The 72,089-nt window shown below is 42.3% G+C and overlaps 1 protein-coding gene across 1 annotated transcript; it reads right to left on the bottom strand.

Annotated features, from left to right (window-relative positions):
• Positions 1–33,323: 33,323 nt before the first annotated feature.
• Positions 33,324–70,663, bottom strand: chl1b (cell adhesion molecule L1-like b). The gene is made up of 25 exons (XM_056273568.1): positions 70,531–70,663; positions 69,268–69,285; positions 68,492–68,600; positions 63,634–63,824; positions 62,939–63,061; positions 62,360–62,530; positions 61,644–61,755; positions 61,189–61,370; positions 59,430–59,561; positions 55,120–55,260; positions 53,874–53,985; positions 53,409–53,575; positions 53,076–53,241; positions 52,851–52,975; positions 51,811–51,912; positions 51,250–51,447; positions 50,964–51,034; positions 49,958–50,180; positions 48,180–48,295; positions 47,748–47,952; positions 47,472–47,594; positions 42,600–42,779; positions 37,554–37,685; positions 36,592–36,664; positions 33,324–34,993 (listed from the first exon to the last, which is right to left on the bottom strand). The coding sequence occupies exons 1-25, from the start codon at positions 70,661–70,663 to the stop codon at positions 34,789–34,791; spliced, it is 3,510 nt and encodes a 1,169-aa protein (XP_056129543.1). The 3' UTR covers positions 33,324–34,788.
• Between the last annotated feature and the right edge of the window lie 1,426 nt (positions 70,664–72,089).

Here is a 72,089-nt window from a genome sequence, read left to right as displayed (position 1 = left end):
TCTCCCGGACATCAAATGGCAGGCCCCTCTGAAAAAGACCCAACAATGCCTGCATTTCCTGAGGAGGCGAGGACATGTCCTTCCAATTCCCTGACTTCACTTTTTTTTTGGATCTTATAGATGCTTCAAACCTCATTTAATCTGTTAAAGGGGCCACACATTGCAAATGTCACATTTTAGACCTTGTACGCTCTTCTGGTTTCTCTCTCGAGTGTCTTAATCTGGTGGATATGCTTGTAATTGACCATAAAGCTGTTGTTTTCAAAGTTCCACTACAGCTCACTATTCCTAGTTGTGATCCTAAAAACATGCTCTTGCATTCTTAACGCTGGTTCAACAGTTTAATTATGTATTTGTTTTAATTCATCATCCTTTAATCCCTCTATATCTCCAGTCAATCGAGATGCACTGTTAAATTCATTCAATGATCAGTGCCTATCCATCCTTGACCAAACTGCACTGTTTAAAACTAGGAAATAAAAATCAAATAACCTCTTCTGGTTGAATCATCACACTCGTGCCCTTAGAAGACTGTAGAAAATGAGAAGGGCAATGGAAGGTCATCAAGTTTGAATTAGTACAAAATGCCCTTAAAAACCAAACGTTAATTTACCAGAAGGCAGTTAAGGATGTGAGATCAGTGTACTTCTCTAAATTGATTTCCAGAAATAACCACAATCCTAAAGTTCTCTTTAGGGTAATTGATTCTGTTATGGTTCCTCCACTTCTTCTTTTAAACCTGATGTTGAGCTGTCTGAAAAATGTCTCACTTATTTTGTAAATAAGGTTGGGGAATATCAGGTCTCAAATACAGCCTGGCCCTTACATTCATTCCATTCCCCGTGTTAATTCTGGCTGTTTTAACCAGTTTCAACCAATCATAATTTCAGTGTTAGAGAGTACAGTCTAAAATATCAACTCCCCCTGCATCTTAAACATCATTCCCACTAAGCTGCTCAAGGAGGTATGTTCAACTGTTAGCCCCGTTTTCTGCAAATTATCTGGGTTTTTTTCCCAGACAATTTAATGCATGCCATTGTTCACCCATTTCTGAAGAAACCTAATTTAGATCCCCTGTCCTTAAGTAACTACAGACCAATCTCCAAATTGTATTTTTTATCTAAGGTTCTAGAGAGGGTAATTTCAACTAAATTGATTTCTTTTATTAAGACTAATTGTGTTTTTAACAGTTTCCAGTCTGGTTTTAGAGCACTTCATAGTACTGAGAGAGCTCTAGTTAAGGTTACTAATGACCTACTGTTGACTGCAAACAGAAGTGACTGCTCGATTTTAGTTCTTTTAGACTTGAAGAAGAAGAAAGCCACTTTGCTGTGTCATTGTAAGTTACAATGAAATTGTAGGTTATAATTAAATTTGTTCTCTGCATTTAATCCATCCTATTTTATAGGAGCAGTGGGCAGCTGCAGATCTCGGGGACCAACTCCAGTTCTTCTTTCCATTGCCTTGTTCAGAAGCACAGGCAGGAGTATTAACCCTAACATGCATGCCTTTTTTGATGGTGGGAGGAAACAGGGGCACCCAGAGGAAACCCACTCAGATATGGGAGAACAAGCAAACTCCACACGGAAAGGACCTGGGATGGCCTGGGGTTCAAATCCAGGGTCTTCTTGCTGTGAGGCAACGGTGCGAACCACTGAGCCACCATACCACCTTTGACACAGTCAAACACAGTATCCTCTTACATCACTTAGAGACTTGGGTTGGCATCAAGGGCTCGGCTCTTAGTTTATTACACGCTTACCTCTCAAACAGAACTTTTCCATTTTGTTCTGGGTAACTGTACTTCCTTGATGGCTCATTTGAGTTATGGTGCCCCTCAAGGCTCAGTCCTTGGCTCCTCTCTGTTTTCTATATGCATGCTGCCCCTTGGCCAGCTCTTTCAAAGTGATGTCCATCCATCCATTGTCTTAACCGCTTATCCTGCTCTCAGGGTTGCAGGGATGCTGGAGCCTATTCCAGCAGTCATTGGGCGGCAGGTGGGCAGACACCCTGGACAGGCTGCCAGAACATCACAGGGCCGACACACACACACACACCCATTCATCCCCAGGGACAATTTAGTACCGCCAATTTACCTGACTTACATGTCTTTGGACTGTGGGAGGAAACTGGAGCCCCCGGAGGAAACCCACGCAAACACGGGCAGAACATGCAAACTCCACACAGAGGACGACCCGGGATGACCCACCAAGGTTGGACTACCCCGGGGCTCGAACCCAGGACCTTCTTGCTGTGAGGCGACTGTGCTAACCACTGCGCCACCATGCCGCGTTAATGAAGTGCTGCTTTTGACACAGTCAAACACAGTATCCTCTTCCATCACTTAGAGAGTTGGGTTGGCATCAGAGGTGTAAAAACCCGGTCCAGAAAGTAAAAACCATAGCCGTGTCTTTACTCCACCCATGTACTAAACCATCAGATTGCACTGACTAGTTTCCCAAATCAGCTGGTTTAATACATGGATGGAGTAAAGACACGGTTAGGGTTTTTACTTTCTGGACCGGGTTTTTACACCTCTGGTTGGCATCAAGGGCTCGGCTCTTAGTTTATTATGCACTTACTTCTCCAACAGAACTTTTCATGTTGTTCTGTGTAACTTTACTTCCTTGATAGCTCATTTGAGTTGTGGTGTCCCTCAAGGCTCAGTTCTTGGCTCCCCTCTGTTTTCTATATGCATGCTGCCCCTTGGCCAGCTCTTTCGAAGTGATGTGTTTTATCATTTTCATGCTGATGATAAATAACAGTCAGTTATTTATACCACTAAAACCCACAGATCCTAGCACCCTAGCAAATCTCATAATTTGTCTCTCTGATATTAAATCCTGGCTGTCCAAAAATGTTCTTAAATTTAATGATAATAAGTATGAGTTCATTCTGTTTGGTTCCCTCTAATTCCGTCAGCCCTTTTGCTACTAATTTTGGTGGTCTGTCATGTAGTCTTAAGCAGGCTGCTCGGAATCTTGGGGTAATATTCGATGCTAGCCTCAGTTTTGTTAATCAAATATGTTGTTCATTCATGATTTCTCCAGCTCAAGGTAATCTCCAAAATTAGGTAATTTTTATCAATTGCCAATCTGCAAAAAGTTGTACAGGCTTTTATCTATTCTCGGCTTGACTATTGCAACACACTTTACTCAGGTATCAGCAAGGGCTCCCTCCACTGTGGGACAAAGAAGCATGACAATATCACCCCAGTGCTTGCCTCCCAACACTGGCTCCCTGCTATATTTCAAATTGATTTTAAAAATGCATTGCTCAATTTCAAGTACTTAAACGGTCTTGCTTCTACATAAAGTTCTGATTTATTGACCTATCCACAGATGGAACCCTGCTGGTTATTCCAGGTCTCGGTTTGTCACAAAGGGGGATCTGGCTTTTGCTGTTAGAGCCCCCACACTACGGAAGTCTCTTCATATTGAACTGGGACAAACCAAGTCTCTATAGCTTCTTTTAAATCTCATCTTATAACATTTCTTTTTTTTGTGAAAGCTGTTGCAAATGTTTGATATTTGTTTTGACCTATTCATACTGTTTTTATTTTTACTCTTACTTACTTGGTTTAATTCTTATTTTTGCCTTGTCTGGTTTTATTTCTTTGTAAAGCACTTAGTAAAATTTCTTTTTTATTATTATTTTTTTTTAGAAAATTGCTATAAACGTTATATCTGCAGTGGTACAAAGGTTTTGTGTGCACTTAAGTCTCCTTCAAATTTGCTGTTTCATTATTAAAGTGTTCATCGATTCTTCTCCTCCTGGACATACCTTTAGCACCTTGCCATAGTCCCTGTACCAAGTGTATAAATTCTTTATGCTCAACAGTGACCAACGGGTACATGCCTTTAGCGATAAAGGATGTGATGAGAGCGTCAATTTTATTTTGTGTTACTGGACCACGTTCAAAGAGTTGTTTGCATGAGCTTCTGTCCTAAAGCTACTAGTCACAAGAAACACAAATGAAATATGGTAGTTCATGAGTACGTTGATGGACCCAGCAGGACATGCCACGTGATTCACTTGCATTTAGACCTAATTGTTGTACAGTTTTTTTTTTCTACAGTTGAAACCCCAGGATAAAATGACATACTAAATAATGTATTAAGTATTTCAAATGTTTATGTAGTATTAAGTAGGCTCCTGTGACCCAGCGTATGATAAGCGGTTTGGATAATGGATGGATGCAAGTATTTCAAATAAAAGTATTTTGTTACAAATTACATCTTATTTTTTTCTGTCCAGTAACATACTAAAGTAAATGCGTATTTTAAATACATTTAATTGAAATACTGCCCTCTCTGTATATGGTCTGCCATGATTTTAAGCTTATCAAACCATTCAGTGACCTCAGGAGACCTAGTTCCGGAAGGTTTAATTCCCGTCAAAGTGGGTTGCATAGGCCACACTTATTCTGTGGAGGACGACTGATGTGCTATTGGGGAAGGTGGTTGACTCTTCAATATTGTAGTGAATTCGGGGGGCAGTCAGGGAACTGCCGCAGCCAGGACCCGGATCTCCCGCACCACGGGCGACAACATGGATCAACCTACCTGTGTAACAATGCTTTTTCTCACATGAAGATCATCAAGTAGAAGTACAGATTCACAATGACGGATGACCACCTTGTGGCCCGCCTAAGGCTTGCAACCAGCTGCTACAACCCTGACTATGAGAAACTAGCTTACGCCTCCCAGTGCCAGTGGTCCCACTAAGATAGAGTGACATTTATTTCTACTTTTCTAACACAGAACTGTACTATATAGCGCCTGTATTATTTTGTTTGTCGTGTGTATTGAATGGGTATTACAGTAATACGGTTCCATATTTGGGCTGGTAGATCTCTGCTGACTAACAATTGTAAAAGTAGATTTTGCTTCAAAAAAGGGATGTTAGCTCTTCTGTGTGTTAGCTCTTCTGTGTTGTGGCATCCTCTTGGCCAGTGTCTGTTTGGTTTCCCCGATGTACAAATAATGGCAATCCTCCCGGCACTTAAGACCAAGGCCGTCATTTTGACCGTTTTGGATGTTCAAAGTTTAATAACTTTGTGTGTGTGTGTGTGTGTGGGGGGGGGGGTTACAGACCTGCCGCTCCCCGAATGCTCCTAAATTGTCTATATTTGCATTCAAATGAGTTTTAGATCAATTGCACAAAAAGTTATAAGAGCCACCTAAAACGACCATGACCGGTCAAAATGACCTCGCGTAATTTGTGCGTCATGGTGCGCGTCATGTTATTATGACGTGTGTTGGCCACGTCATTTCCTTCGCGGCGTTCATCACTCTGTCCTAGAGACACACTAGCGTTCTCCGGTGCAGAGAAATAGTCTAAACTTGATTTTTGACTATGTCCAACATGTCTGGGTACAGCCTCCGTTTCAGACGCACCACGACTACCATCGAGGCATTGCAGTACAGGTGTTGGACAGCGGCGATTTTAAATTGTTTGAAAAATAGTGTAACGTGCACGGATAAATAAACTTGCTAGCCCGGGTCGGATCCTTTAGTCGACTGGTTAACGTAGTCGCCCGTGGTGCGGGAGATCTGGGTTCGCGTTCTGGCTGCGGGGGTTCCAGGACTGACCTGCCCCCCGAATTCGTTACAATAGTATTAAAGTTGTGTTGTGTAGTCGGTTCATTCATTGTTCATGCATTGCAATACCACCACGCCACCAGAGGGCGCAGTAGCCTAATGATTGTTGCTGAGTGTAGTACGGTGCTGAGGGTGATGAAGAAGTGAGATAAAAATAAGAGTTGAAAACGTACGGTGCTCGTCTCTTGCCTCGTTATTATTTTACAGCTATGCTAATGTGATAAAGTCTAGTATAGGACAAATTGGCGACGAGAAATGGCGACTGCAGCTGTGCCCTTACCTGCTTTATTTCTGCCGTGTGCCGGACAACCTACAATTCCGTTCGACATGTGGGCTAGGATGTTCGAGAACTATCTGCTAGCCATTGATGCGGATGGTGATGACTGGCCAGACACGAGGTTACGTGCACTCCTTTTACATTGTCTGGGTACAGAGGGCCAGCGTGTGTTTTATACACTTGCAAATGCAGGTAGGACTTACAAAGAAGCAATGATGGCACTGCGTGCACACTTCAACCCAGCCATAAATGTTGTGGTGGAACGTCATAAGTTCGGACAGAGAATACAGAGAATGCAGGAGTCCATTACAGAGTACGTTGCCAGGCTGCGCAAGCTTGCCACAACATGTGGGTTTGACAACAGTAGAGACGAAATGATACGTGACCAGATCATCGAGCATATCCATTGTGCAAAGATACGCGAGAGACTGCTAGGACAAGCAGATGCAAATTTGACACTTGAAAAAACACTCCAGATTGCATGCCAGGCGGAAGCTGCCATCGGGTATGCGCGCACGCTAGGTTCAGAGTCCCAGGTTCCCGTGCAAGCTGTAACGGCGAAGCCTAAACGTCCGTTCAAAAATAAAGGGAAATACAACCGCTCTGCAGAGCCTGCAAACGCCACTCCAAGACAGGACAGATGCTGTTTTAGGTGTGGGTCGTCTACTCATCTTGCAAATGCTCCAGACTGCCCTGCCCTGAAAATGACTTGTCGGAAATGCAATAAAGTAGGTCATTTTGCGAAAGTTTGTAAATCTTCTGAAAGGTCAGGTGAAAAGTCTACCAAAAAAGTAGGTGAAGTTGTTGTGCAAGTGCTGGGAATTAACGCAACCCAACCAGCTCAGAATATATCATGTGAAGTGACTATTAATGCCAAGTCAACTTCTTGCCCAGTAGAGCTAGTGGTGGATACGGGCGCCGCTGTGTCCATCATTCCTGAACACGTCTACAGAGAGCATTTCAGCGATGTGTCCCTGACAGAACCAGAGGTTAAGTTAGTGTCATATACAAAGTCAGACATCCCAGTAATAGGCTGTCTATCAGCTAGAGTGCAGCACGAAGATACTACAGTTCCGGCTACACTATACATTGTGAAAAAGACAGGTACCGCTGTCTTGGGGATGGACTTATTCAGGGCACTGATACTTTCTATAGTAAATAATACTGTGCTCTCAACTGCGGCTCCAGTGACAGAGGTTAAAACTGGACCAGTGAAACTGGGCTTAGCCAAGGGTTTTGTCCACCGTGTTAAAGTAAAGGAGGGCAATGAAGCAGCACAGCCCGTCCAACAGAAGCTGAGGAGACTTCCCCTCTCCATGAGACAAGCTGTCTCCACAGAACTTGAGAGACTGTTAGAAATGGACGTGATAGAGAGGATTGATGCATCTCCATGGGTTTCACCCATCGTGGTCACGCGACGGAAGAACGGTGCGGTGAGACTGTGCGTGGACTTACGTGAGCCTAACAAGGCTATAGTGATGGACAGTTACCCACTTCCACACATGGATGACTTGTTCTCCGAGATGAGCGGTGCTACTGTATATTCTTCCATAGATCTCGCAAACGCATATCATCAAGTCCTTTTAGCGCCGGAAAGCCGGGACTTAACCGCATTCATAACGCACGACGGACTTTTCAGGTTCAAACGGGTCCCATACGGGCTGTGCTCCGCCCCAAGTGCGTTCTCCAAGATGATGTCGCTCGTACTTAAAGGCCTCAAGGGGGTCCAGTACTACTTGGACGATGTCATAGTGTATGGCAAGGTCAAGGAGGACCACGACTGCAACCTGCAGGAGGTGCTCGCCGCTATCAGGGGCGCCGGCCTCCAACTAAACGAGGAAAAATGCCAGTTTAACCGGTCCAGCCTGCGGTTCCTTGGGCACACGATCTCTGCCCAGGGCCTGCAGCCACTCACCGAGCACGTCAGAGCCATTACAGAGGCTCCAGTGCCAAGTGATGCTACAACACTTCGCTCATTTCTAGGGCTCACGGCGTGGTACCAGAAGTTCGTAAACAACTACGTGTCGCTCGTGGAGCCTATGCGAGCATGTCTGGGTGAGGACACATTTCAGTGGACTTCAGCAGCTCAGGAGAGCTTCGAGGCGGTGAAGGACCGTATTGTAAACAACCCAGCGCTGTCCGTCTTCGACCCCAGCCTCCCCACCTACGTGTCTACGGACGCATCCGATTATGGCTTGGGGGCCGTACTGACACAACTACACCTGGATGGGACAGAACGTACAGTTGCATGTGCCTCACGCACACTTAACCCCGCTGAACGCAAGTACTCCATTGTTGAAAAGGAGGCGTTGGCCTGCATGTGGGCAGCTGAAAAATGGAGGACCTTCTTATGGGGTACTAGGTTTACACTACGCACGGACCACCAGGCTTTGACCACACTACTTGCAACAAAAGGCCTGGGCCGCGCAGGGATGCGTATTGCGCGTTGGTCTGCGAGACTACTGTGCTTTACATATGACGTGGAGTACCGTCCTGGCTCACAAAACCAGGCGGCCGACTGCTTTTCCCGGTTGCCCCTCCCTGCAGACGAGGATACAGAGCCAGTGACCGAGCCGGAGCTTGTTGCTCTGTTGGACACAGAACTGAAAGCTCTTTCAGTAAAAGACTTTACGGAGGCATGTGAGGCGTGCCCTTAGCTCACAGCTCTTAGAGCACAGATAAACAGGGGCTGGCCTAAGACAGCTAAGTCCCTACCAGACGAGCTCAAACCATACTTCGCCACGAGAAATGAACTGTCAATACAGGATGTGATTATTTACAGGGGGCCTCACCAACGACTTGTGCCAGTTGCCCTACGGAAGCAGCTGGTGGACTTGGCACACGAGACACACCAAGGGGTGGTCCGCACCAAACAGAGGCTACGGGACTTATACTGGTGGCCCGGTATGGACACATGTGTGCAGGAGACTATCCGCTCATGTGGATCGTGCCAGATGAATGATAAAAGTGCCAAGACGCATTCTGCTCCTCTCCAGCCCATCCCACTCCCGGATGCCCCATGGCAGAAAGTGGGGATAGACATAGTGGGACCGTTCGAGTCAGCTACTGGGGACTGTCGCTTTGCTGTGACGCTGACTGACTACTACACAAAGTGGCCAGAGGTCGCTTTCACTTCAACTATCACTACCGCTGCAATCACTACCTTCCTGTCTGCTGTGTTCTCCCGGTTGGGAAATCCTATCGAACTGGTGAGTGACAATGGAACACAATTCACCTCTACCGAGTTTGCAGACTACCTTGCAGCGAGAGACATTAAACACAGTAGAGTGTCTCTTTACTATCCACAAGCGAATGGAGCCGTGGAGCACTGGAACCGCGTTCTCAAAGAAACACTACTCTCTGCCGAGCAGGAGAGAAGGCCATGGAAGCCATATGTACAGGATTTCTTGTCCACCTACCGTGCTACCCCACATGGCACCACCGGGGTGTCACCGTATGAACTCATGTACAACCGACTGATGCGCACCAAAGTGAACATTGGCCCTGCACGAAAACCTGACCCACTGTCGGAGGAACAACTACGCAGTCGGGTTGCTGCCAAACCGGAGGCATCGAAAACCTACACTGACAAGAAAAGGGGAGAATGTGTGCCTAAGATCAAAGAGGGAAGCTTAGTCAGACTGAGGAAACCTTTCCATTTGAAAAAGGAACTGTCTAAGTTTCAGAGACCTACCCGAGTGATACGCAAAGCTGGTTCGAGTGCTTGTGTGCTAGAGGATGGGCGTACATGGAACGCTGCCCACCTCTCTCTGGTCCCTGAAAGCAGAACAAACAGGGAATCTGATCCAGAGCCGGTTGCCAACCCTGCTCCAGTGCCGGAGTCGGCCCGACAACCTGAGCCGCCCCAAAAACCAGTTGGCACTGGGGTCATGGACAGACCTGTGAGAGTAAGAAAGGAGCCTGCTTGGCTGAAGGACTATGAACACTAGTTAGTCCAATGGACGGTGAGAAATGAGGAGAGAATAAGTGGATGTGAAAATGTGAAAAAAAAATACTGTTGATACTAAAATGTGAAAAAACAATGCTGTGACTAAGAAAAAAAAAATGTTTGTTTTGCACTGATTTTGATTGATACCAGGTTAATGTGATTTTAGTGCCTTGTGATTGAAAGTGCCTATGTTACACTGATTAACATTTTTGGGATTACAGGTTCAAGATTTCCTGCTATATTTTATTGACAGTAATATTACAGTGGAACTGTGGTTGATGGTTATTGTGGTTGATGGTTATTATAGCATTTCTATTGTGGGAAGTTGTGTGGATGCTGATAGCACTTGAGTTATTGTACTACTGATGTCTGTGACATGGAACATAGTATTTTCATGTACGGGTAAGCTTCTTAAGAGAGGGGGAATATGTTGTGTAGTCGGTTCATTCATTGTTCATGCATTGCAATACCACCACGCCACCAGAGGGCGCAGTAGCCTAATGATTGTTGCTGAGTGTAGTACGGTGCTGAGGGTGATGAAGAAGTGAGATAAAAAGAAAGGAGTTGAAAACGTACGGCGCTCGTCTCTTGCCTCGTTATTATTTTACAGCTATACTAATGTGATAAAGTCTAGTATAGGACAAGTTGTTAAAATGTTAATTTTGGTGTCAGTCGTTTCTTAACAGACATACTAACATATGCAATGCATTAATATCTCAATTGGGTATTTATCTTGACATAATATAGTGTTTAAAAACCGCCGGTCATTTTGACCGCCCATGGTCGTCTAAGAGTTTATAAGTTCCGGTCTTTGTTTGGGACTGTTACAATTGTTACATTAATTTAATTTTATTTTTAAACATTTAACGTCTGATAGGCCTTGTTACATTTGTTAGATTAACTATGCGTTTTCCATTTGGTTTTTCAGGTTAATGTTGTAGCGAATTCGGGGTGGGGTGGGGGGGCAGGCCAGCCGGACGGACGGACGGACAGCCCGTCACAGCCGGGACGCGAACTCGAATTTCCCGCACCGCGGACGTCAACGTTAACCAGTCGACTAAAGAGTCCGACCCGTTAGCCAAGGGCTACCGAGCCTACTCATCTGTGATCGTTACATTGCCCCCTTTCTTCGGGAAGGGCGTCCCCTGCCAGACCGTCACAGTCGGGGTGCGACCTCGTGTATTCCGCACCGCGGGCAACTACTTAACCAGTCGACTAAAGGGCTACCGTGTCTACTTATTCGTGTACGTTACACTACCCCCCCCTTCGGGAAACGCTTCCGATGGCCTCACGGTCCTTCACAATCTCACCATCCCACTTCTGACACATTGGTGTCAGAAGTGGGATGGTGAAACCTTGTGGCGAAACCTTGTGGGACTCAATTGTGATGAGTCCCTTGTGGGACTTTTTGTGACCAAGTTGACATAACTTGGTCACAAAAAAAATTGCCTTAGCCACCATAGGATGGAAACAAAATTTTGAGTTTGTCTACATTTATATTGCTTTTTTGAGGAAGACTTTGGTGGACCCAAACCATCCACCCATCCATCCATCCATCCATTATCCGAACCACTTATCCTGCTCTCAGGGTTGCGGGGATGCTGGAGCCTATCCCAGCAGTCACTGGGAGGGCAAGCGGGTAGACACCCTGTACAGGCCGCCAGAACATCACAGGACCGGCACGCGAATTCATACACACATTCATACCTAGAGACAATTTAGTATGACCGATTCACCTGACCTACATGTCTTTGGACTGTGGGAGGAAACCAGAGCCCCCAGAGGAAACCCACGCAGACACGGGGAGAACATGCAAACTCCACACAGAGGATGACCCGGGATGACCCCAAGATTGGACTACCCCGGGGCTCGAACCCAGGATCTTCTTGCTTTGAGGCGACTGTGCTAACCACTGCACCACCATGCCACCCTGGGCCTAAGCCATGCCAAACAATATAAAATCTCAGTAACAAGGCCAACAGAACCATTATCTATTGAGAGAAATACTTCATACTGCAGACTTCCTGGGTGGCATGGTGGTCTATGGCCCTGGTAGTTGGCAATGTTATCTTCTTTATGTGTAAGGCTCTGTAACCCTCTGGTAATAAGTTATTTATTTATTTTATTTTGAGATGCTTTATTGATCCCCACAGGGAAATTACGTTCTGCATTTAACCCGTCCTAGCTGTGTAGCTAAGAGCAGTGGGTAGCCGCCGTGCAGCACCCAGGACCAACTCCAGTTCTTCTTTCGATTGCCTCAGTCAGGGGCACAGATGGGAGTATAATCCCTAACATGCATGTCTTTTTGATGGTTGGGGAAACTGGAGCACCCGGAGAAAATCCGCCACAGACATGGGGAGAACATGCAAACTTCACACAGAGGACGACCTGAGATGATCCCCAAAGTTGGACAACCCCAGGGTTCGAACCCAGGACATTCTTGCTAGGCCACCATGTCGCCCAAATGTTAATAATGTTGTGTGGAGCAGTCATGTTGGTGGTGGTGTCTGGAGAAGATACTTCTCATCCGTCTGCATGTAGTGTTATCCAAGAGTCATCTCCCTTTTGCGTTGTTTCATTATCACTTACCATTTATATCCTTTCTTTAGGGTTTTATATGATACGACAATGCCCACTCTGCCGCCATTGTATGCCTATCTGTCCTGTATCAGGGGTCCCTTCTGTGATGCTTTTGTCCCCCCTTTGGGCCCTTGTATATTTCACATAGGTTTCCTTAAGGTCCTCCAGTTTCCTTCCATGGTCCAAATGTTGGATGGAACAAAGACTGTATGTTGCCCATGGTGATGAATTGTTGTCTGTCTTCTACCTAAATCCTGCCAAGATAGACTCCAGACCACCCAAGCCTGAACTGGATTAAGCTGGTATGGACAATGAATAAATATTGTCTTCTTTTGCCTCCCTTTATATCTAGCTTTTTTTACTACAAAGTCAAGGATGACTAATCTGGCTTCATAGTGATAATCACGTATTATTATCAATCACTGTTTCTAATAATCTTTATTTACTTCATTGTAGTTTATAGTGTATTCAAAAACATTTGATATTACAGCAATAAAAAAATAAAATGAAACATAAAGCAAAGAGGGATTCCTAGTATCGTCAATATTTTTGCTTCTGCAATTGAACAAGCTGGACATGGGGGACTTAATTAAATACGAAAAACGGATATGTGCAGCAGTTTACATGAGATAGAATAATGAACCCTTTCTCAGTTCAGTGAATAAATGACAGTTGACTGGATGATTGCACAACTGTCTTCATCCAGAGTTTGAACGGAAAGACTTAACATTGGTAGTGCCTAATCAGTGTTGGGATGAATGTAATCATGTTATTCTCTGTAATGAGGTACTGTAAAGTATTGCTGTTCAATTTTCTGGAGTCACATTAGAGTAAGTGACGTAAATTGTGTTAGACAAGGAATTTCAGCAAAATTAATATCCATTGCCGAATGTCATTTTAATATAAGTGCCTGTGTCTGCCCCTTTTTCACCTTGTCAATAATACACCTGTGCACAAACTGCAACACAGGTAGAAGAGCACTGTGAGGGGATGATGCTGAAATGAAAGCGTAAGAGGAGGAGGAGACTGGATGCTTTGACTCAAGATGTGAAATACTCTTATCTTATTGCACATAAAGACAAGATTATTACTGTGAAATGTATGCTATGACTAGGTCAGAAGGCCAGTGCTGTAAACTCAACAAGTGAAGAGCCTTGTCCCTGTGCCTCTGTTGGTGTGGGGATACAGGGTCGGTAATTTTTGACCCAGCACCACTTTGTTACTCGCGTGATAAGCAACCTAACTTGTCCCTAAGGTTGACTCTGAATATACCCCAACCTCTTCTAAAGAGACCAAGTGTGACTGTTGTTTCGGAGTGCGGCAGGTAACAAGGAGACATTGAGAAGCATTGCATGATAGATACTGTATGTAGTACAGGAAAAGCTGCCTGCAGAATATCTACTGCAGAATCACTGTCTTTCAGATAACTGTTGAACAGGATTTCCACGACTGGTGGAGAGATGCTGCCACCAGACAGGAAACAAAAAAATAATGTAGATAAATAGATTAAACTTTAAAATAACTTGGATCAAACTTTGGCTGACATTGATGAGCTTAAAAAGGTTTTTGAGGGCTTACAGTACCTCTCCACCATGGCAAATGTTTGGACAAACCACAATAAAACTTCCATGGATGACAACCCTCTGCATCAACCCCTGTGCTTTCCTGTGCCAAAAAAAGGTGCCATAGCTTGAAATATTGAATAGTAGTGCAACTATCTTTCCCAGAGAATGAGTAAAGTAATCTCATTACAATTCAGAGAATGTGATTAGTAATTAATTACTTTTTACTGTAAGTACCCCGACGCTGCTGTTAATTCACCATAAATCAATTTGGAGATGTTTGAGAGTCAGAAAGGACTTATTTCTCAGTTGGTTTTACTAAGTTGTATAACAATTATGACATTCAAGATTGTTTTTCTGTTAAGTAATGTATGAGTGGATTGTCTTATTAGTAATGCAATGTTTTATATGCAGATTTAACTATGGGCATGGAAATTGAAATTTAATTGTGATATTTGATTATATAATTTGTTCAAGAGAAGTTGGGAACGATATAAATCCTACAATAAAATGCATGATTTATTGATGTACCAGCTAGACACCCATTTTTTTTTCTCAAAGAGGCAAAGAAGTGCTTCACCTTCCTCAAAGCAACGGCAGATTTTATTAGAGTAAGCTTTGATCCAGTCATCACAGTCAAACGTTTCATTACTTCCTCAGCCCTGTACCTGTCAAAAACACTTAATGAATTTTGCACGGCCCGATGACCCATTCATTGATGGTGATCGATTTAAACATGATTCCCAATAATGTAATTATTTTCTTTTTATGTTTAATTAAAGGGCTTTTTGAAAGAGTTTCACGGCAAGTTACATGAGACATGCCATCAAGTCGATCATTTAATGATTATTATCACCGATGAAAATATTGCTTAAAATCATTTTTACAGGTGTCCGGGTAGCCCAGTGGTCTATTCTGTTGCCTACCAACACAGGGATCGGCTGTTCGAATCCGCGTGTTACCTCCGGCTTGGTCGAGCGTCCCTACAGACAATTGGCCGTGTCTGCGGGTAGGAAACCAGACGTGGATATGTGTCCTGGTCGCTGCACTAGCGCCTCCTCTGGTCAGTTGGGGCGCCTGTTCGGGGTGGGTGGTGGTAACTGTGGGGAATAGCGTAATCCTCCCACACCCTATGTCCCCCTGGCGAAACTCCTCACTGTCAGGTGAAAAGAAACGGCTGGTGACTCCACACATATCAGAGGAGGCATGTGGTAGTCTATAGCCCTAACTGGATCAGCAGAGGGGTGGAGCAGCAACGCTATCACAGGGCCGACACACACACACACACACACACACACACACACACATTCACACCTACAGGGACAATTTAGTACGGCCGATTCACCTGACATACATGTCTTTGTGCTGTAGGAGGAAACCGGAGCACCTGGAGGACACCCACGCAGACACGGGGAGAACATGCAAACTCCACACAGAGGACGACCCGGGAAGACACGCAAGGTTGGACAACCCTAGGATTCGCATCCAGGACCTTCTTGCTGTGAGGCAACCATCCTAGCCACCATGCCACCCCTCTGAGGTTTTTTCCTATTTTTTCTCCTTGTTAAAAGGGTTTTTTTTTTCGTTTTTTTTGGGGGGGGGGTTGTTGTGTTGCTGTAAAGTCCCTTGAGGCAAATTTGTGATATTGGGTTATACAAATAAAATTGACTTGACTTTTGAAATGGGTACAGACAGTAAGCAGCCTTCCAGATGCAGAACATACATGACAACCCGGAATTTACATATTAATCTGAGCTTTAGATTGAATGCAGTGTCCAGAGGGAGTGGTAGTTTGCTGGACGCATTCTTTTGTGGCCCAACACGCATGATACAAGCCCACACAGTGTCCTTTTATTCAACTATACTCATCCATTAACCCATACATGCACATGCACACACACACACACGCACACACATATACACACACACACATGCACATGCACCCCCCCCACAAACACACACCTATTGCAAATAATGCATTCATCACAAGTCTAAATCGTTCCAAATTGAAGGGACAAACCATTGCAGAAGTGTTTTCTTTTTATTTATTTCAACAGTAAAAGGAAATTGCTGTGTGTTTACTTAATTTCTCACTAACAGCTCATTTTCACATGTAATCACTGTAGTCAGACACTCGCCGAAACAATTAAAGCGGTACAATTCCCTCTCTTTTTCTCGCTACTCAAACCAATTTATCTGTCAAATAAGTGCCCTTGTAGAAGCTATGCAACATAGAAAGATGCTTTTGGAAACAATAACACGGAGAGAAAAAGCTAATAGAAAATGGACACTCTCCAGATAGAAAGCGCTTACCACAGTGTGTAATAAAATAACCTCCTATGCTAATAAACCCATCTTTTGTTGGCTCAGCAAGCATAAAGCAATGCAAAGAATGGCTGATGCACATTTGATCATGAAGTCCCGGCTACAAAGAGAGGACAAAGTGATTTTAAATCAACCATAAAATTGCAGATGGTAATCCACTGTATGCCAGTAAACATGTTAAATGACCATCATTACAGCCATTCCCAACCTGACCCAAGGCATACATCATTACCTTATCAATGAGATGTATCCTGGACGTTCCTGGAGGAAAGCTTTTTATTTGATTTTCACAACAAGGAGTCCTTTCTAATCTTCTTTCAACCAATGGCACTTTTTCTCTTCTTTTTTTTTTTTTTTTTACTATTGAGCATAAAAACCGCAGGTTTAAAGGTATCTTTTTATCATGGAACCCAAGTGCACAAGTCTAAAGGAGGATGTCATCCCTTAGGTATAGGTGTAATTGAGGATGCTCTGAAGCTCTGTAGCCAATAGATTTTTATTTGACTCATGGATGAAGACAGATGTGCAAACTTTGTTTATATCACTGCCAAAATTAAAAAACATTCAAAGACAGAGTCAAAGACACAAGGCAAATGAAATAACAAATAACCTTCTGGTAAACATTTGAGAATATATGTGCTTTAGAGAAGGATAGGATTGTTGCAGGATCCAGGTCAGTGATACAGAGAAAACTGATAATTTGCTCAGCAATCAGATTAGTGTCACCTCTGAGCTGCTTTCGTCGCCTCTCATCAGGAGAGGATCAATGTCAATGGGGTCGTGATTCTAGTTAATAACCTCCACCTGGCAGTGTGAGTGTATTATACTCTCATTTGGAAGTTGCCAACACTTTTACCTTACTTCACTCTTGTCCGCCTTAGTGCAAAGCAATTATGGTAATTTCATGTGTCTATCGCATAGCAGCACTATCCCTGGCGTGAGTACAAGGTGCACAAGTAATGTGTTCCTCTTAAATCTCTCAGTTAATGCTTTTCTCTTGCATCCTACCTGACGCAAAACATTTTATTTTGGTCTCAGCAGGACGTCGAAAGTCTAGAAATATAAAACTTTTTTTTCTAAATTTATGTTTAGTTTTTCCCTTTATCCCACCCGATTAACCCAGTGGCATATGGCTGGAACTCTTGTCGAATAACTCCCCTGGCTCACGTTTCCACAGGAAGGAGATAGTCGTAACACCAGCTTCCTTCAAACTCGTGTCGGCTGCTCTCGCTATTTTACACGCTGAAGCCTCGCATGGATTGCATTACTTTCAGGCCGCGAAGGAGACATAGGGAGAATGCGTTCGGTTGCTTGGCTGCAGGCGCCCGGATGGGCCAGAGGGGTCGCTGGAGAACGACGAGTTCCCGAACACTACACCGATCTACACCCACTATCCCTCGGGTAAGGGTGGCTTAATGAATGCCTTACCCCGTGGACGCTCTGGCCGTGACCGGTTACGGCGAGCTTGGGATACGGCGAGCTTGGGATACGGCGAGCTTGGGATACGGCGAGCTTGGGATACGGCGAGCTTGGGATACGGCGAGCTTGGGATACGGCGAGCTTGGGATACGGCGAGCTTGGGATACGAACCTCCCAGCCTGACGAGCAGACTGCAAGAACGGCGGGTTATTCCGCTCGGCCATCAGAACGGCCAAAAATATAAAACTTGATCAAAACATTAAAAGGTAGGGGAGCAAAAAAGTTAATTATACTTTATTTGTTTTATATTCTTCCCATATGACATCAGTGGATCTCAAATTTACTGCGGTTAATTATTTTAAGTGTGTGTGTGTGTGTGTGTGTGTGTTTGGGGGGGGCATGTTATAGCGCCATAGCTATCCTGAAGTAACTGCTTTGAAAAAAAAAATGAAAAGAATAGTTGAAAGACCTCTTCCTTACCTCTGGGCCACAACACCTGGAGAGCTGTTTGCTAGAATAGCAGAGTACACGGAGGATCAGGGGTATTTCTAGGCATAGGCAACCTAGGCGGTCACCTAGGACACCATCTGCGGGGGTGCCCACACCTGCCCCTTAAGAATATTTATATTTTGGGGGGGGGGAATTCAATCTCTATGTATTTTGTATTTATTATAGAAATAAAATTAATAGCACACATTTTAGGACTTATTTACGTGATGAGTGAGATGATGAGAGAGATGGGGGAAGGGCCAGGTGTGGATGGTGGGCGAGTCCACCAGCTGACAGTTCACGGCATCTTATGAAATTTTCTACTGGTCTGTCTGTACTAAAAAGCCACTGGGGGTGCAGTTTAAAAAGAATATGAGGGAAGAAAGGAGACAAAAGTATAGCGGTATCTTTTTAATGGACATTTTTAAAAGCATCTGTCTGTATCTGGTTTTAGCCATTTGTGTAGTGTGCTAAGCTAGCTAACTAGCTAAGCTAAAAATACATAGAGTAGCCTATAGCAGTAGATAGCCAAGCTACCTAGCTGTGAAGTAGCTCTATCATTAATGCCGTAATATTAATGTAGATGCAGCATCAATGTTGTCGCTCATCCAGAAAAACTTTTGGAAAGCAGGCTAATTTGAGATATATCACTGCTATACATTATGGGTAGCAGTGTGAATTATATTTTGTCAACAAAAATAATGAGTTAAGTGTTCTCAAAGAACCATGAGGAGGACTGGAGGTCAAAGAGATTTAATCTTTGAAAATGAAGACGCTAAGTAAATCTACTCTTTTTTCATTAATAAAATGAGTTTAAATCTTAAAGTGTAGACAAAGTTTCAAAACTTCAAAATTAAGTGGATTAGGTATCCATTAAATCCATCTGCATTCTCCATGCAATTATGCTTGGAAGTGCTTGAACATATGATTCACGTAGTCAGCATGGCATGAGACACGAGAGCATATGCTCAACCAGTGGGCAAAGGGTAGAACCCTTAGTTCAGTGGTTTTAAGAGTGTGAGGCCCGCCTCCCCTGGGAGGTACACCAAAGAGTTTCAGGGAGGCACGGAAAAAAAAGCAGGGAAATACAAGAAAGTGTCTGAACCCAGCAGGAAGTGCAGAAAGTATAACAATGTATATTTAAAATTGGGATTTTCTTGGACCGGGTCCACCGATGCTCCAAGCAATCCATGGTAAGGTTAAAAAGAATGAACAATGTGTATTTTTCCCAGGGTGTGTTTTAAACTTTACTTGACAGGTCAGGTTAAGCCCTTGAGTGTGGTGTCTGCTGGGAAGCAGCATTGTGCACCAGTGGGTTGTGTACATTTTCATGCTCTCTGTTCTGTTTTGTTAAAAAGTTGACAGATATGTGTTCAATTTTCGTTCTTTTTTTTACTTCAGAAACATGCACAAATAGACATTGACCTATATACCATTTCTTAATCACTTTCATTGATTTTTAGGTGGGAGATTGTATTATGACTGAGTGTTAAAAAAAATAAAACCCTTTATTTAAAAACAGAGTTGATTATAATGATGATGATGATGATGATTATCATTATTTGGTTTATTAAAACGGGGATGCCCGGGGCATCAGGGTAGTGTAGCGGTCAATTCCATTGCCTACCAACATGGGGATCACTGGTTCGAATCCCTGCATTACCTCTGGCTTGGTCGGGCGTCCCTACAGACACAATTGGCCGTGTCTGGGTGGGAAGCTGGATATGGGTGTGTGTCCTGGTCACTGCTCTGGCGCCTCCTCTGGTCGGTCGGGGCACCTGTTCAGGGGAGGGAGGGGAATACTGTGATCCTCCCACGTGCTACGTCCCCCTGGCAAAACTCCTCACTGTCAGGTGAAAAGAAGTGGCTAGCGACTCCACGTGTATCAGAGGGGGCATGCAACCGGGACAGCTTGGAAGAGTGGTGTAATTAGCCAGGCGCAATTAGGGAGAGAGGGGGAAAAAACAAAAAAATACAAAAAGAAAACAAAAACAAATGGGGAGGCTTCAGTCACTCAATATTCTCTGAAGGGAGGCTCGCTGTCTTGCACTATGAAAACCCCTGCCTTAGTTGCTTCATTCCATTCTGCAAAACAATAGGTGTCACATTAAGATGTCACTTTGCTGTTCTGAACAGTTGCACTTAATTTATTACTATGTTACAATCAAATATGACAGATGCTGAAGAAATTTTTGGGGAGTGGCAAAAGAAGATGCTGCTGCTGCCACTGAAGGGGATCTGTCAACACAATCAATCCCTTATGAGAGTGAGTAGCTTATTTACTTTTTGATTAAGATTGTGGTCTTTACTGTAACTTTCACCTATAATGATTTTTCATACGTGATCCAATTTATAGGTCAAGACACATTTACAGCTGACTCAACAGATATGCCTATTTGTCAGCCAGATTCAGGTGAAGTTGTACCAGATGCAGGTAGGTTTCAATTGCACCATATTTATTATGGGACAGTATATAATAAGAATCATTATTTCCTTAATTTTGGCGTTACATATCCTTTTTTTTTCTGTTTGCCTGTGCTGGTGTACCTGAATTCATAACCTGAATTATTCTGAACTGTGTGGTAAGATTAGTCTTAATTGTGCTTTTGCTAACTAGAATATCGTGTTTTCAGCAAGCATCTAATAAAGGCCCAAAAGATATTTTTTCAGCGAAAATTAATTACTCATTGGAATTTCTCCAGGCGAATAATCAAGTGCGTCACATTGTGAGACTGGTGCTACTGTTTTCTGTCTTTCTGTCTCAAGGGTGTAAATGATTGGAAGAATTGTGGCATTATACTGAAATTTTATGAGGGTAGTCTAGACCATAAAAAACACAACCTCATGGAAAGAACTTGAAAGTCGTCTCCAAATGTGGTAAACAATAGATCAGTTGGAAATGATGCAAATAGAGACCAAAAGAAGAAGTGACGTGAGGTCCTGACATGGTTGGTAGGCATTATTCAGTACCTCGCAGAGAGAAACCTTGCTCTGAGAGGAAAAACAGATGCAGTTTGCCAGCCAAATAATGGAAACTTCCTCAAAGAAGCAGAGCTTGTGGTCAAATTCAACCCTATCCTCCAACAGCACTTAGGTATGGTGCAAAGTGGAGCCAGCCATTCTAGTTCAAAACGAATTGATTGAATGCATTGGTGACAGGATCACAAAGACCATTGTGAGTGAAATAAAACACTCAAAAAACTATTCACTCATTTTGGGCTGCACCCCAGATGTCTGCCATAAGAGCACTCTTTCGTCATTTGAATTGTGGCAGTAGATGGTGCTGAGATCAAACAATATTTCATGAGGTTCCTTGAAGCTGAGGAATCAACCGGAGAAGGCCTGTCATCTCTCATCCTCAAGAGACTAGGTGAGCTTGAGATCCAAAGGCCAGTCTTATGACAATAGGGCCAATATGAGAGGGAAACCTAAAGCTGTGCAAGCCAGGCTGTTAGGTATTAATCCAAGGGCCTTTTTTGTGTCATGCAGTGCACACACCCTTAATCTGGTGGTTGCTGATGCAGGAAAAAGCTCCTCTGAAGCTAGTTCCTATTTAGGACATCTTCAGAAGCTCTTCAGTCTTTTCTCAGCATCCACTCAGCACTGGTCTATTTTGAAGAGCCATGTGACGATAACAGTGAAATCATGGTCAGACACCAGATGGGAAAGTTGGATGGAAAGTTTAGTGGTTGTACGGTACCAAGCTCCACAAATCAGGGATGGATTTCTTGAAATGAGGGAGAAAGCCACCAATCCCTTTGTTAGAGTCAAGGCTCAGTCACTGGCAGAGGAGGTGGGTTCCTATCGATTCTCTATCTGCACTGTTGTTTGGAACAACATTATAAACCAAATTCAGCTTGTCAGTAAGTTGCTACAGTCAGAATCCATGCAAATTGATGTTGCTCTTAGTCTGTTGCAAAAAGCTGAGGCCTCCCTGATCAGCTATAGGAGGAATGGATTTGTGTCTGCTCAAGCCGCTGCTGAAGAGATATGCCAGGAAATTAATTTGGATGCTGTCCTCAAGCAGAAGAGACTATGAAAAATGAAGCAGCACTTCTCACATGAATGTTCTGATGAAACTCTCAGGGATTCCATGAAGCAAATGATAGTTTGTTTCTTTAACAGAGTTGTGGATGTCTGCAGTGAGTCACTGCATGAGCACTTTGAAACCCTAAGTGAGGTTGAGAGAATGTTTGGTGTGCTCACCAACTTTCCCAGGCTTACCCCAGCTGAACTTGAACAACAGTGTGCAACCCTCCGCAGCTCTCTCAGTGGTGATGGTCAGTCAGACCTGGATGGAAAGGAATTGGCTTTAGAAATGGAAAGTTTTCCAGACTTTCAAAAAGCTTCTTTGACCATCCTTGAACTTTTGTCCTACTTGGAGGAAAAGATGTTAAAGGAAAAATTCCCAAACATGTGGATGGCCGTACAAATTGCTCTCAAAATCAAACCTCATTAAGAATGACCTCAGGTCCACAATGACGCAAGACCACTGTCCCAATGGCCTTGAAATGATGAGAATCAACAGAGATGTATACAGGAAGCTATCATATAATGATATCATTGAAATTTTGCAGCAAGGAAATTGAGACGTGTCCAGTTTTAAGACAGTGAGAAATTGCCTTTCATCTGCTGTAATAGCACACAGATTACAATTTCAAGTGCCTTTTTTGTTTACACACTTTCTGCATCTGTTGTTAGATATTTGATTGCACATTAGTAAATATTTTGTGTTTTTATTTTCTATTTTGATTTATTATTTATTTTATGGACCCCCCCCCTTTTTTTTTCCCTTCCCCAATTGTACTTGGCCAATTACCCCACTCTTCTGAGCCTTCCCGGTCTCTGCTTCACCCCCTCTGCCAATCTGTGGAGGGCTGCAGACTACCACCTGCCTCCTCTGATACATGTGGAGTCACCAGCCACTTCTTTTCACCTGACAGTGAGGAGTTTCGCCAGGGGGATGTAGCGCGTGGAAGGATCATGCTATTCACCCCACTTCCCCATTCCCCCTGAACAGGCGCCCCGACTGACCAGAGGAGGCGCTAGTGCAGCGACCAGGACACATACCCACATCCGGCTTCCCACCCACAGACACAGCCAATTGTGTCTGTAGAGACGCTCGACCAAGCCCGAGGTAACATGGGAATTCGAACCGGCGATCCCCGTGTTGGTAGGCAATGGAGTAGAACACTACGCTACCTGGACGTCCCTTTATTTTCTTATTTATTTATATTATATATTTTTTTTTAATTAGTTATTTTAATTGCACAGAATAGCTATGTTGAGTCCCTCTTTTTTGGCTTACCTTGTTTGCACACCTTGCAGTTATGCGCGCCGTGGGAAAAAAATTGACATAGTGTTTGGGCACATAGTGTTTGGGCACTTCACTCTGTTCTTCTTAAGAAGAGCAGAGTGAAGTGGTAAGATGAATGTTAAATCATAGGCTAGGCTGCATGTTCAGTTAAAACTGTTGTAATTTGTGGTTGCAAAACAACCCCACTGATAGGCTACGTATTACTATTTAAGCCATGCTGATGGTATGTTACAATATAAGTCTGTGCCTACTGAAGCATGTCCTGGAATAGACAATATGGTACTTTCCATTGCAAAAACCTTTGAATACTTTCACAATCACCCATCAGCAATAAAATACTATATCATTACCAGCAAGGACTAGGGTGCTAATCATGTGGGCTATGTCCTTTACTGCCATATATACTGTACATATGTAATGGGCGGGGGGTCCCAGCGGTTAAGTCCAGGGCTAAATTTCTTTCCCAGTATACCCCTGGTCTTACTCAAGGATATGATGAAGACCCAGTAAAAATAATGTTTTTCTCTGACAAATTATACTACAGACATTTTCAGACCATAGCAAACTATCTTTACATTATCAAGCTATTACTATATTATATTACTAGACTACTACTATCATTTGAAATCATACTCATACTAAGCACTATAATTTGTGTCAAACAACCACACATTTTCATTTACAGATCTGCATTATGCTTTCTAGATGCACAGCAAATTCAGCGACTGTAAGGCTTAAAGTTAATGACAGCACACAATGAACAGAGCACTGACACACCATTTATATGTTAAAACAATTTGACTTGAAACTTTATTAATCCCATTAAAAGTTTTTGTATATAGAGTAATAATAGTCAGTTTCAAAAGCACTGAGCAATGATTTGTAAGGGCCCCTTGGGGAAATAAACAAAATGTGTTCACTTCCCCTAACAACACAATACATAATACAAATAGCTATAACATTGCCCGTCAGCTGTATACAAGCTCAGGGTAAAAGTTACCATTTTTCCATTAATAATATTTGCAAAAAATGGTATTAACTCTACATTATCAATTATGGAATCTAGTTACCATCAACCTTTTTACCTTTTTTAGTCACTGTATTTTTTTCAGATAGTACCTAAATATTTGATCACACTATTAAATGTAATTGGCACCGGCGTCTTTAGAATTTCATGGATCTCAATGATATGAATTCGAGTTAATAAATAAATTATATATATATATATAGATAGATAGATAGATAGATAGATAGATAGATAGATAGATAGATAGATAGATAGATAGACATTTCAGTGTTGATATATTATAGTTGTATTATATATATTATATTTTATATGTATTATATATGTTATAATTATAATATTATAGATGTATTATAGATGTATTACACTTATTATTTTATCTTCTATTCCTGTGTATTTCTGTTTTTTGTTAACTTCTATCCTGTTATTTTTTTCTTTACTGGAGTGTGAGTCCCCTCGGGGATTTATAAGGTATTTTGATTGATTGATTGATTAGTCACGAAATGCAAAAATCACACTTTTACCTTTTCCGTAAGAAAAAAATTGGTTGTTTTCTCGCCATGCAGTGCTGCTGAGAATACTGGTAGGTGGAGGATGAAGCATGGACACATGGCTACAGATGAAATGAAGAGCGAGGTCAAACATGGAGCCACCTGGATCTGAAATGGCAGAGGCCAATGCTCCACTCTCTGACCTGGCAGCATTGGGCAGCTTCCAGGGAGGACCTGCACCATCTGAGGTGTCTGATTTACGCCCATCTGTCCGCCTCCCCTGGGACCCCTGCTACCTTTGCCCCACCATGTGTTCCTCTGTTGCCCGTGTTTCTCAAATCGATGACAGCCAAGTCTGGGTGCAGCATCTGTCTTTAGAGGATACTTAAGTTTGTGCTGGACACATCCACCAATGTTATTACAGCCCTCCCCTCTCCCCCACACATCTCCAACAAATAATCATCCCCCTGAAAGACACCACACTGGTTTGCCTTACACATCACTGAGAGCTGGTGGTGGATAGTTGACATTGCTGTGTAATATTCATTACCCTCATGACTGCTTCTCGAGTACAGCAACATGGAAATCAGTGCTGTAGTATCATACAGGAAATACTCTCCTACAGTGCAAATGTATGTGCAAGTGCAAGTTTATCTGAGCTTGAGAGATTCAGTTCAAGTCAAGAGTGACAAAAGCTACTGACCACAGGATGAACCATTGAAGGAAAGCCTCATGGCTTTACTTTGCAACTTCGTGTGTTCTCTGCCACTATCATATGGTCAACAATGTTTTCATAGGGCGTCTGAGTAGTGTAGTGGTCTATTCTGTTGCCTAACAACAAAGGGATCTCTGGTTCGGATCCCTCCAGCTTGGTTGGGCATCTCTACAGACACAATTGGCCATGTCTGCGTGAGGGAAGGTGGATGTGGGTATGTGTCCTGGTCGCTGTATTAGCATCTCTGGTCGGTCAGGGTGCCTGTTCAGAGGGGAGGGGGAACTGGGGGGAATAGCGTGATCCTCCCACATGCTACGTCCCCCTGGTGAAACTCCTCACTGTCAGGTGAAAAGAAGCGGCTGGCGACTCCACATGTATCGGAGGAGGCACGTGGTAGTATGCAGCCCTCCCCGGAACAATAGAGTGGGTGGAGCAGTGACTGGGATGGTGCGGAAGAGTGGGGTAAATGGCCAGGTACAATTGGGGAGGAAAAAGGGGAAAAATCCAAAAAAAAAAAAAGTTTTCATTACATCTGGGAAAATAAATGACTGTGAATATCATTGAAATGCATGTCCCGATATGGCCTGCTCATCATTGCTGCACTGTAAGTGAGGGGACTTACTGAGCAGGGTGAATACAAAGTAACCATCTATTATTCATTAACTTGCATGTGTATCATACACAACCAAACCCATTGCTCATTAGATTTATAAAGACAGAACTATTCTAAGATCATCATAACATCAAAGGGTGACAAAAACCATGTGCGTAACTGCAAATTGAGAGCGTTTCGAAAGAAGGTTTCACTATGAACTGTTTTCCCTTTACTTTGAGATGAAATCAAAGTCTCTACAGGCCAGTCTGGCTATACCCCACTTCATCTGGGAAATTGAACAGACTAACAGACTCCACTTCATCATTTGTTTCCAGGAATGCCTAGCATTGCTGGCTGGATATATAGTATGCAAACTGTGTGTGTGTGTGTGTGTGTGTGTGTGTGTGTGTGTGTGTGTGTGTGTATATATATATATATATATATACACACACACACATACATATATACATATACACATATACACATATACACACACACACACACATATATATATATATATATATATATATATATATATATATATATATATATATTCTTTTCTCTTTTGCTGCTCATAGGAAAAAAAATGCATTGATGTATGAGGCTCTCATTCAAAGTGAGTCCCTGACAGCTGTGGAGACCTGGAGACCAATTCATTTGCAGCGCAAGTGTGATGGGTTACGATCAGTCCCTCAGATGTCCTAGGAGCCTGTAAGCTTTGAGTCACAGGTCTGTGCTAGCACTGGAAAGTCTGCAATACTCCAAACAAATTATTTCTTTAGAGCACAGTGCACTCACTGCCACAGTCAAGTGAGATTTCTCATTACTTCATGCCTGAATCAGATTAGGAAGCTTTCTCAAATATGATCGTTAGAGTCTAGCATAAAATCTTCAACAATACACCACGGTGGTCCAGTGCTTAGCACTGTTGCTTCACAGCAAGAAGGTCCTGGGTTCGAACCCCAGGTCGTCCCAGGTCCTTTCTGTGTGGAGTTTGCATGTTCTCCCCATGTCTGTGTGGGTTTCCTCCGGGTGCTCCGGTTTCCTCCCACCATCAAAAAGACATGCATGTTAGGGTTAATACTCCTGTCTGTCTGACCAAGGCGATGGAAAGAAGAACTTGAGTTGGTCCCTGGGCGTTGCAGCTGCCCACTGCACCTATACAATAGGATGGGTTAAATGCAGAGAACAAATTTAATCATAGGTGTACAATTTGTTGTAATAATACAATGACAAAATAAAGTGGCTTCCTTTTTTTCTTTCCTTTTCTCCTCTACTTAAACCGGCAGCAATTTTCCCCATCTTAAATCTTTTAACCATCATTCAGGTTTGTTTAAGCGCTGTATTATTCCCAACTCTGCCTGTGATTAAGATGAAACACTGTTGGTGAACTTTGACTGGAAATGCTCTCTTTTGGTAATCGGGCTCTAATAAGCCATCTCCTGTACTTAGTCGTTGACCCTCCCTCTCCACTAGTCATCCTCTGATAAACAACAAGGCGAGAGGACAGGCTCAGTTCGATCCCCTGCTGGCACTTCCATTACATGCCCAGGAAAACACCTGATCTCTTTTTGAGTCTTTGATACTGAAGTTATAAGGGACGTGCTGCAAAAATTTCAAATTCTAACAACTGCTTTGCCTGTTTTCACTGAAATATTTACCATTTTATGTATTATATAGACATTATATTACATTTGCATTGCTTTGCTTTACCTATTTGCCTTTTTACTTTGATGGCAAAAAAAAGTAATTTCCATTATACTGTTTGCTGAATATCACAAGCAAGGTGCAAACCCATTAATGTCTATTCATTGACAAAAAAAAAAAGTCAACGGAGGCACTACGATAAATCACAAATCTCTGACACCAGAATTTATTGGGATTAATCCCGTGCACTCAGATGTAGACTCTTCACACACTCATACTACACATCCTTCTTCTTAGTCCTTTCTCACCCTTTTATTCCCATATTTTCCAGTATTCTCCTTTATCGCTCTAACTACTACTACTACTACTACTACTACTACTACTACTACTTTCAGCTGTTCCCATTAGGAGTCGCCACAGCGGATCATCCGTTTCCATCTCTTCCTGTCCTCTGCGTCTTTTGTCACTCCAGCCACCTGCATGTCCTCCCTCACCACACCCATAAACCTCCTATTTGACCTTCCTCTTTTCCTCTTCCCTGGCAGCTCCATATTCAGCATCCTTCTCCCAATAGACCAGTATCTCTCCTCCACATGTCCAAGCCATCTCAATCTTGCCTCTCTTGCTTTGTCTCCAAACTGTCCAACTTGAGCAGTCCCTCTATTATACTCATTCCTAATCCTGTCCTTCTTCGTCACTCCCAGTGAACATCTTAGCATCTTCAACTGTGCCACCTCCAGCTCCACCTCCTGTCTTTTCGTCAGTGCCACCGTCTCCAAACCATATAACATAGCTGGTCTCACAACCATCTTGTAAAGCTTCCCTTTAACTCTTGCTGGTACCCTTCCGTCCTTTATCCATTCTTTTATCATTCACAATTCCTTTATCGCTCTAACTGCTATCTTAATCTGATATCGGTAAGATCGATTTAATTATGTTTTGTCGAACATGAGCCAGCGTCTGTGTCTATGTCTTATAAGATACATGTAATTTTTCGTTTCTAGGTTTCCTCGCCTCACTTATGGTGATTGTCCCCCTCATTAAGAAGCGATGCTGATTGATTGTTTAGCTGATCATGCGGAAGTGGGCTCATTGTTGTGCTGTGGCTGTCTTTATTTCATTGTTAACTCCATTTAATACCGAGTAAGAAGAGGTTGATGAAAACCTTAAATTTGTGTATATACCTCATCAGAAGTGCTTGCACTTAACTTGTTAATGCATACTTATTCTGGCAAGATTTTATAGTGGAATGACAAAAGCAAATCAGTGCACATTTATCCCATTTGTCTGTTTACACAATAGGCAAAATGGTCTAAATTCCCATATTATGTGTGCAGAATGTTAAAAAATATGTAAGTTTTTCAACAAATAATTCATACCAAAGCAGAATCTGTGAGCTCATTGTGATAAAATGAGCCTTGAACTAACATGCAGAAAACAAACTGAGAAAGAAGCAAGGGTGGCAACATGCTTTTCATCAAATTTCTGCGGAGGAAAACAACATCAAAAGACCATTAACTAGAGTTTGCCACATTGCCATTGAAAATCTAGTTAAAGGTCATGGCAATTTGCATATGAAACTGGTTGTTGGTTTCGGTCGTTATGCCACTGTATTGTTTATAAGGGTGGGGATACCTGCAGTCAGTTAAGACTGAAGAGGTCACTTAGATGAGTGATGAAATGTATTTGTCAATAAACACTGTGTCCAGGTGAACTAATTTAACTTTCCATGACAACATTTAAACTGCCGCTGGGGGTACAAGCACTCTGGATTTTTTTTCTCTTCTTTTCTACTACTACTCCTACTTTAGGCTGCTCCCTTTAGGTGTCCCCACAGCGGATCATCCGTTTCCATCTCTTCCTGTCCTCTGCATCTTCCTCTGTCGCACCAGCCACCTGCATGTCCTCCCTCACCACATCCATAAACCTCTTCTTTGGCCTTCCTCTTTTCCTCCTCCCTGGCAGCTCCATATTCAGCATCCTTCTCCCAATATACTCAGCATCTCTCCTCAATAAATGTCCACTCCATCTCAATCTTGCCTCTCTTGCTTTGTCTCCAAACTGTCCAATCTGAGCTGTCCCTCTAATACACTCATCCCTAATCATGTCCGTCTTCGTCACTCCCAATGAAAATCTTAACATCTTCAACTCTGCCACCTCCAGCTCCTCCTCCTGTCTTTTTGTCAGTGCCACTGTCTCCAAACCATACAACATAGCTGGTCTCACTGCCATCTTGTAAACCTTCCTTTTAACTCTTGCTGGTACCCTTCTGTCGCAAATCACTCCTGACACACTTCTCCACCCACTCCACCCTGCCTGCACTCTCTTCTTCACCTTTTTGAACATTTGACCCCAAGTAATTAAACTCATACGCCTTCAGCACCTCTACTCCTTGCATCCTCCCCATTTCGCTGTCCTCCCTCTTGTTCACACAAGCATCATAGTCCACGGAGAGTCCTACCTGATCTGGTCAGTCAACCTGTCCATCACCATTGCAAACAACAAAGGGCTCAGAGCCGATCCTTGATTTAATCCCACCTCCACCTTGAACCCATCTGTCATTCCAACCACACAACTTACCACTGTCACACCGCCCTCATACATATCCTGCACCACTCCTACATACTTCTCTGCAACTCCCGACTTCCTCATACAATACCACACCTCCTCTCTCGGCACCCTGTCATATGCTTTCTCTACCGCCACAAAGACACAATGTAACTGCTTCTGGCCTTCTCTATACTTCTCAATCAACATTCTCAAAGCAAACATCACATCTGTGGTGCTCTTTCATGGCATGAAACCATACTCCTGCTCACCAATTGTCGCTTCTCCTCTTAACCTAACTTCCACTACTCTTTCCCATATCTTCATTCTGTGGTTGATCAAGTGTATACCTCTGTAGTTGCTACAGTTCTGCACATCACCCTTATTCTTGGAAATTGGTACCAGTATGATTCTTCTCCACTCCTTAGGCATTCTCTCACTTTCCAAGATTGTGTTAAAAACTCTTGTTAAAATCCACTGCCATGGGCCACTCTGGTGGCCGAGCGGAATAAACCGCCGTTCTTGCAACCCGCTCGTCATGTGGCTGGGAGGTTCGTATCCCAGACTCGCCGTAACCGGTCACGGCCGGAGCGTCCATGGGCTGAGGCATTCATTAGGTCACCCTTACCAGAGGGATAGTGGGTGTAGATAGGTGTAATGTTCGGGAACTCGTCGTTCTCCAGCGACCCCTCTGGCCCACCCGGGCACCTGCAGCCAAGCAACTGAAAGCATTCTCCCTACGCCTCCTTCGCGGCCTGAAGGTGATGCAATCCATGCGAGGCTTCAGCGTGTAAAATAGCGAGAGCAGCCGACACGAGTTTGAAGGAAGCTAGTGTTACGACTATCTCCTTCCTGTGGAAACGTGAGCGAGGGGAGTTATTCGACAAGAGTTCCGGCCATAAGCCATTGGGTTAATCGGGTGGGATAAGGGGAATAACTAGAAATAAATTAAAAAAAATTTTTTTAAATCCACTGCCATCTCTCCTAAACATCTCCATGCCTCCACAAGTATGTCTTCTGGACCAACCGCCTTTCCACTCTTCATACCTGCCCTCCCTTCCTCCTTGCTAATCCACCACACTTCCTGATTCACTATCCCTACATCATCCAACCTTCTCTCTCATTTTCTTCATTCATCAGCCTTTCAAAGTACTCATTCCACCTTCTCAGCACACTCTCCTTGCTTGTCAGCACATTTCCATCTCTATCCTTGATCGCCCTAACTTGCTGCACATCCTTTGCAGCTCGGTCCCTGTCTAGCCAGTTGGTACAAGTCCTTTTCTCATTCCATAGTGTCTAACCTCTCATACAACTCACCATATGCCTTTTCCTTTGTCTTAACCACCTCTCTCAATGCTTTACGCGGCATCTCCTTGTACTCCTGTCTACTTTCTTCATCTCACTGACTATCCCACTTCTTCTTTACCAACCTCTTTCTCTGTATATTTTGCTGTACTTGCTCATTCCACCACCAAGTCTCCTTGTCTTCCTTCCTTTGGCCTGATGACACACCAAGTACCTTCCTACCTGTCCCCCTCAGTATTTCTGCAGTAGTTGCCCAGCCATCCAGCAACTCTTCTCTACCACCCAGTGCCTGTGTTAACTCTTCCCTGAATGCAAAACAACACTCTTCCTTCTTCAACTTCCACCGTTTGATCATTGGCTCTACCTTCACTCTCTTCCTCTTCTTGGTCTCCAAACTCATCCTTCAGAGTATCATCCGATGCTGCCTAGCTATGTTCTCTCCTGTCACCACCTTGCAGTTTCCAATCCCCTTCAGATCGCACCTCGGACATAAGATATAGTCCACTTGTGTGCACTTTCCTCCACTCGTATACGTCACCCTGTGTTCCTCCCTCTTCTTTAAATATATATTCAACACAGTCATTTCCATCCTTTTTGCAAAATCCACCACCATCTGTCCTTCCACATTCTTCTCCTTGACACCATATCTGTCCATCACCTCAGGTCCCTTTACACACATGCCCAATGTAGTACATTCCAATCATGTCTCTCCTCCTTGGATGCACTCTCCACCACTTCATCCAATTCACTTTTTTTTCTTTTCCTGTGCAATTAAGTTGGATGTGTTTTATCTAAAGTGCCCTGATGCACCATTAGTGCTCACATTTTTATTACTTGACCACAATGGGAACGGAAGTCTTCTTCATGCTGTGTTGCGGCTCTGCTCACCCAAATGAAAGTGGACACAGGAAAGCTGCGACTCCCCAATAATAAATATGAACCATGCCACTGGCTCATATGGTTGAGTGGTAGAGGAACGGCATTGTCCAGTGTGACCCACGCAAGAAGACTCAAAGTGATACTCACTCTCCATTCTCAACTGGCGTCAGGTGTGATTATAGCCCTCTGCTTTATTTAGTGTCTTTCTGAACTCGCTCTTTTGAGTTCCCATCACTCTCTCCCGCAGCACTTGGTTTTCAAAACAAAACACTGACCTGACCGTGGCATTACAACAGACTTACCTACCTTCCTTTTAAGTGTTCACAATTTACCAAACCAATTATCTTTATTACCGGGGGGACTTCTGCTGTTACCAAATGTTACATTATCCACATTCACATTAAGGTCAATATGGAGCTGTCCTCAGGCAAAAACAGATGACTCATTGCCTACTCAGTTAATGTTCTGTTGTTTTGCAGCTGTGGTTTGTCGTCTCACCAGAAATCACACTTTATGCTACATGAACCTGCTAACACTGTCAATGTATGCATATAATGCAATAATAAAATTGTACATACACAATTTTCAGCATTGCTACATCCACCAATGCCTGTGGCCTATGTAGTTAGACCAATGCCAGGATGTAAAAAAGTAAAGCAATTTAATAATATCGAAAACACCAATCAACATCCTTCACATGCAATATATTTCTACAAAAAAGTTGCAATTCGGTTGATCATGTTAAATTCATTGTTGAAAATCAACACAGCAGTCATGGTTTGAGTGACATAACTACAATGATATGCAAGAGTAAGGCTCTTTTGTTAAGACTGATGTAACATTGATGCCGATATACTGTAACTAGGGATGGTATACAATTATAACTTACATGACACCAGATAACAGCAACTTGGCAGTGAAAAAAGTAAATCCATAAACCATTGCAGTTACCAGAAAACAACAACACTGTAATCATATTGCAGTCACTTTTGAACAACTTATGGCTCCTTGTTGTATTATTCCAACAAATTCAATGGAGAAGATTAAAGATTTTACGAGTTAGATCATGTTAAGTCCTATAATAATGGTTAATAATGGCTGTAATTGTAGTGCAGTAACACCACTCATAAATAAAAGCGAAAATAAATTGGAATAGATTGTTTATCCTAATATTCTGTACATTTTAAAGACAATGTATAATCCAAAGTGATGCCATGTTGTGACCCTAGATTATGTTATCAATTACAATTTTATATAGGTAATTAGCAATGGATTCGAATTTGGAAGAACCATCCCATCTGGTCTGACTAATATTCCAGTGGTCTTAAATAGACTGTTACAGAAAGTACTGACTTGATCATGTGATGTATATATTTTTCCCCTGGCTTTACCGCAAATCCTCTTATAAAATTTGAAAGGATAACATCCTTAAATTTCGAGGATAATCATGATTCAGAATATTTTTTTATAGTCCATTTCATCTACTATATAGCTGTTGTTTCCGTTGCCTTGGTACCGACAGGTATGAAAACGTAAGTGAAAATAAGTTAATTAACAACTTTGATACACATATCACATCAAATATAATGAATCCATTTCAAATATAAAATATATGTCTTGAAATGAAAATGCCAACTTGACAATTCCAGCATGATACATGTTTGTGGTGAGATGACGGAGAAGACAAAGCTGCATGTGATGAACAGGAAGGTTTTTCTTTTTTAAACATTCTTACAAACGGTACAGTAGTTGCATTTACAAAAAAAAACAAGCTCTCCAAATTCCTCCATTGCTTTGCAGTGATAAAAAAACACTCCACATATACAATGTACATACTATATATATATATTTACAGTATTTAGTAATGGTCGTTCAGTTACAACTTGATAAAACAGAGCTTTATAAAATGAGGAGGGCAGTGCAGCTGACAGTGACATATTACATTCACACAGAATTATGCTCAGTATGGATAAGATCTTTTTTTTCCACTCTGCTTTATTTGTTCAGCCCGGCAGATTTGATGAAAACGGTTTCTGGGGATAGGATGGATGATGGTTCCACTCCTCACGCCGGCGTTTGAACGGAGGCTTTGATCTCCGTGGAAACCCTCTTCTCTTTACGTCCGGCGTACTCCCCAATGAAGGAGCCATCCTCGTTGAACTGACCGTCTTCATCGCCATAGTCCACGAGGCTGTCTCCACTGTCCCCTGCTTTCATCTTGCCACTCAGGGAGGCCTGGCTGCCCTTCAGCGGCTTCTCATCGTTGTCACTGTGCAACACAGCGGTGGCACAGTGGATTTAAAAATCACCTCATTTTCCTCATGGCTTAACTCTATGGCTTATTGGTGAGGGCAGGGATACAGGCTTGAGCTGTTAGAGCCTCTATCTTATGCTGACAAAAGGATACTAGTCTTACGGTGCACAAGTCAACACATTCTTCTTTTTTTAATTTTCCCCCCTTTTTCTCCCCAATAGTATCCAGCCAATTACCCCACTCTTTACTCTTCCGAGCCGTCCCGGTCACTGCTTCACCCCCTTTATCAATCCGGGGAGGGCTGCAGACTACCACATGCCTCCGCCAATACATGTGGAGTTGCCAGCTGCTTCTTTTCACCTGACAGTGAGAAGTTTCGCCAGGAGGACATAGTGTGTGGGAGGATCACGCTACTCCCCCCAGTTCCCCCTCCCCCCCAAACAGATGCCCCGATCAACCAGAAGAGGTGCTAGGTGCAGCGACCAGGACACATACCCACATCTGGCTTCCTATCCGCAGACACAGACAAATGTGTCTGTAGGAACGCCTGACCAAGCCAGAGGTAACACAGGAATTCGAACTGGCAATCCCCGTGTTGGTAGGCAACGGAACAGACCGCTACGCTACCTGGACACCCCAACACATTCTCTAATTGTTGACACTATTTGGGCATCATTGCTTTTTAGCAAAGGGATGATTGGAAGGGATGTGGGGTGCTGACTGTGGTCATTAAAGTGAGGTTGCTATCTTATAACTCATCCATCTGTGAGCTGTATGAGACACTCAGCGATGATTAACTCGATGAATGACAGCAATCATAAGCAAGAGTATTTATAGTAATAATAATAAATTAAACCTCCACTTAAATCCATCTTAAATCTGTGTTGTCACTTCTTAGGGAAGCTGTCTAAGCTATGATGACATCATAGCCTTCGTTTTGGAAAAACAAAATGGTACAAACTCCGGTCACCTTGAAATTAACGTTAGGGAGCCAACATATCAACAGAGTCACTTTGACTTCCATTATATCAAGATTTGTCGTGCTGTGCAGTCTGTGCTGATTGGAGAATAAAACCGGGATTCAAACTGCAGTAAGACGTCTCTGAATTGGACCGCTAAAGGATTAATGAAACGTGCCCAGATATTGCTGCCCCGGAGATAAGCTACTCCCAATTACACTGATTGCTTTTACCCTCCTGCAGAGTGCCGAGCAGCCTTCGTTTTGCTCCATTCAGGAAAAATAGCAATGTTTGACCGCTCCTCTTTAGTAAGATATCTACCAACACCAACACAAGCTAACATAGCACTAGCCCTAATTTCAACACGGGTGGGGTTTCAACATTCACAACACTGATGTGTAAACAGCAACGCAGGGGGCCCACTGCTGTTTATCACATACTTGTGTGAGTTACTCAGCCCATCAAATGTCTCGAGCTGGGATCTCTATGTGGCTCCACGTAAAGCTCATGCATGCGGGGTTGTCTTTTCAACCAGGAGAAATGACAGAGACAGAATTACACACAGGGAAAATAAAACTGCATAAAACAAAAGTTATACCATTACACAAAGATTGCAGTGGGATGGCGAAAGATTGCTCCCGGCTTCGAGCTCACCTGTATTCACAAAAGGTGTCATCGTTCATAACCTGGGATTCAACATCTGGATGAAGGTCTTCTTTTTCTTTTACTGCGCGAGGATAAAGAGATGGCGTGTCAGTCATTTCCCTAAAGCGACGACTGCTTCAGATGGAAACGGTGTCTCTCGGTTGTATTGTTGAAAGAACACATTCTAGCTAGAATTGCTGAGTTCTTGCGCTTATTTCATCTAATAGAATTTCAGGTCGCGTTTGAATAAAACAGCATAAGAAAAGATGTTCAAGGTAAAATTATGAGGATATAATTAAAAAAAATAGAAGCAAAATGACAATTTTACATGCAATGCTTGATGTACACTGTGCAGGATGTAAGCAATGTCTGATAAAAAACAACAAAAGACTTGCAAATAAAAGAGAAGGCCAGTGGATGGAAGGGGTGAGAAGGTAATGAATGAAAGAAGAATAAAGCTGCATTTTTGGTTTTCTTCTGCTGATAAGCATTTGCTGGCTAGATGACAACACAGTGGCCATTAACAATAATAAAGCTGTTAAAGACCCCCATGTCCCCCATAAGATGAACGATATTAAGATACCATAGTGTTTATGTCTTCCCTGTGTGGTCATCTTCTGCAACATTTGCATATTTTGTCTGATTGTGGGCTGCTCCGTGTGCACGTTTGCTTCTGCAAACCTGCACATCTAAATCTTTCAAATGTCGTAAAAAAGAACAGCACATTTTCCTATTAAAATATATTCCCCATTTTTCTGGTTGAATTTACATGGAAATGATCTGCGGTTCAGTGCCTATTTGTTACAACCACTATGTCAGCTTAAGTATTCCTGTAATGGCTGCAAGAATGATTTGTAATTTTCCTTCAGAGCAACCAAAACCTTAATGGAAATATAATGGTACTCGAAGCCGCAATTAGTTAGCATTCAGTCGGTGCGGTGCGCGTCTGTGTTTTGTGAATGAAGACCTACCGGAATACTTCCCTCCTTTATTTCTGTTGACAAAGCAGGCAATCAACACAATGAGTGTGAGGAGAGCGATGGCACACATCAGCCCGATAAACCAGCCCTGGGTGGATATTCCTCCGTGGATGCTGGCCAGACCTGGGGAGAACAACACCTCGTGACTTTGACTTGCCTTGGACCTTTCATTGGAACATTTTGACTGAATGTAAAAGCAGAGGTGACAGGGTTTGCTGCAATGGAAATGTTCCAGTATTAATATTAAACAGCTAATCCGGCTGTCTAATTAATCAGGAGGGTTAAGCTGTTCAAATGTAATTCCTCCCATTGAGTCCACACCGCTAAGTCAAATACTATCGACCAATGGCTCAATAGCTAAAAAGAGCCACGCGTCGTAACTTGACTCACTTTCAAGGACGCGCTGGCTGTACCTACACTCTACTCAATGAGATGTTAATTAATTCTGGTGCATTTGTGGAGTTTTTTTTTTCTTTTCTCATGTGATCTCATCGGCATCCCTCCTCACCTTTGGACCTCGTCTTGATAACATCTTCAAAAATACTAAAATTATCAACCCAGTAGTTAGTCATAAGGCGCACTGTGTACTCGGTTCCAGGTTCAAGCCCCTCAATGATGTGAAAAGCCTTAGAGGTGTTAACCGGCTCTGAAATCCTCCAGTTGCCTATACCTATGCAGAAGGTGAACCATCAGGAAGAGTTAGTAGTCAAGACCGCAAAGCTAGTGTTAATGCACAACACACAAAGTTGAGAATGTTAGTTGCATGCCTACAGCAAATATTTCAGCACACAAAAACACAGACACACAATCACTGACACAGTTCAGAAATTGACAGAAAAAAAACAGTAATGTGAGCTTACGGTTGTTCATATAGGCAACATAAAACTCTGAGTCCTTGTACGCGCTTCCAGGAATCCAGCTTATATTTGCAAAGTTGTCACTAACAGATGAGCTAATATTGAACAGGGCCGGGACTGACGGACGATGACAGAAGATAGAAAAGAAAAGAAATTGGAAAAAAAGTGTTAGTAAGGGGCAAAGCAGATAACAGGCATCACAGAAAGGGGTTGAGGTGTTGTTATACATTAAAGGATGTCCATGTCATCCCCTGTGAACATGTCACACGTGCTCTTTTTGTTTTCTAACACCCCTGTAGGAAGACAGCAATATTGTTGACAGATGAGACTTCCTGATTCACTCAACAGCAACACATAAAAAGAGTTATATCTATGTGGAAATGTCATGATGGCTGGATGCTGCAAAGTTAGAATTTCTAGATTCGAAACAAGAAGGCAATCAGGACCTTCAGATATAGAAGTGAGATTTATAAAGGAGATTTTGCATCAATGTTATGTGGTGCTTTTCAGTTAATTTGCCTTTTTATGCTCGTAGTCTGTGGGAAATTAATTTGTCGAGCTTTAATATCTACATAAAACAATCTGGTTTTTTGTTTTTTTGTTTTAATGTAGCTATAATCGTAATCAGAGAGTAGTAAACTAAATGTTTTCTGAATTCAAACATAGTGGGCAAGGAGTTCCTTATATGTCGATGCACCGCATGAAAGAAAGAAAAAGAATGAATGAATACTATGACAAAATTATAATCTAACAGCAGCTGTCTGAGCTAGTCAACAAAGCACAGTCCACTTTATTTCCCTGAGGTAAACACTCAGATCTTCTGCTTGGTCCCCAGTGTAGGTGTATTATTTGCTCAGGTGATAATTCAGTACACAAGGACATCTGTGCCTGTGACGCCCATTCCAATGAGTGCAGATGTCACGGCCTGACTAATGTAGATAGATTAGTCTTCAAATATATGGTAATTCCCATCATTGGCACTGTGCATCGACTTCAAGTGACAAAGGACCACAGACAAGAATATAACCCAAAGATGACTGACGTGTCATTGCATGCTTCAACTTGGTATTAAACACTGCAGAAAGCAGCTGCTCCCCCAGCAGGGAACCAATGCCCTGAAAGATGTCTTTTCAAAATCACGAGGCTTTTTATAAAGAGAGGCCAGGAAAATTTCTGCTTTAAGAGCTTTCAACATCTTCCACTTTATCCAGTTATCTTTGTGTCTCGTAAATATTAGCTCCCTGTGCAAGCTCACACCTTCCTATTTTAGCCCGGGAAGACATTTCCACTTCGTTCTTCTCTCGGCTAAGAAGCCACTTGAGACAATTTCTTGTATCACAGCAGTTCTGCTGTTTACCCAATCGAAGGTTACATTGAAATGCCAAGTGGCTGTTTGGTCAATACATGGTCGCGTTTAAAAGAGGACTGAGGCCCAACAAATCAATCACTGACAATTAGACATATCTGTCCCATTGGAAAGACTACACAGAACTCACACCTTTGGGTCAGCGTATAGATTTGGTAATTTTGATTTCCATCCGATCTAGCTGGGCTTTGTTCTAACTAGAGATCAATGCAAGGTTTTCATTTGTTTATATCATTCCAAACAATGCAATGAATCTGTTATTTGCTGGACTACAAGCAAAACTTATCAGTTTTAACAACTGTGTCTACATTTATTACATATTTTTTTCTTGTTCTTGTTTTGATTGATTGTTGTTTACCGAGTTTTGCTAAAGTGTCATGATTTGTTCTTGGTGTGTTTGGAAGTTCTGCAGCTCTACCTATGTTGGAACGAATGGGTTTGGCTACTGGGGACCTTGTAGTGCTTGGAGGTGAGGGGGTAGCTGACTGGCCTGAAAAGAAAGACAAATCTTGTGGTTATCATAATCCTTACATTTGGATTTAAGTGTGGGAATCTATCCTAGCATGGTGTTAGCGTTAGCACACATGCCATCTGATAATATGACGTTAGCGCTCTAAAGTTAGTGACTGAGGAAAGGGCCTTAATGTCAAGAGTGAGTCACATGACTATTCATCTATCCATCTACCTTAGACTGATATACAGATAAATTGCTTTTTTCTATTACATTGATTGATCTTGACTTTTAATCAGCGATACATGTGTGGGATGCTTCCCAAAAACAACATTTGTTTCCTCTGCTTGAGACTGCTGTTGCCGGGATAAAAGTCAGTATTCATTTACAGGGACACTAATATGCCAGGATTAATAGGAATGCATAATTAAGTTACTAATTACCATTATTCCTACAGAGAAAGCCACAAACTATCGAGAAAAAGAAGTTGACATTTTGCTAATGAAAGGAGGCATAAGAGTGCTCTCTGCTGATGGCAAAGGCAAACAGCACACACACTCAATTGTCCCTGATTGAAAGGAGAGTCGGGATCTTTTGACTTCTGTTACTGTGAAACATGATGTGGCTTATTTGTTTGAAACTGCAAACCCTATATTTACTGATTTCTGAGACCCACTCATCAACTACTCACTCCCCATCTCATAAGGCATGCACTCAATTGCTAAATCATCTACATAAAATAGTCATACCAACACATAGTGGTCATATTTTACAAATTCTGAAATCAAAATGACAAAAAAAAAAAAAAGAAGTGAAAAATCAAGGGTATCATTTAGTTTAGTATATTGTGTACTATGATTATATATATTTTAGCACAGTTGTGAAGTCAAAGTTTATGGTCCAACAAGTTGATGCAGTATGTGTTGGTAAGACCAGCCATGGTACAGATACAGCCGCCCAGAATTGCCGGCTGGTCCATGACAGGGCCCATACAGATCCGGGGCAGATCCCCGCTGGCTCAATCAGTTTCAATGGGTGAAACTGGCTGGCAGCCGGCTGGGGCAGCAATTCTGAGTGGCTGGTAGTGTACGGTATATGCCAACATAAACAGCTTGAGAAATAGATGTTTAACTCTAGAAGAACTCTAGAGGACTCAAGTGAAACCTGAGTTGAGGCTGAAGGAGAAAAAAAAAAAAAAAAAAAAACAGAAGACAAAAGTAGCGCAGTATTCAACAGAAACGGTCTCATCTTTCTCAGCACAAATGTGCAGACACACACACACACACACGCACATGCACACAAAGTTACAGAACTGTACAGCAAAGGGTAACAACAACAAAAGCATACAGCACACAAGGTTGCATGACAAAAGGTAAAAAAAAATGATTTACATATTACTAAAAGCTACTGAAAAGCAAAATAGTGATCGTTCAGTTGGCATGAATTAATTTCATATGCTGAAATCTAAAGGCTTTTCTTGCACATGTATAATAAGAGCACTGCAATATTTTAAATTGCACATATTTGTATTAATGAGGATCTTACGTGCTTAATTAATTTCCCCCAAGTTCATAACATGTCAGCCAAATATGTTTGTCTCTGTGACTGTGAGAATCCTTCTGCAATAGCAGAACATAATGGTCCTCGCATTCAACAAAAGCATTTTAACTGTGCATTTTGTTTCTGTGTGGCAGGCTTTGCCCTACCTTTGTTTAAAACAACTGTTTCATATTTTAATGGAAGTGGCACCATAGTAAAATACCTGCTAGACTTAAATAAGCCTGTTCAGTATAGGTTTGTTGTACTCCATCTTCATGCCAAGTGTGCAATCTCAGAAAAAATGGTTTGAGTTTAAGCCAGGTATGATATTCATACCCCCTCCAAAAAAAAGCAGGAGCAAATGAGTCATAATTGAAAGAAAAGATTACATGCAAAAACCAGCTCATTATGATTGCTTACCTATCTACTCTTCTATGAATACACTGTTCAGTATCCAAACCCTGCTCAAAGCAATTTTCTTTCTTAGCTGATTTTTTTCGTCGCTCTCGTTCTCTGTCGAATCAATAAGCACTTGCTCTTTCATGACAGTGACAAATGAAAACCTCTACCGCATCTATATGAAATTGTTTATCCACAGAACTTTCTTACTCAGAGATATATGAAGCTTGGCTGCACCGGAATATATCACATTCCTTAAATTAAAAGCCCTTTAAAAATACTGAAATGGCTTTGTCATCTGCTACACTTAACAATAATCTTGCCAACTCAACTGTACACCTCAAATCAGTTCTCACGCACCCCCACCCCCCCACCCCCCACGCACACACACACCACTCATCAAACTTGGTTCAGGTCTGACTCACGTGCTTCAAGGGTAGTGGTACACTCTTCGCTGACAACAGGTCCACAGCCCACTGTGGTGCAGGAGCGCAGGTAGAACTTGTACTTGCTCACTGGTTCCAAGTCATGCAAGACCCATTTTGTTGTGTCAGGTTTACTGATGTCTATTGTCCGCAGAGTCCCGACCTCCCCTGTGTCATTGACTAAACGCAAAAATGCAGAAAAGTTAGACTTTCGTGTTAGTCTTTAGTGCTGAGAACACTCTTTGACACAGCTGTAACCAAGTATTGTACATATTTTTGCCAGTGATGGGCTCTTTGCAAAATAATATACTATGTAAAATGTAAAGTTTCAAGAATTAGAAATCAGAGTCAGAAACACATTTATTTGTCATTTCATTCCATGCACTTGCACACATGAAATGAAACAAAACATTGTTTCCCCCAGCCCACAGCAATGCAACACAAAGACAAAAACACATATCCAAGAACTAAAAGAACTACAAGAACACATATATCCAAAGTAACACATATATCTAAACTAAATAAACAAACAAAACAAAAAATCACTGTCCAGGAGAATGAACGCCAGCCAGGATGACGGTCGGAACTGCCGGTCTGCATGGGCTAGCAGTTAGCTTAGACTGCTAGCAGGTGTGTATGGAGATTAGGCAAATATGTCCTTGATAACAAATGACGTCATAAAGGGACTTCCTCTGAAACATGTGAGACGTGAATTTTGCAAATGCTGCATGAAGATCAGCTTGGCCCTAAAGCAGCTGTGCTGCAGCATCACAATTACACTGGTGCTGCTGGTGAAATACTGACAGCTGGCTGCATTATCTTCAACATTTCACACATGACTAGGTTCAATGGGACTTCAGAAGAAAAAAAAGTTGCATTTCAAAGACCCCATCAGCTTTATCACAGTGACACAATGAAAACGTCCTCCTCTAAAATATTAAATGGTAATTGACCCTCTCTGGCAGCCGCAAAATTAAACTCATTTAGCTTGGAAATACAGCACAAGATGTTGTGGAACCGGAAGCTTAATCACCAGTTTCAGTGAGGTGCGCACACACACACACACACACACACACACACACACACACACGTAATGGCTGTCCTGTGACAGTATCTCTGGGGACGGAGAGCTGTGCTGATGAAGTCCACTGTGGACGGGATGGGGTCAGTAGCGGTGGACCTTAACAGTCTGTGACATGGTGGCCTTGGTCATCGACGGCCGGGCAATGATCATGACAGTCAGGCCAATGGACACAACCCTGACACATTTCCTATACACACACCCTGACCTTGCACTGACCCCGGTCCTTTTAGAGCTATGCAATGATTTTCATCCTTACCGAGGGCTATAGCTTACACAAACACCACTGAGCCACTGATCCACACCCCATTACAATACTGAGACACTGACACTATCGCTAGCATTCGCTTTGTACCATAGACCGCGTGTTATGTGAGTTTGTATCTACGGAAAAAAAATGCAGGGCAAAAATATTCAGGTAGTATCTGTTATGCAATCACTTCTGAAATTAACATTCTGTACTATATATATATTCTGTGATTATATATAGTACAGAAGGCATAGAGTAAATCAGAACATACTGAGCTGGTATTCCAGGAGGTATCCAGTGAGAATTCCATTTGGCTCCATCAGAGGGACCCAGGCGAGCGAGACAAGGTGTTCTTCCCGCATCAAGCTGGCGGGAAGGTGGGATGATGGCGGCGCGAACTTGCATTTGCGGCGGCCTCACCTAGTGCCGACCATGCAGTGTCTTTGTCAGCGTCTAAGTTTGTGTCTTCGTGTGAAGGTTTTGTTTTTTTTTTGTCGATTTTTTTCGTTTGATGGCTGGGAGAGCTGACGGTAGATCGGCTGAGAGCACTTCAGTGTTGCCAGGTCTGCGGTTTTCCCGCGGAATTTGGCTACTTTCAAGATGTTGCTTTTGTTTTTGTTGTTTTTGCCCCTCCCCCCGCAGGTTGAGGTTTTTCATGCAAATTACATTAATCGTATATCTAAATAAAAGAATTTAATCACAGGCTAGATTTTAATTTAAACACATTTCAAATTCAGCAATTTACACTACTCAAATTTTAATCTTAATCATTAGTGAGAAAAAATCCAAACTGACTCCAGATCAGCACTTACACACATGGCCATGGGACATGCCCTTCACTGGTTGGCACACAGAGTGAGCCTGCGCTCCTGCCTGACTCCCACTCTCACAGTGACTTGGTGAGCTAGCTTCCATTAGAAGAAGCCGGGAAGAAGGAGATGACACCCGGTAAGTGGTCAAAATACGGAAAGAGATACAATAAGGAGTGGGAAAGTGAAAACGGCCTGAAGGACTGGATAGAATGTGTGGTGGGGGATGAAACCAAAGCTTTCTGTTGGAACTGCAGAACCGAGATTGGAGCGCATCATGGTGATCTCCAAACCCACAGAAAAACGGAGAAACACATTCGAGTTTTGGTATTGGGCTGTTTTTGGGCTAGTTTTGGTTGGCCATTGGGCTAGTTTTGGTTGGCCATTGGGCTGGTTTTATCACAAAGACCTGGCAACCCTGGAGAGCTTACGGCCCTTTCCGGAGCTGTATGGCCCTGCCGGAGCTGTACCCGAGAGAAAACATTGAGGCAGTCTGGCGGTGGCCTCGTCTAGCGTCGACTGTGCAGTATTTTTGTCTGCGTCTGCGTCGTCGTGTGGAGTGCGCGGGACATGTGTCGAGGGTGTCTGGCTGGGAGAGCTTGGTCTGCTTCGTCCAATGGGCCCAGGAACCACGGCCCCTGCCTGGAGTTGTGCCCGGGGAGGAAATGCCAAGGGCGGTCTGGCAGGGCGCGGAGGCGGGGCGGGCTAAGCTAACTGCTAGCCCATGCAGACCAGCCCTTCCGACAGTCATCCTGGCTGGAGTTCGTTCTCTGGACAGAGGATTTTTTTTTCCTTTTTTTGACTGTTTTGCAGGGTGGACTGTGTTGTTAGCGGTTTGTTTTTGTTTTGTTTGTTTGTTTGTTTGTTTTTTGTATGCTTTCTTCTCTGTTTTTTATATTTTTGGTGGTATTGTTTTTGGGAAATTTTAGATTTGTGTTTTTGTGTTACATTGCTGTGGGCTGGGGGAAATGAAATTTAATTTCTTTGTTTATGGAAGTATGTCTAAGAAATGGCAATAAATTGTTCCTGATCCTGATTTGTTTTGTACATAGCCATTCTGTTGAAGGGGGGGCATTGTGACCCCTCCATAAATGTTTGCGACTGCGTCTGAGAAAAAAAAAAGTTTCTTCTTTTTGAGGGACACATTTGTAAGAATATCAACCAAATATAGTATTTTCTCTGCACCCCCCACTACTATTCTCCCTTAGCTCTCCCTTGTATTCTGTCATGTGGTATTATTGCCCATGCAGTTTCATTCGAGATAGGATTTCACAGAAACACCATCAAAAAGATGCAGTAAATGCACTGTCAGCTTTAACATGCTAAAACAGATCAATCTTTGGATAAAAGTTTTTAAGTGTTTCCTCTCGATTGCTTTTCTGGGTTGTTGGTTAGCTGAAAACATGATTCAGATGAGTACATTTTAGCACCTATTTTACAATGTCAATTGCACTGTTTCCATACAATTGTCAGGCAAGTTTTGAGCAAACCTTAAGGGTCAAAACACGAAATGCAAATTAGGAGCATTTCCATCAGATCTGTTTAAGCAAATAAAACTTTGAATGTAGTTTTACATGTCCTGTCATATGTCCACACACCCATGAGAAAGATGGGCCAGTTAAGATTATGAAACAGCCGATGATGTTATAAAATTATGCTGGGATTTCATTTTTCTTATTTTGACAAATGTGTTTCCATCGGCTATTTAGAACAAACTCTTCATCAACACTCACTCGCCTGAGGTGAGTGTTAAAGACGCGTGATGAAGTTTTATTCAATTTTGCCGTTTCCGTCAAGCTTTTCTAATGCAATACTTCCTAATGTGCATAAAAATGCTTTGATGGAAACATGGCAAATATTAGGCATCAAATTAGGTTATTATGTAAATATCATGTAACATTAGCTATTCAATTGAAAATGGGCAATGAACCTGTATGGCTCTGTTCACAACCACTGTTTGGGATTGTTTGAGGTGTGTGTGTGTGCGCACACACACACACACACAAGACAACAGGTGGTGAAAAGCACTGAAAAGCTCTCTAAATCTACAACTCTTAAATCACAGAAAAGCAAAATTTTGTATAAAGAGCTATATCTTCTTTTTAATCTTTTTTTTCCCTTTTCCCCCTTTTTTCTCCCCAATTGCATTTTGACCAATTACCCCATTCTTCCAAACCTTCCGAGTCACTGCTCCACCCCCTCTGCCAATCCGGGGAGGGCTGCAGACTACCACATGCCTCCTCTGATACATGTGGAGTCACCAGCCGCTTCTTTTCATCTGACAGTGAGGAGTTCGCCAGGGGGACTTAGCGCATGGGAGGATCACGCCATTCTCCCAATTACCCCTTCCCCCCAAACAGGCGCCCCGATCCACCAGAGGCGGCGCTAGTGCAGCGACCAGGACACATACCCACATCTGGCTTCCCACCGGCAGACACGGCCAATTGTGTCTTTAGGGACGCCTGACCAAGCAGGAGGTAAAATGGGGATTCAAACCGGCGATCCCCATGTTGGTAGGCAACGGAATAGACCACTATGCTTCCTGGACGCTCCTTTTTAATCTTTAAGAGATCCAAGCTGAACAAGAAGAGTTCAGTGCAAACAGTATCAAATGCCACAGAAAAAACAATTTCTCTTACTGGCAAGACAAGGACATTACCAGTTAATGAGTGTGCTAATTTGTTGCTAAATGTTGATTTCTAAAGGCAGGCATAGAGTATATAAGTACATACTGAGCTGGTATTCCAGGAGGTATCCAGTGAGAATTCCATTTGGCTCCATCGGAGGGGCCCAGGCAAGCGAGACAAGGTGTTTCTGAACATCTGTGACCCTGAAAACAGGATTTTTCTCTGGGACTGCAGGGGCAAAAGAGGTAACAAACAGCGAGTAAGCATCATAACTCTACAACCCAGTTTCCGTGGCTATTGTTAGATTTTTTTTCCCCCTTTCCGCAGTAGCGAATCAATAAGCTCCATGCTGTTTCTCCAGAGCCCTCTCGACAATCCTACCTCCCTCCGGAGTTTTGAAGTTGACAGGATGGCTGCCGGGCCCATTGCCCCGCCCGTTGAAGGTCATGACAATGAGACTGTACTCAGAGAAGGGTATTAGACCCGGTACCAGGCCATGGTTGTGGTCCCCGGGGAACACCAGCGTGCGTTTATCTCCATGGCTTTTCTTCGAATGCGCCAGACTGCGCAGATGCCACCAGTTCACCTGCGTTCAGATAGGTACCATGTTAAACAGTGACTCTTTTGAGACAAGCTTAAAGATCATATGTTGGAAAGAGTATTGAATAAGGTATTGTATTATATTTATTTATTTTGTAGACTGTGTAGGAGAACACTCAACGGGGCGGGGGTGAGGGAGGGCAAGCGTTTGAGCAAGGTCAGGGTCATTTTTTTAAACTGTGCCTGAGGATAGGGCTGTTTTTAAGGTATTACCCTGTAGCCTCCCAGATGTCCATGCAACTTGTCCTTGTGCACACGCGTCCAGCTGACCTTGACCACCGAGTTGTTCATCACCTCTACAGCTACATCATCGGGAGCAGCGGAAGGAACTGCACAGAAAAACAAATACCAGCATGTTTACAAAGAAACACGCACAAAAACACAGAGACACATATACACACAAACCAACAGAGAGAGAGGTGTGCGCGCATACACACACACGAGAGGTGTGCGCTCGCTCGCACGCACGCACGCACGCGCGCGCACGCACGCACGCGCGCACGCGCGCGCACACACACACACACACACACACACACACACACACACACACACACACAGAGTCCGGTAATGTGATGATGAATGATCAGGCTGAGTCATCATCATCATCACACTAAAATTCTCTAAAAGTATTCACAAACATACATTGTTAGCAATACATAAGAAATGATTCAACAACTTGATATGAACATCAGACAACAAGAGACAAACAAAAAACAAAACAAAACATATGTGCGATAAGTAAATGTATTTCTCGGACTATAAGTTGCTGTTTTTTTAATTCGTCTGGCTGGTCCAAAGCGATTTATACAATGTAATTTTGTCGAACAAATAAAATGCATTTCAACTAAGGCCGCTAGATGGCACCATTTAATCTTGTGATTCAATTGAAAACGCTGCACACCATATTTAAAAATGTGACATACACTGAAGTGACTTACTTTTTTTCTCGCGTTTTTGCCGAGTGCGACTTATGCTCCAGTGTGACTTGTAGTCCGGGAAATAGGGTAGCTACACTCATTTTGCAAAACCTATTAGGGATTCTCAGACAGTTGAATAAGGGGTCTACTAACGCTGATGAAACTTGCTATAAAAAGATCCAAGCACAATACTAAAGACTGTAAGTAATTTCTATCACCACACTTTATTTGAGTTTGAACGGCAGAGGGAGATAAACCAGATGACCTGAGGTGACTTCCTGGGGGCAACTCCAAAAGAAAGCTAAAGATAGAAGAAACAGTAAAACATCTCCACAGACTGGCTTGTTCAGAACACGTGCTTATCTTTGAAGAAGATAGCTACTATGCAGTGGATATAAAACCTGGACAAAATGTGGAAAGTTACATTTGTGAATCCACTCCTATTCCACATGTGACAGCAAGAGTTTATCCAAAGGTTTGGCGATTTTAGTATAATTCCATATTTTGATATGAAGCACACATTTTAAAGTTGCTACAAGGAGTTTCTCCACTCATTATTTTTTATTCTCAGCTCACTTTTGATGCCTCTGTATAACCAACATATGGAAATGCAACTATCGGTGAGAATATTAGATAGTGGTACACAATGGTTCCAAATGTTTTTCCTCGAGTCAGATTCGCTGTGAAATCTGAAAAGATGATTGATGCCCCATAGAAGGGATACGCATCCACAATTAGAGATACATTACCTCAATGCTGCATATCCTCCACACACGCTTTTCCCAAAACACCGCTACATCTGTCACTCTTCAAATCAACAGCAAAAGCTACCAGAGTGTGAATGTAAAGGCAATGCTTATGTGAAATCAAGTCATTCTTCTGCAAAACACTGCCACTTTTGTCGACAGGGAAGCGCAAAGTCAACTAAATTCCACAACTCCTTGTAGCAACTTTCATTTTGTCAGTTAAAATGTTATCTAAAAAAAAAAAAAAAATCCCCTATGATGGCTTTACATAGTAAAACGTGGATATGGTGCATACGGTATGAGCTTGTCAATCAACAGTATGACTTACAATCCTCTCCTGAGTAGCCAGTTACTATTTTGGGCTCCGGGCCCCAGCCCTGGTGGTTCTTGGCTTGAATCTTGATCTCGTAGGGCACAAAGGTGGGAGTATTCTTCACAACAAAAGAATGTCTCTTAACCATGTGTTCCTGCCAGTCTTCTTCTATATCCTGTCGCCTGTAACTCACCTTGTACTCAAGACCGGGGCCATTGTGTTCAATGGGTAACAATGGCTGAATGATGGAAAAGGGGATAAGAAATAATAAGAAAAGTAAGGTACAGGTTATACAGACACTTGAAGAATTGCATAAGAGGCTTTTTGTATTTCCACATGCTGTCACAGCTTTAGTGGTACTTTTTATGAAAATATGGCCTACTGAACTGTACTTAAAACTCTAGCAATACCTGCTATCTAGTAGAACAATTGAACATTTGACTTTGACAGAAGAGCTTTTCTGTGATACAAGGTATGCTAAGACATCACAGATAAAAGAACTGGGTGATCTCCTGACAGTGGTGTGATGATGAGAAATAGGAGATGCTATTATCCACAAAACCAAATCATTATTGGTGAAAGCACTCATGAATCCAGGATTTTGGGCTATATTACCATGGCAGAGAACCCAGATAGTAAGTGAAGGATAAATTCATCTTTTTACTATAAAGAGGAATATATTATTTTATGTTAGGCAAAAAAAAGAAAGAAAAGAAAATCGCTTTTTCATAACTTTCACTTTCTCTTTCTAATTAAAGCAGGACAACGGGTGGGTTTCATTGGAACCTCATTCAGAATGATCCCAGAAAATAGCTTTTCTGAAGATGTGAACCACAGAATAAAAATATCAAGAGTGGAATGTTCTATTTCACGAACTCCATCTGGTAATTGCATATGAAACATAGATAAAACTTCTCCCTTATTCTACAATTTCCAAAAACTGTAGCAAATATGAATAATTCCCCAAGGCCCATGTTATAGAGTGTGCAGGAAAGGGATATTTAAGACCCATATTTCTTACCTCCCAGTTGATATCCATTTCGTGAGGCAAATGACCTTCGATTTTGATATTTTCAGGGTTCCTGTCAGGGGCTTATGGATAAAAAGAAAATATAGATTCTGTCAGCATTGGAGTTGCTGATGGAAGAAATCTCCTGTGAAAACAGGATTTTCAACAACAGTGGAATCAATTATGGTACCAGGTTTGAGTGGTTTTAAGTTCAAAGAGTGGCTCCGTTTGCAGTTCAAGTAACCTTGAAGACCTTATCAGGGAGCAGACTAGACAATAAGAGACGCAAGCCTCCAACCTGCCGCAGGGGTTTTGTATCTCTCTGTGGGCTCGCTGGGATTGCCCCTTCCAACAGCGTTGATGCCAGACACACGGAAGCGGTAGTCGACATGGCCATGAAGTTTCAGGGTGGCCGAGCCATGGTTTCCGGGTACTCTGAGCAGCTCTTTCCAGTTTCCTGGCTCCCACTGGCTTTCTTCATACTCGATTATGAACTCTGTTGACAGGCGGAAAGACAATCTGAGTGCCACCTCACTGCCTCGACTCCAGCCAAAGCTAGATTGTTTATCTAACCACTAGCTTTGCAGCAAACTACGCAGGCCCTGTTTTGGGTATGCATATTGTTCAAGGAGACAAACTATAATTTAAGCTTGGATGATTCAGTAAAAGACTTCAATTTTATAAGATTGCATCAAAAGCCCAGCTAAGCCCAGTTCAACACAGCAAAATAAGCTCTAAAGGTTTTGTGCCATATCATTACTATCATCAACACCAACAAGACCACAACATATTCGGTGATGTGTAACTGCTGTACAAGGATATACAAAGGTATAGTGCACTAAATGAATGCTGCAGTTACCAGTGGTCGAGCTGTTGTGATCATTTCCAGGGATCCATTTCAGTTTCACACTTCTTCCCTTGATTTCAGAAAGGACCAGATTCTCAGGTGCATCAGGGACATCTAGAAACCACCACAAAAACATGGTTTTGACATGGACAGGATACAGGTATGTAGTAAAAAATTAAAAAAAAAAAGGGAGGGGGGTGTATTATGGACAATGACATTTGTCTGGTCTCAGGATGGATTGTGCTGTCATTAAGGAGAGTCATTTTTGTACATTCACAGCACTCACAGAACATTGCTGTTTCAACAGCTCTTTTATGTGAGGAAATTACAACGATTGAACAAGCCATTCAGAACTGGCCCTTGAAGGGATGTCACATCAGGAACGATCAACCGAGATTTTGCTTACGTAAGGGAATCCATGAAGAGCGCAAGGTAGCCTCTGGCTGGGCAGCCATTTTTTTCTGTGATGCGATGGGAGGTGGGGCCAACAACACTGCCAGCTTAGTAGCTCATGAATTATACTATGACACCCCCCCTCCAACCCCCCACCAAACAGCCTGTTTCATTAGAGGTGGTTGTGGAGCACTGAAAACCAAATGACTTTTGATGAAAACCAACAACCTTTGCAAAAAAAAAAAAAAAAAGTCACAGTCACACAGTGTTTCAGATTGAGTTTCAGATTGAGAAAGCTATTAATCCCAAGGGATACTGTTTCTGTCACAGTTGCTCAAAATGCCCAGAAGTTAAGAAAGAAAAAACAATCAAATAACCAATGGCGCCAAAATAAGACTAAAAAACAGTAGACCAGAGCACAAAAGAAACAGGTATACATAGCTATTAAAGCTATTAAAGTGAAAAAATAAAATAAAATTGGGAGGACAGGTGAATCTGGAGTGGTCAAATATTACTTGATGCATTAAATTGATCTTCGAAAAGGCTATGGTCAGTGCTTTTTGGCAGTGCTGGTCTGCACTACTCTCTGTCATACAGAGTTGCAGCATTGGGAGTCACATGTGGAGTGGAGCAACCATGTTGATAAAGCCTTGGCTTACCCAGCACCATAAGCAATGCAGAAGCAGTGTCTTGGTCCACTGGAGTTCTAGCCATACATGTATAAATGCCCTGGTCTTCGTGGCTCACATTCATGATCTGCAGGATACCCTCCTCCACAAAATACCTGTTTACAGAGAGATGCGAACACAATATCAAAACTTCAAGGGGAACTTTCCAGACGAGAATTAAGCTCACAATGGTGTGGAAAAAATGCTGTCTCCTACCTAGAATTGTCGGTGTGATTGAGGGCTATCTCCATATCATCTTTTTCCCATAGGAGCTCAAAGTCGTTGTTAAAGGACTTGTCGTACTCTGCCAGGCATGAGAGCTGGGCTGTAGTGCCTATTAAAATCTGTAGGTCCTCTGGGGCCACAGCTATCCTGGTGGGATCTTAGATAGACCAAAACATAGTTATACTTTAAAGACTTGCCTCTGACCAATCTATCTATCTATGTATGTATCCATCTACAGTATGTGTGTGTGTGTGTGTGTGTGTGTGTGTGTGTGTGTGTATGTGTGTGTATATATATATATATATATATAGGAGAATGATTTACCTTTCACGTCAAGCATGGCATCAATTGCAGATGTTCCCTCTGTGTTTTTAGTGAAACATGTGTACTGTCCCATGTCCTGTTTCTGCACATTGTAGATCTCTAACGATCCATTCATATGAACGGTAAACCTTGGTCCTTCAACAGATCTGGAGGAGTCATCCTTGCTCCTGTATAACATTCCAATAAACCTATTATTAAGGCCCTCTGCATTGTCCTAGTTCAAATCAAAAATGAACACTGCAGCAGTGTAAATGTGCAAATGTTGGTCGAGGGCAGGTCAGCAGCAAATATGAGTCATTAATAAGACATGTCAATGTTGTGAAATAGTTTTGCAAGGCCTCGTTAAAAGAAACAGTGGCTCACCAGTAAGAAAATGAGTATCGGAGATTGGAAATACAGGTGGTGGAAGGTTGATGTCTAGTGCTTTCTACTGGTGTAGAGAAAAAGGAACCCCAGTACACTCACCAGGTGATGGTGGAGGGAGGAGAACTGAAGACCTTGCAGTGCATGATCACCCCCTTTCCTTCCACAGCAGAGTACTCCTCATCCTCTTTAGTCAAAATCATGGGTGACAAGTCTGTGTGAAGTGAAACAGTAGATTATGGGATATGACTGTCTTATGCTGGTGTTTTATCATGCTGGGATCTGAGTTAAGACCTCAGCCTTGACCCATATTTGCAGACCAACAGGACACAAAAACATCAGACATGAACAGAACTGAGAATGAAATAACACACACACTAGTAGGGAAAGCAAGGTGACCGTGCTATTATTGGTTTCCCTCTGTGCTAATTGTAGGCTTCTCTGTATATCAAAAATGAAAAGCCTGTCAGATTGTCATGAAATTGTAAATGTGAAAATATAATCAAAGAAAAAAAAACAATGACATAATGAGGCAGCTGAGTGAATACACCTTATCAGTTGTGGTAAAAGCTTCCCATTAAGGTAGTCTGTCTCTCCTAATTGTTTACAAAGGCAGCATCTGGGACTTAGTATTCAGAGACGGTCCAGCTTTATTAACTTCAGTGTCACTATGAACAAACCTCCCCTGCATATGTGGAAAGCCAAAGAAATTCTTTCTTTTTTATCTGCACTCGTAAAAACAGCACATGTTTGTCTTATGGCACTGGAATCAGTATGAAATTGAGGAAACTTGTTAGCATATAAATGACACTGAACTAGCTTGTTGTTCTGTGTGGAGAACAGCCAGCCCAAGAAGAGGAATATGGCTCGCAGACAGCACTCCTTCTCTGCACCTGCTGGGTGACTTACAGGCATATATTAAAATCAGCACTAAGTGGCCTGCTAGACATCAGCAACCTATGTCTGTCAATCACTCACAACTGGTTGCAGCTCACTGCCATTGCTAAGCAACCACTTGGATTCTTTTAATAGCAAAATTTAATGAATTTAATTTCCATGCATGTACCACCATACATGAAATGAAGTGACTGAATGGCTATAGTGCTTTCTTAGTCCAAGGACACTAAATGCTTTACATGAAGTGACAGCATCACATTACACAGTATGAGTGACCCCAGTGGGAATCAAACCCTTAACTGGCAGTATTAGTGCCATGCTGAAGATATATACTGTCATTACAATCTGCACTCTACCGACGTACAAACGTACATATGTTTCATGTACGACGGACAACATGAACTCAGAGGGAGTTTGCCAGAGGCGCTGGAGATACCGGAGCCATACTCACTCATGATCATGATATTTGCATTAGCCAGAAGAGTTCCATATCTGTTGGAGGCCTCACACTGATACACTGCACTGTCGGATGGTTTGGCATTGTGCAAGACAATAGTATCATCAAACTCCTTTCTATTGGCTGCTGGGACCTCTGAAAGAGAAAAAAAAAGTAAAATGGAAACTAATGAAGCAATTAAGACAATTCATTATTCTCTTGACATGTATCATGAGTTTACTCTTGCAATTATATGTGTATGCTGTGTGTGTGTGTGTGTGTATGTATGTATGTATATATGTATATATGTATATGTATATATTATAGCTCAAAGTCTTTAAATGGCAGAACAAGCTTGTTTCATGCTCAATGCACTCATCAGCTGTTGAGCTCTTTTTCTACAAAGGGTTTTCTCGAAGGTTTCATTGCAACATCCTGTGGACATATATCAACACAGCTACAGGAAAAAAAAAAGTTTGAATACATTGCCGTTGATATTCCACTCCTCATTAGTTGTGCACTTATAACACCACTGACGGTTTCAGGAAAAAAAACGCTATATATATATATATATATATATATATATATACATATATATATATATATACACACACACACACACACACACACACACACACACACACACACACACACACTCATTGGCCACTTTATTAGGTACACCTTGCTAGTACCGGGTTGGCCCCCCTTTTGCCTTCAGAACTGCCTTAATCCTTCATGGCATAGATTCAACAAGGTACTGGAAACATTCCTCAGAGAGTTTGGTCCATATTGACATGATAGCATCACGCAGTTGCTGCAGATTTGTTGGCTGCACATCCATGATGCGAATCTCCCGGTCCACCACATCCCAAAGGTGCTCTATTGGATTGAGATCTGGTGACTGTGGAGGCCATTTGAGTACAGTGAACTCATTGTCATGGTCAAGAAACCAGTCTGAGATGATTCGAGCTTTATGACATGGCGCGTTATCCTGCTAGAAGTAGCCATCAGAAGATGGGAACACTGTGGTCATAAAGGGATGGACATGGTCAGCAACAATACTCAGGTAGGCTGTGGCGTTGACACGACGCTCAATTGGTACTAAGGGGCCCAAAGTGTGCCAAGAAAATATCCCCCACACCATTACACCACCACCACCAGCCTGAACCGTTGATACGAGGCAGAATGGATCCATGCTTTCATGCTGTTGACGCCAAATTATGACCCTACTATCTGAATGTTGCAGCAGAAATCGAGACTCATCAGACCAGGCAACGTTTTTCCAATCTTCTATTGTCCAATTTTGGTGAGCCTGTGCGAATTGTAGCCTCAGTTTCCTGTTCTTAGCTGACAGGAGTGGCACCCGGTGTGGTCTTCTGCTGCTGTAGCCCATCTGCCTCAAGGTTCGACGTGTTGTGCGTTCAGAGATGCTCTTCTGCATACCTCAGTTGTAATGAGTGGTTATTTGAGTTACTGTTGCCTTTCTGTCAGCTTGAACCAGTCTGGCCATTCTCCTCTGACCTCTGGCATCAACAAGGCATTTTCGCCCACAGAACTGCCGCTCACTGGATATTTTCTCTTTTTCGGACCATTCTCTGTAAACCCTAGAGATGGTTGTGCGTGAAAATCCCAGTAGATCAGCAGTTTCTGAAATACTCAGACCAGCCCGTCTGGCACCAACAACCATGCCACGTTCAAAGTCACTTAAATCACCTTTCTTCCCCATTCTGATGCTCGGTTTGAACTGCAGCAGATCGTCTTGACCATGTCTACATGCCTAAATGCTTTGAGTTGCTGCCATGTGATTGGCTGATTAGAAATTTGCGTTAACGAGCAGTTAGACAGGTGTGCCTAATAAAGTGGCCAGTGAGTGTATATGTGTGAGTGTGTGTGTTACTGGATTATTTTGCTCCTTATTTGTTGAGCACTTTCCCTACCGTTGAGTGTTTCTTAACAAAGGTATGTGTGTGTGTGTGTATGTGTATATGTGTGTGTGTGCATATGTGTATATATATATATATATACAGTGATGTGTAAAAGTGTTTGCCCCCTTCCTGATTTCTTATTTTTTTGCATGTTTGTCACACTTGAATGTTTCAGATCATCAAACAAATTTAAATATTAGACAAAGATAACACAAGTAAACACAAAATGCAGTTTTCAAATGAAGGTTTTTATTATTAAGGGAAAAAAAAATCCAAAGCTACATGGCCCTGTGTGAAAAAGTGATTGCCCCCTAAACCTAATAACTGGTTAGGCCACCCTTAGCAGCAACAACTGCAATCAAGCGTTTGCGATAACTGGCAATGAGTCTTTTACAGCACTGTGGAGGAATTTTGGCCCACTCATCTTTGCAGAATTGTTGTAATTCAGCCACATTGGAGGGTTTTCGAGCATGAACCACCTGTTTAAGGTCATGCCACAGCATCTCAATCGGATTCAGGTCAGGACTTTGACTAGGCCACTCCAAAGTCTTCATTTTTTTTTTCTTAAGCCATTCAGAGGTGGACTTGCTGGTGTGTTTTGGATCATTGTCCTGCTGCAGAACCCAAGTGCGCTTCAGCTTGAGGTCACGAACAGATGGCCGGACATTCTCCTTCAGGATTTTTTGGTAGACAGCAGAATTCATGGTTCCATTTACCACAGCAAGTCTTCCAGGTCCTGAAGCAGCAAAACAGCCCCAGACCATCACACTACCACCACCATATTTTACTGTTGGTACGATGTTCCTTTTCTGAAATGTTGTGTTACTTTTACGCCAGATGTAATGGGACACACACCTTCCAAAAAGTTCAACTTTTGTCTCGTCAGTCCACAGAGTATTTTCCCAAAAGTCTTGGGGATCATCAAGATGTTTTCTGGCAAAACTGAGATGAGCCTTTATGTTCTTTTTGCTCAGCAGTGGTTTTCGTCTTGGAACTCTGCCATGCAGGCCATTTTTGCCCAGTCTCTTTCTTATGGTGGAGTCATGAACACTGACCTTAACTACGGCAAGTGAGGCCTGCAGTTCTTTGGATGTTGTTGTGGGGTCTTTTGTGGCCTCTTGGATGAGTCGTCGCTGCGCTCTTGGGGTAATTTTGGTCGGCCGGCCACTCCTGGGAAGGTTCACTACTGTTCCATGTTTTCACCATTTGTGGATAATGGCTCTCACTGTGGTTCGCTGGAGTCCCAAAGCTTTAGAAATGGCTTTATAACCTTTTCCAGACTGATAGATTTCAATTACTTTGTTTCTCATTTGTTCCTGAATTTCTTTGGATCGCAGCATGATATCTAGCTTTTGAGGATCTTTTGGTCTACTTCACTTTGTCAGGCAGGTCCTATTTAAGTGATTTCTTGATTGAGAAGAGGTGTGGCAGTAATCAGACCTGGGTATGGCTAGAGAAATTGAACTCAGCTTTCCAAAGATGTGATAAAACACACTTAATTTATGTTTTAACAGGGGGGGGGCAATCACTTTTTCACACAGGGCCATGTATAGGTTTGGATTTTTTTTTCCCTTAATAATAAAAACCTTCATTTGAAAACTGCATTTTGTGTTTACTTGTGTTATCTTTTTCTAATATTTAAATTTGTTTGATGATCTGAAACATTTAAGTGTGACACACATGCAAAAAAATAAGAAATCAGGAAGGGGGCAAACGCTTTTTCACACCACATTTCTCCACATTCTACATCCCTGATTGAATGGGTGAACATCTTTGTATGTTACTAGGTTTGTAAATAAAGTTTATACAGAAGACAAAAAAAAAAGCCTTTTTTCCAGTATGGCCTCAATACAGTGAAATAGTCATTCAGACTAAATGCAGTTTTTTTGTAAATCACATCTGTGTATTCTTCTCTCCCACTCTCTCTATCTTGAAATTAAGACCAAAATCAGTAATCATAATTTGACTGTGAATATCTAAAAACTTTGAACACAGCAAAATAAAACATTCAGCAACAGATTTTTATTTGTAAATGACTAACATTGTGTAACATTCTTTACACCTTTAAATATAAATTGTCTGAAGAACCATGAGGGAGTTGTCTAATCATCATTAGTGTTTTGTGAGCTGACCTTCCAGTAACAAGTACAATGAAGGGTTGGCTGTAAGGGTGGGCAGGGTTTTTATGTTTTGATGATTTGATCTGATGGCTGTACGTAAATAAAGAGTCGTAACATCATGAGCATCAGAAAAAAATGATCAGCTGAGAGAAGCTGAAATGGGTTCACTCTTTTCAAATGAGGAGAATAGAAAAACTCACACACACAAAACATTAGTGTTTCAATTCCGGTCCGAATTTAAAAATATGTCATCAGGCCCTGCTGTCAAGAGTGAGCTTACCTTCCAAAGGTAACCCATTCACCTTCCATGTTATGGTGGGTTGAGGAGTCCCGGTGGCAGAGCATTTGATGAGCACTTCTGAGCCAATCATACTGAGCTGACTCTTTGGTTTAAATATCCAGTCTGGTGGCTCTTTCAAAACAAGCACAGAGACAGTGTTGAGTGCTGCAGAAACAATATCAATAAATGACAAAGGCTTTAAATTGCTGTTATTTTACAGTCCAGTGGCGAAGTAATAGTGGTTAATCATGAAATATGTTAGAGTAGCAAAACCCTAGACCATTTTAGTGAGTTTACTGACACCTACAGGTTAAAAATCATGTAAAGGTCAAAAACACTGCAGGCAGATCTTGGTGCTCTGTGATGTTAGCAAAGCAAGATAGACACAGCAGCAGCTAATAATATTAATAATGGCTCTGTTGGATGTAGGTGTGCCGGAGAACCAGAACTGAAAGTGCTATTGAAAATTGTCAGTGATGGCGCTGTCTGTCTGTCAGTGCTGATAGGTGTTTTGTTTGTTTTTTGTTTTTTTTAATTTCCTTTATTAATCCCCTTGGGTAAATTCAGTTACTGCAAATTAACCCATCCTAGCTGTGATCTGTGTAGCTAGGAGCAGTGGGCTGCCACCTTCATGCTGCGCCAGGGGACCAACTCCAGTTCTTTGCCCATTGCCTTGGTCAGGGGCACAGACAGGAGTATAAACCCTAACATACTTCTTTCTTTTGATGGTGGGGGAAACTAGAGCACCCAGAGAAAACCCACCGCAGACATGGGGAGAACATGCAAACTCCACACGGAGGATGACCTGGGTTAACCCCCAAGATTGGACAACCCCGGAGTTCGAACCCAGGACCTTCTTGCTGTGAGGTGACAGCGCTAACCACTGGGCCAACATGCCCAGCTGCAGCTGTGTTTATCCTGCTATGCTAATGTCACAGATTACCAAGACCAGCATGCCACCTTGAGATACTTTTTAACATGTAGGTGTCAGCAAACCCACTAAAATGGTCTATGGTTAAGCTACTCTTTAAACAGCCCTGCATACAAAGCACACTTGATGTTCACAAAGAGTCCACCAAGGCCTTTATACACCAAGTCTGAATTTTTTGAATGTATGTTTTTAATCTGTCATTGTGGTCCAAAAACTCTCAAAAATCTAAAGAGTTTATTGACGGATGTGAAGAAAAAAAAACACAAGCGATCGAAACTGTTCCAGAAAACATGTTTGGAGTTGGTGTGTAAACTTAAGGAACAAAATGTGAGGTAATATTTATTTTTTAATGTGCAAAATATTGGGCTGAAAAAGTTAGACCTGGAGTGCCAAGGCCTTTAATGGCGTTTATCGCCACTGCATTTCACTTTTCTGTTATGCGTTTGTGGCAAGTGGGGTGCCAAATAGCTTGAGACAGGCTTTAAACACAACTGCAACCCAACAAAGAACACACCAGAGCCTGGGAAAGAGCTGAGGGCTGCAGGGATGTGGACCTGCACGGCTTCCCCCCCAAAGAAAGAATTTCAATAGATGCTTTATTTTAGCCTTTTAACTAGTTTTACCGCTGGTGTTTTTAGTAAACGGGCTGTTACGCCCTCATTTACCATCATTGTCAGTGCCTCTTTGTTGAGGAGCCCGAGCTGTGGCTGACTGCCACAGTGCTATTGTGAAATCTCTGATATTTATAAAGGTTGCCAGCTATTAACTGGTTTTAATCAAAGCAGATATGGTCATCCCACCCAAAATTTTACAGCACACTGTAGCTACCTTCTACTGTGACTGTGAAGTAATGGACAACTTCTCCATGTGGGTTCTTGGCCTTGCACATATACTTCCCACTGTCGTCCTCTTCAACTCTTGGTATGGTGAGTAGTTTACCATGGTTTTTCACTTCTGCTTTGTCTGGAAGTTTGTCTCCAAACTTCATCCACTCAACCTTTGGTGTGGGGCTGATCAAACAAAACATTGTGAGTAAAAAGATACCCAGACACATCATATACCTTACAGTGTTTCAAAAGATCTTACAGGTCTATCTACTCTGCACTGTAGATGTTACTTAATGTTTATTTCGCAATTTACTTCCGATGTTACATCTTCTAATATCAAACATCTTGTTACCACAACTTGGTAATCACAACAGTTAAAAAAAAGAAAACTTGTATCTGCAATAATTTTCTTGAATTTTGAAAAGGTAAAATCAGTAGAAAGTTGCAATTACTCACAATCCCTCCGCAATGCACTCCAACTGCAGATCCTCTCCTTTGACCAGCCATTTCTCTGATCTGACACCAGAGGGTACCAAAAGACTGGGTTTTCTCTCCAGGATTGCGTTGGCTTTGATAGAAAACATAATTGAAATGTTGTAAAGAGGGATGGTCACACTCATTAGAAGTTAATATGTTGTTGTTTTTCTTTTTTTTTTTAACCTGGAAACCAAGTTTATAAGCGATTCCCCCCCTCCTTCATGATGATCCATTCATCCATATTGTTGTCTTGTGTATATACCCACTGCATTATACACTCAAAAGACAAGACAGGGATATGATACTCAGCGATCAAACTTACCATTTTCAGGACTTGAGCCACTTTTTGACTTTTCTGAAATGGATGTGAATGAAATAAGAAAGTAAAAGATGAATATGACCACAATGTGATAATAGTGGTGGTTCATGACAAGCATGAGTGACATAAATAATCACTCAAAATACAACGCTGGTTTCTTTTACTGCTATATGGACATCTGTGATGCCCATACAGCAGCAAAAACTATACGGCACTTGGATGGCTTTTGAAATGTCATGGTAAATGTGGATAAAGGTGAAAACGTTTAAAATCATCAGTGGATGTTTTCCATGGGTTTGTGTCACTCCAGGTTTGAATGTGGACAATCAACACAGTTGAAATGAATGAACAGAGGAGATTTCTGATTGACACCCACTGGTCTTGACGATTAGAGACATGGCCGTCTTTTGTACAATGGTGCGTATCCTGGGGAAGGCAGCGAAACAGCAGTAGTCTCTCCTGCTGTCCTTCTCCACTGCATATGAGAAGTACAGGTCTCCATTCAAGCCCATAGAAACCCTCTCATCCTGCTCAATATGTTGGAGATCTGGACACAGAGAGGCAACCATTTTCAGTCAAAGTCCACCTTAAATTTAAAATGGCTGAAGAGTTGATTAGCTGACCGAGGAGGAGAAATATTGTATTGCAAAGTACGTGGAATGATTAAACTCAGAGTTTTACCTTTAACTAAGACAACCTGGGAGGTGGATTTATTAAAAAAAGAAAAAAAAATCATTGTACAATAAAATGCTCTCACAGTATCCAGTGTAAATATATTGCTGAAGGCTGTCATTTTAAAAGTTAAAGTGAGTTCACGGGGCCTGCTTCAAATGAATATCTTGGAATGCATCAAGTGTGTGCACCAATATATATATATATATATATATATATATATATATATATATATATATATATATATATATATATATATATACTCTAATACTCTAATACTCACTAATAGTCATCCAGTAGATCTGTAGAGGAGGTATTCCTTTAGGTGGGTTACACTCTAAAATAAAAGGCTGACCCTCTTCAACCACAATGGGATCAATCTTTTCTTTTGGAAACTTGGGAACATCTACAGAAAAGGCAACAATCAGCAAATAGACAGTCAGTGGATAAATGAAATTCTCCCTATAGTTCTCTTTTCTTCCACAAGGTGACAGTCATGTCATTCCTGAGTTCTTTTCTGGTTAGCTCTTGTGCCCCACTACTACTGAATACAATAAAATGTATGTCACATTTTTCATATCCTGGCTTGCATCAAGACATAGACGTTAATGTTTCTGTTATGGGATAGTCAACACTGCTGCGTGGTTGGAGTCCTGTCAAAACTGGTCACAGTTCCCCTAGGAGTGGATTTCTTTGAGAATTTATGGAACCCTGCGCTGGTCCCAAAATGAAAAATGTACCCAGGGAAATGATGGAGAGGACAGATCACACTCAGTGCTTTCCACATGCTCTATAGGGGTATAGATGTAAGGCACCAAGGGGCTGAATACTCGGGAGGTTCAATGACTTTCTGCCACAGCAAATACAAAGAAAACCTCACAATGGAGAGGCGCAGTAATTACACAGGATTCTGGGGCCTGGATTACTTTGAAAGCAGTTTAACAGAGTACCAAATACACAAAGATGCAATTTACTTACGGGGCACAATAAACTTTATCTCCTCAGATATGGCAGTCCCCAGTTTGTTTGAAGCGTAACAGCGATAGGTCCCCTGGTATTCAGTGAGGTTGCCGTTATTGGGTATCACAAAAGTCCCAGAATCTTCGTCTTTCATCAGCTGGGGGTCTAGGGAGGGGTAAAATTCCTGTCCGTTCTTTGTCCATGTGAACCTTCACAAAGTAAACAATTGAGGTCATCAGTGCCTAAACTGAAAAGGCGAAACTTTTGTATGGTCTGTGATGAAAACTTTGTGATCAGTTTTCAGAATTTGCTCACACATACTCACAGACACACGCATTTCTTTTTTTTTTTTAAATATTTGTAAGAACCCTTATTGACTAAATTAATTCCCTAGACACGAACCTTAACCATCAGGACTATATGTCTAACCCTAACCCCAATTTAAACTAATCCAAATTAGCTCCAGTTTCGGGATGACGCAAGGCCGGTGTTATCGCTGACGCTGATGTAGGGACAATTTCGTTTAGCGCAAGGTGGTTTTTCTCTCACCTGGCTGCATTTACTTATTTCCGGGCTCGCCATGATGCCAAAATCTGCGTGGGGGCGCAGTAGAGGGCGTGTCAGTCAACATCAGGTCGCGCAGTGCTAGTTTGGTGTCAATAAAAGAAGGCCATTATATTTTGGTCATTGTACAGGTTAGGACGAAATTTGTTCTCTGCATTTAACCCATCCTATTGTATAGGAGCAGTGGGCAGCTGCAGCGCCCGGGACCAACTCCAGTTTTTCTTTCCATTGCCTTGGTCAGGGGCAAAGACAGGAGTATTAACCCTAATATGCAGGTCTTTTTGATGGTGGGGGGAAACCGGAGGAAACCCACACAGACACGGGGAGAACATGCAAACTCCACACAAAAAGGACCTGAGACTTGAACCCCGGAACTTGAGAGGTAAGCATGGTGGCCACAGCATCCCTAAGACATGTAAATTAAAAAAACCATCCAGTCCATCTGTTCAGCTGGTTTGTTAATTTAGATGTCAATCTACATTTTGGTGTGATTTTGAGAATTGGGCGCTTGTGATTTCTGTGTAATATTGGCCGTAATGTATGCTAGCTTGCAGTATACCAGTGTAGCACCCACTCAGTGGAAATGGCGCATGATGAAGAGTTAGTTTTTCAGTTGTCTTGTTATCTATCTTATGTAATTTAATTTATTTTTACACTAGATCATATGTTATGAGTGTCTTATTTAATTTAAACATGCAGTAATTTGTTATTTTCAGTGTCAGATTATTATTTTGCACCATATATGTTTGTTTGCAAAAGAACATGTTTGCTTGACTGCCTCGTAAGATTATGGACCAGCAGCTGTTGTGAGCAAATAAAATGCCACCCGGTCTCAACCACAATTCAGAACCCCCGTGTCCGGTGCTTTCTTCTCTCCGCACAATACCCCACCACACGCAAAGAAGCACAACGCAGAGTCCCAGGGTGTGTTGTGAGGCAACACTGTTAACCACTGGGTCACCCTGCACCTGCGTCTCCGCCTGGTCAGACCACTTTTAACGCAGATGCAGGCGTTTTATGGTAGTTGCTGGGCTTTATGCAAAGGTGCACTAAGCATAGACATATCCAATATCACACACACCATGTTTGTGTATGTTATGATGGCCTATTTCATTAATAATTTAATGGATGACTACTGTCCTAATAACAAAAAAATATGCATGTGCGTCATTGTTTTCCAACATTAATCAATGTGCGCCATTATGCATGGAAATCAACATGACGACAAGGATTTCAATTAACCTTATTCAACCTGAAAGAATAAACTGATTGCCCAGGCTAACTGATCCGTGATCACAACTATTTAAGATATCCTGCCGTGTTCATAGAATGCGCAGGAAAGAGAGAAAGATGCTGGTGAGAACAAAGACACGTTAGCCTGTCAAATAATCATGTTTGCGTGTTGTCTCATATCACACTGGGATTGGTGTTAATGTCTGTTGTATGCGCGCTTGGCGACTCTACACTTCCCGAACAAGGACATCAACTTCCTCCGGAGAGAAGCTTTTCTGCCTTAGCCAGTCTGCACTTTCACCGCCCATTACAAACCCCTTTTTCTCCCCAGTTGTACTTGGCCAATTACCCCACTCTTCCGAGCCATCCCGGTCGCTGCTCCACCCCTTCTGATGATCCGGGGAGGGCTGCAGACTACCACATGCCTCCTCAGGTACATGTGGAGTTGTCAGCCGCTTCTTTTCACCCGACAGTGAGGAGTTTCGCCAGGGTGACGTAGCGCGTGGGAGGTGTAATGCATTGGTTAGTTATTTGACACCTGTCAGTACCCGTAGTGAGGATGTTATAAGAAGACGCACTGTATGCCGGGAGTTCTTCCTCTGATAAAGAGAGAAAAGAGTGGGATACGTCTGTGTCATGAGTATGATTTAATTCACCATGCCTGTCGGTCTAATTGAATGTATTAACACAGTCAGACACAACAGGAGGATCACGCTATTTCTCCCAGTTCCTCCTCCCCCTGAACAGGTGTCCCAACCGGCCAGAGGAGGCACTAGTGCAGTGACCAGGACACATACTTACACCCAGCTTCCCACCCGCAGACACGGCCAATTGTGTCTGTAGGTACACCCGACCAAGCCAGAGGTAACACAGGGATTTGAACCGGCGATCCCGCCACGCCACCCGGTTGCCCCCAACACTGCCTTCTGTCGCTGCCCAATCTGAGTCAACCCACCGCCACGTGGAAGTGACATAGACTCCAATGTTAAAATACTGCGATTTTACAATTGCAAGAGTACGTTTAATCACAGGCACAGCTGGAAAGGTAGGCAGCGGAATGGACCGCGACGCCACCCGAATGCCCGTCCATAACGAAATTGGCAGTTCGCCGTGACAAGAGTGTGCTGCTTTTAAAGGAAATGAGAGGAGCTGATTTGATTGGCCACAACTGAAGATAGTCCCCACCATTCCTACTGATAATTTATGCCTTCTACTCCAACTCTTTTACAACTGTGCCTCCGTTGTGCCCTATTGCCACCAGCGCGGTGTGTCCCGAAATTAGCAAAAAAAATATTGGCCACAATTTTGATCGATTTAAACTGAACTAGCGCCAGCACCTTCTCCTGCGCTATGACCCAGAAACTAGAGCCCTAATGGATAATTCCATTTTTTCTACAACCTGGGTCTTATTTCCACAGATTTTTTTTCACCATGCATATTGATGGATATCATTTTACTCATTGACGTCATTATAGAAATTTTGGACACATATCCACTGCTGGACACAGCTGTACAACCGTGTTTTATGGTGCCACGACAAACAAGTGTCATGCACGTTTCAACAAGTCAAACTTATCCCAATTCCAAACCAAATATTTGGAAGTGAAAACGAAAATGCAAGTTATTATCTGAAAAGTCCCAATATTATCAACAGACGTCCATCGCATTGCTGAACTACTTCCTGGTTCAACTTGCAGGAATGACCTTGTTACTTATCATGGCCAGTAGTAATCATTGATAAGCTACCCAACCAGCCCAATATCACAAATTACAAATTTGCCTCAGTGGGCTTTATAGCAACAGAACATCCTGCCCGTAGACCTTCACATTGGATAGATAAGGAACAACTCCCTAAAAAGCCCTTTAACAGGTAGAAAAAAATAGGAAGAAACCTTAGAGAGAGCAACAGAGGAGGGATCTCTCCCCCAAGGCGGAAAGAAGTACAATGGATGTTGTACTTACACAATTTACAGAAAACAACATTGAAAGAGGATAACAGAATTATAATATATATGAAGAATATGATGAGGAGGATGCCAAGCAGTGTCCAGATGCCACCAGGACAGCTTAGGACCTGAATCACGTGACCAGCATCACCATGTAGACCTGGCAGGAGGACAGACTACACATGCACACAGGGGAGACTCACATCACACCATTCACATACATGGCAGAAGAGACAAGAAAAAAAAAGTCACACATCGGAGTGAGTGTCCAGGTGGAGACCACCATCACCATGAAGACCTGGGAGGAGGACAGATTGCACATGCACACATGGGAGACTTACATCACACCATTCACATACACAGGAGAAGAGAAAGGGGAAGACATCATTCAGAGGGAGAGAGAAAAGACATGTGAGAGAAGAGAACAGTTTACAATAGTCAATAATCTATATGCTATAATCTCGTCAGCAGAACAGTGCTTGGTAAATTAATTGAGACAGAAACCGATCCGCCATGCAGTACAGAATGTGAAGCACTCGACTTAAAGGCAACTAACTGTAGGTTAAAGCAACAAGATGAGTTTTAAGTTTGGGTTTAAAGGCACAGATCATGGAAAATCATGGACACAGTCTGATTGAGGCACTGGGGACTTTTTGTTGTTGAATGAATAGTTTTAAAGATTGTACTCCGTGCCACTATATGATGCTGTTAAAAGCTGTGTCCTGCGGTGGCCGTGTCCAAGACCTCCACAGTGAAGCTGGTGAGTAAAATTATATCATAACTGATATGCACAAAGGCAATGACTAAGAAAGTAAGACCCAGGTTATAAAACAAAATGGAATATCCTTTAAACCTTATATAGCTCCTTGAGCTGAGGACTAGCCAAAATGTCCATACTCTTATCGGTAAAAACTCAAAATTAGTGCTAATAAATATTGCTGAAAAATAAATCGGACACACACCCAAACACATTATGGTGCATCCAACCATAAATTTACACACACAGGAGGGAACCAAACACCTAAAACACAATGAGGATGTCAAAGTGGGAGGGTTGTTGGTGTTGTGTGCCTGGTAACAAGTGCCCCAGGTTTTCCTGCACCTCTGCTGGACATGTAGGGCTCAGTACTCACTCTGGCTCCGGATTTCCTTTGGCTTCACAAGTCATAGGATAGCTCTCATCAAAGGGAAAGGCAATGAAAGAGCTGGGCGGCTGAGCTGTGATAGTGGGTAGCTGCTCAACTGGGCATATGACATGGTAGGAAAAAAAGAAAAGAAAAAAAAAAGAGAAAAATATACTGTTGGTCTACTGCAAGTCTCACATTCGACAAGATGACAGTGTTGTTTGTTTCCAAATGAAGAACTCTGTTCCAAAATGAAATTACATATATCTTGGGGAAAAGTATTCCTCATGGATCAATCAAATCTCTACGAGACACCAGATGGCTGATGCTGTAAAAGTGGTAGGATTTTATCATTTTACTCATCTCTAAAGAAAAAAAGTCCATAATGTTATTTATCTTATTGTTTGCTCTCTTAGTTATTTTGCAAGACAGTGTCATTTTTTTTCCCATTGTGAAACAGAACTTCTCATACAATCTACGATGGCTATATGATCAACACTGCTCACTGTGTAAGTTGCGGTATGATGTGCACATAATGGAAACAGACACAGTAGCCTTGCCCACTACCAGTATGACCAGTATGACCTATTGTGATGGTAAAAATAAATACCATCATGTACCTAGAGGCAAAGCTATGTAGTCATGAATGATGACACAAGACACAGATCTAGCACGTGATGCTGTGCCTATAAATACTGCTGTGACATAACACTGAGCGTAGAGATTAGAAGATGAGAGCTGATGATGTCATAAATAATATCTACAGTACAGCAGTGCAAACTTACTGTTTAAATGGGCTACAACTACAGCATCCATGGCATCGGGGGAAAAACAGAGCAAAAACAGACATTTTTTTATAGTCATCCTTCATTCATTTTATGTTTTTTTTTTTTTTTGCATAAACTCTACCAAAACAAATATGGTCACGGTGAACTACAAGTTTGAAATGCATTTGAAAGATATTCCAATTTCATCCAGTATAACTGTTGCTTTAAGGGGAAAAAATGGAAAAAAAACTGTTTGAACTGCATTTTATACATGCCCTTGAGAAGTATTTCTAAATAATTGAGTGGTGGTAGAAACAAGTGATACGGGTTTCCAAGGAAACTGGAAAATACAAAGCTACAGCACAAGAGGGAAAAACCAAATTCAAAATCATGATAGGTGTATATACAGTCGACATTCAGAATACCTGATTAGGGTGTTTGATAGTGATGGATTACTTTGATGTGATCTCGTATTTCCCTCAGTAACAATGAATTCAAGTCTTGGGCTAAAAGTAAAACTCAATGAAGTTTGAGAATTTTCTGAATAGGTAGAAGCAAAGACCCTTAGATGGCTAGGGTGTCATAATAGTGAACATGTTGTCTGAATAATTAGCCCTAATTCACACGATGTCACCGAGACTGAGCTGAGCTTTTTTTCAGAAGACGATATATTCTAGCCCAGTGGTTCTCAACCTTTTTGGGGTCCTGGACCCCCTGCGTATTTTTGATCTACCCTGAGGACCCCGCCACCTGATCTTGGGGGAGGGGGGTTGCAATTTGATAGAAACAGTAGAAACTGCATTTTAAATTGCATTATAGCATTTATTCACTCTTTGGGGCAAAAATAAGAGCTTTTAGTTGTAACTTAGATATAGTTAACAAAACAGAATTCTTATGCAGTAACTTTCAGATATATGTAACAAAACAGAATATGTATTCAGTAACTTTCAGATATATGTAACAACAGAATTTTTATGCAGTAACTTTTAACAATGCAAACGGGAGCGAGATCTCTTATTAAAATACAATAAATTACACTTGTGAAACAGATGTAATTAGAGAAAAAAGTCCTGTTACCCTTTATAGTTTAGGTAGATAAAGGTCTCAGTCACATCTGAGTAAAATAATCCTATTTCTATAAATGTCATAGGATCTTTTTTTAAAGATCTTTTATTTTCACGGACCCCTTGCAATTACACCACGGACCACTAGGGGTCCGCGGACCCCCGGTTGAGAAACACTGTTCTAGTCAGTTGCCCTGTAGGAGAAATTGGCACTTACCCTCCAAGGGGATGTCAATGGCAGTAGTGAGATGAAAGGCACAAATGCAGGTGACCATGCCCAGCAGGGCAACCAATCCCGGGATCCTCTGCGAGCTCATAGTTGCACAGTGCAAGGCAATCTCAGAGTTCATGAATACGGTAACACGTGTTGCTCTCTTCAAACTGCTCAGTTCATTTCTATGGCACATAGAAGATGCACGACCTGCAGGCAGACATATGGAAAAGGCCCCATGAATCCACTCACACACAGTACGGCAAGCCCTAACACACAACATATCCTCCTGTGACTGGGGAACTCAACTTATGTCTGTGCAGCCAGTCATAGCCAGGCACACCATGCATCTTCAGTGAGGGGAAAAAAAAGAGAGAAAAAAAAAACCAAACACTTTCACCAACAGCAATCACATTCTGTGCCACATTTGATACGATTGTGAAAAAAGGAAATAAAAAAAATGCAAAAAATAAAAATAAATAAATAAATAAAAATCAACCATCGTTTCATCTCCCCCCCTTGAGACTTCAGTTTTTTCCTAGTTTGATGTCTGATGGAGTGTGGGAGAGAATGTTTTACATGCCCTATAAATACAATGGAAATACATAAATTAATAAATGAATCAGCCTGTGGCTAGATTAATGCACTGCAGATGTTCAACAATCATGTGAGGGAGAGAAAAAAAGTGGAGATGATATTCATATCTCCATTATGATGGCGATGGTAATGATATTGAAAATTTTACGTTCCACAATCATGTGAGAAAGGGGGGAAAAAGTGCATTAATACCACAGTGGAGATGATATTCATATCTGCATTGTGATGGCGATGGTAAAGATATTGAAAATTGTATTATATCATTAGAAAATATCAATAAGATATCTAGTATCTTAATGATATTTCTAAAATCAAGATACTGCTCATTTCATTTCGCATTAGCACTGACATGCTTTTGTGCCCGCATGTTTCTGAGAACAGTCTACTACTGCTTTCGGCTGCTCCCTTTAGGGGTCGCCACAGCGGATCATCCATTTCCATCTCTTCCTGTACTCTGCATCTTCCTCTGTCACACCAGCCACCTGCATGTCCTCCTTCACCACATCCATAAACCTCCCCTTTGGCCTTTCTCTTTTCCTCTTCCCTGGCAGCTCCATATTCAGCATCCTTCTCCCAATATACCCAGCATCTCTCCTCCACACATGTCCAAACCATCTCAATCTTGCCTCTTGCTTTGTCTCCAAACCGTGCAACCTGAGCAGTCCCTCTAATATACTCATTCCTAATCCTGTCCTTCATCACTTGGAAATCTTAGCATCTTCAACTCTGCCACCTCCAGTTTCTGAGAACAGTGCAACTATCTATTTATCTACAATGGCAGGGAAATATAATTTCAAAGTGTGAGTTGAGATATAAATAACTAAATACAGTTAACACTGCAGACAGAGTAAACTGTATGGTCTCTGACAGGCAGTGGGGCACAATACACTGGGTCATTTCCACCCAACACACCAGGGTTTGGGGCTATAATGAGCTCAGGATCTGCCCAGGGTGCAGAGTCGAATGAG

This window comes from Lampris incognitus, chromosome 2 (assembly GCF_029633865.1).
Source record: "Lampris incognitus isolate fLamInc1 chromosome 2, fLamInc1.hap2, whole genome shotgun sequence".
In the NCBI taxonomy this organism is placed as follows: domain Eukaryota; kingdom Metazoa; phylum Chordata; class Actinopteri; order Lampriformes; family Lampridae; genus Lampris; species Lampris incognitus.
Note: the sequence above shows the minus strand (reverse complement) of the source record. Positions and strands in the feature narration are given on the sequence as shown.

What these genes read in the sequence shown, in the direction of transcription:
- chl1b (XM_056273568.1), bottom strand. Translation starts at nt 70,663, where the DNA reads ATGAACTCTGAGATTGCCTTGCACTGTGCAACTATGAGCTCGCAGAGG. An exon ending in AAAGGAAATCCGGAGCCAGA is followed by an intron (nt 63,825 to 68,491) that starts GTGAGTACTGAG and finishes TACTTTGTGAAG; the next exon opens with GTTCACATGGACAAAGAACG. An exon ending in TACCACTACCCTTGAAGCAC is followed by an intron (nt 37,686 to 42,599) that starts GTGAGTCAGACC and finishes TGTTCTCCCCAG; the next exon opens with GTCTGGCCAGCATCCACGGA.